Raw genomic sequence first — 60,948 nt, 5'->3', positions numbered from 1 at the left:
AGGTAGGTCAGTGTAGCTGTACTGTAGAGTTAAGGGAGGGGAGGAATGAATAAGGAGGCTGGAACGGTAGGAAGGGGCTAGGTTAGGAAAAGCTTTAAATGCCAGACACGGGAGGTTATATTTGATGGGGTGGCATGTTGGACCCGTGCTTTAAGAATCACTTTGGCAGTTGCCAAAGTCTGGAGAATGGATTGTAGTGGGGAGAGTTTTGAGACAGGAGGACCAGTTGGAAGGCTATTGCAGTAGTCCAGATTAGAGGTAATGAGAGTCTCAACCTTAGTGACTGGAAAGATGGCACTGCCCTTGACAATAATATGGCAGTTTGGAAGAGGGGAGAGTTTAGGGAAAAGGGAATGAGTTCTGTTTTGGACATGTTGAGTTTGAGATGTCTATGGGGTGACAGTCATTTAAGATCATCTGAGCCCCAATAAGGGCCAAAGGCTGAACTAATCAACCACGAGAAGCACCCCAACATAATAGACATGCTTTTCTTTGTTCTCTGAGTGGACTCGAAATTCCCTTTCCTGTGTCAGTAACTACAGGACCAGATGAAAGCTGACCAGCATTCTTCTGTTTATGACCATTAAGGTGCCTCAGACCTGGACACTACCTTGAGTAATGGGACTTTTCTTGTCTTGGTATTTTATGCACATCCTGGATCTATAATTTCAATGGACACTTTTGACATTCTCCTATCTTGTTGTATTTACAACCTATTCAGTTACAACAATTCCTTTCTCATCCTATAGTTAAACATATATGGAGACCATTAATCTGGTGACATGGACATCCTGAGTCAGGGTTTAAACATCCTCCTAAGATTGCTTGATGCAGTCAAGTTAAAGCTCTGGCTTCCGTGTACATGTCATTAACTTAAGGAAATTAACAATATGAATTTACTTATCATCTAGCTTGTCTCTTTAACCACCTTTCAGGTCGACAGGGGGCATTCCATTTTAGATGCCAAGAAGCAGTTTGTGATCTAGGAATTGAAATCAGGAGAGAGATCTGGGATGAATATACAGAACTAGGAATCATCTGCACAGAGATGATAATTGAACTCATGGGAGCTGATGAGGTCTCCAAATGAAAAAGCAAATATAAGAAAGAGAGGGTCCCAAGATAGAGTCTTGGGGGTATGCTACCATTAATGGGCATGACATGGAGATCCAGGAAATGTGGATGAGGATGTAAAAAATAGCTAGCATTTATATAGCACCTTATATTCTTTGCAAGCCTTTACAAATATTGTCTCATTTTAACTTCACAATAACCCTGGAAGGTAGGTACTATCGATGGAGACCGAGGAGCAGTCGCACATAGGTGGAGAACCAAGAGAGCAGTGTCACAAAAACACCAGAGAGGAAGTGAGTGGCCTGTGTCCCACAAGCTACAAGGAAGGCTAAGAAGGATGAGAATGGAGAAGAAAGCTATTAGTACAAGGCCATCACACAAAGAGTCTCTGTCATACTGATTAAGTGCGTGAACGAGGTTAGAAAGGTTTTCAGAGCGTCATGGCAATGGGAGATAGTACATGCCTGCACTTTGCCTTAAATAGAGCTACCCATGTTAAGGAGGGTAGATGCAGCGCCCCTCTCTCTCTGTCTTCACTGCCTGCGGTCTGGTAAGATTTGTGTCACTGAGAGTTCCAGAGGCCAGCATTGCTAAGGGCTCCCCACATAAGGACCATCAGTTCCCACCTTGTAGCATTAACAAAGGTGGCACAGAATGCTGGATGGATCACAGATGTCCTCTCCGTGCTAAACATTCACATTCAACAGAAGCGGTGGCCCCAAGGCAAGATGACTACCAGACGACGCAATGTCAACAGATTAGGGAGCTTCTCCAAGCATAAACAGCTTGTTGCCAACTTGGAGGGAAAGTTGAGTCAACACATGGTTGGCAACAGAGGGGGCAGAAAAGGAGTGAGCGGGGGCAGCTAGGTTGAGCAGTGGGTAGAGCACCGGCCCTGAAGTCAGGAGGACCTGAGTTCAAATCTGGCCTCAGACCAAACACTTGACACTTATAGCTGTGTGACCCTGGGCAAGTCACTTAACCCCAATTGCCTTAAAAAAAAAAGAAAAAAAAGAAAAGGAGTGAGCAGCTTTCAGAGATTTGGTGTACAGCACTGCATTTACTCATCAGGGTCAGAATATTCATAAATATCAAGGAAATTCAGAAGCTGCTAAAATGAAAAATTAGATTTCCACATGGTTTCTCAGGAGGGTAGTTTATCCACCTCTAAGAAGGCAGCAAACGCCATCAAAAGTAAAGTGTAAGCAAAGCTTAGAGAGATGTAGGATTCTTGGCTCAGGAAAGAAGGCAGATGAAATTCTGCTGACAGTAACAATCCAAAACATTTTGATGATGCATGGAAGGCTGTTTATGGGCCAGTGACCTACTGTTGCATCCCGACAACTTCATGCTGATGGAGCCACGTGGATCAATGATGAGGACATGATCCTGGAGAGATGGGTTGAACAGTTCCGTAGTGTTCTCAACAGACCATCAACAAACAGTACTGAAAAACTCAGATCACCTAATCAGGTTAAGTCAATCCCTCTTTATCCATACTTCCAACTGAAGAAGAGGTTTAGAATGCCATTAGGCTGCTCCCCTGTGGCAAAGTGCCTGGTGTTGATGCTATTCTAGTAGAGAATTATAAGGCAGGGGGTCTACTACTCATAGAAAAGCTGACTGAAATCTTCCAGGTTATATGGCAAATGGAGGTCATCCTCCAGGAGTTCAAGGATGCCTCAGTTGTCCATCTCTATAAAGGAAAAGGACATAGGTTATCCTGTGACAATCATGGCTGGGGCGGGGTGGTGTCTCTGTCATAGTCATTGCTGGCAATATTCTTGCCACGGCCCTTTTTTTCCTTTTTTTTTTTTTAGGCAATCAGGGTTAAGTGACTTGCCCAGGGTCACACAGCTAGTAAGTGTCAAGTGTTTGGTCCGAGGCTGGATTTGAACACCAGGTCCAACCTGACTTCAGGGCTGGTGCTCTATCCACTGCACCACCTAGCTGCCCCCCAGAGTCCTTCTTAATAGGCTGATTCTTCACTTGGAACCTGAGAGCCAGTGTAACTTCAAAGGGCTGAGGAATGGTTGATGTGGTGTTTTCTGCCTGATAATCGCAGGAGAGATACCAGGAGCAGAAGAGACATCGGTACAAAACATTCATTGATTGATCAAAGCCTTTGATACTGTCAGTTGTGAGGGCTTGTGGGAAATCACAGCAAAATTTGGTTGCCTAGAGAAGTTCATCAGTTTCATGACAGCATGATTGCACAGTTCTGGATAATGGATGATGCTCTCAAGGCTGCCCAGTCACCAATGGATTGCAGTGGGGCTGTGTGCTTGCTCCCATGCTGTTGAGCAGGTTTTCAGTGATTCTGTCAGATGCCTTCAACGAGGATGAAAATGGCATCAAGGTCAGCTGCTGCACTTATGGCAAATTATTCAACTTGCAAAGACTATAAGCTAAGACTAAAGTAGAGGGAGGGCTTGTGTGGGATTTTTTGTGTGCAGATGATTGTGCATTCAATGAAGCTTCTGAGGCTGAGATGCAATAAAGTATGGATCAATTCTTTATTAATTGTGCTAATTTTGGGCTGACAGTTAAGAAAACAGGTTCTCCGCCACCCATATGTGGGACCACTGGTTACAGCAAATGGAGAAATGTTGAATGCTATGGCTAAGTTTGCTTACCTTGGCAGTATGCTTTCCAGGGATGCACACATAGATATTGGGGTTGAAACACACATACATTGCTAGAGCTAGCTCATGTTTGGGAGGCTCTGAAGGAAAGCGTGAGAGAAAAGACTGCCTGTGAAAATCTACAGAGTCATTGTGCTGCCACTGTATGCCTATGAAACCTGGTCAGTATACCAGCACCATGCCAGGAAACTGAATCACTCTTATTTGAATTGTCTTAGAAAGATTCTGAAGATCACTTGGCAAAATAAGTTATCAGATACTGAAGTCCTTTCTCTGAAGTGAACTCTAAGTGTTCAAACTCTGCTGCAGAGAATGCAACTCCAATGGGCTGGCTACCTTGTTCAAATGCCAAGTGTACGTTTGCCTAGAAGACTAATTTATGGAGAACTCACACAACGCAAGTGCTCACAGAAGTCAGAAGTGATACAATGAAACTCTCAAGGTCTCTGTGAAAAACTTTGGAATTGATTGTGAAACATGGGAAACACTGGCACAGGACCACTCAGAATGGCATGCCCACATCAAAGAAGGTGCTGTGCTGTATAAGCCAAACAGAACTGAAGTAGTTTAAAAGAAATGAGATGTCCAAATTAAGAGACATGTTTACTCTACAAAGTTCATATGGACTATTTTTGCCCAACCTATAGTGGAGCTGAAGTCATGTGTCTCATTGATTGAGAAATTGTCTCCTTCTGCAGATGGAGATTTCAACATGTAGATATGTCCATCCTAAGTTACTCTTTTCCATGTAATCCAGTAAATCTGTTTCAGTATATCCAAACTACGTTAGGGACTTTTATCTGGAACCCTTGACATTAAGAGCGAGGATACCAATGGAGCCCAACGTGCTGCTCATCACTTATCTTTTGCTTTCCCTTGGTATTATTTAGTTGTTTTTTAGTCATTTTTCAGTTGTGTCCAACTCTTCATGACCCCTTTTGGAGTTTTCTCGGCAAAGATGCTGGAGTGGTTTGCAATTTCCTTCTCCAGCTCATTTTTACAGATGAGGAAACTGAGGCAAACAGGGTTAAGTGACTTACCTAAGGATCACACGTCTAGTAAACATCTGAGGCCAGATTTGAACTCATGTCTTTCTGACTTTCTGACCTAGGGAGAGCTACCTAGGTGACAGACTCATCATTTTCTGGCCATACATCTCTCTGTATATCCACTATAACACTTCTAAAAAGTTCTGCTTGAAATGTGTTGTAGCAGAGGTAGCTGGTAATTCCTTGTACTTTGCCTATTTCAATCCTGGGATCCCATAAAGAGAAGAAGCATTCTAACACAAGTCCGAGGTAGTCCTTTTTCTATAGAAGAAGGGGAAGCTGGGAAGATGGAGCTGTGACAACATCCCAATTTGCAAAGAATTCCAGGATTTGTTTTTCAAGGATTTGATTTCAAGGAATGCGTGTAATCCCAATTTCTCTTAATTGGACTTAATCTAGAGAGGACTTTTCCATTTTATTCAAGATCCCTCCCTGAATTGTCTTCTATTCAAAACTAATTCCATAAATGAAACTGAAAATTCTTAGGCCAGGACGCTATTTCTTGGGTGTTAAGTCTTCTATTCAAAGAAAAATCAGGTTTTTTCAATTCATGTCCAAAAGAATATCACACTAGGAAATTTATGTTGTTATTTCTTAGGATAATACCAATAAGGACATGCTCCCCCAGAGCATTATTTATGGGAAAACTTGCCCAAAATTGGAGCTGCTGTATGAAGGAGGTGGTGCATTCCCACTTTTTGGAGGACTTCCAAGTTTGGAGGTTGAATGGTGACTCTTCCATTCTGGTCTTTTCAGGTTTGAGTTAAACTCTGAACCCTTCTGACTCTCAAATTCTGATTCCATGTCTTTACTCCCCCAACTAGATTTATGTCTCTTGAGAACAGTATCCTGCTCTTTATGTCTCCATATTCCTGCATGTTTTTGTATTTGATATTCAATAGACATTTTATGATGATGATGTCACGTTAGTTGGCTGTTTCTCTTCCCTCTTTTCATCACAACTTGATAGCTTAATTCCAATATCCAATGTCCTTTCCAACCATTACCATCCAACTCTTTATAATTTACTTGGATTCATCTCAAATTTCTGTCAAGTAACTGATAGATTTATGTAAAATAAAAAATATACAAGGGAACCCATACTTTATAGGGCTTCATGTAAACCACATAGGACAGTGCCCCAGTCACCCAAAAATGCCTTGTACATAGGAAGCCTTGCTGACAGAATCAATCAAAAGATCTATCATAAGACAATTCATTCAAGAGCAAAAGCATTATGTACCTAATATGTGAGAGACTTTGTGCAAAGTAATGGGGATACAAAGACATTTTAAAAATATTTTTAGTTAATTAATTTACTTTTAGTTTTCAACAATCACTTCCATAAGCTTTTGAGTTTTAAATTGTTTCCTCCTCCCTTTCTGCCTCCTTCCCCAGGACAGTGCGCAATCTGATATAGGCTCTACATATACATTCCTATTAAACATATTTTCACATTAGTCATGTTGTAAAGAAGAATTAGAACCAATAGGAGGAACCACAAAAAAAAGGAAACAAAACACAACAGAAGAAAAGAAATAGCAAATAGTATACTTCCATCTGCATTCAAACTCCATAGTTCTTTCTCTGGATGTGGATAGCATTTTCCATCATAAGACTTTTGGAGATGTCTTAGATCCTTGCATTGCTGAGAAGAGCCAAGTCTATCAAAGTCAATCATTGTACAATGTGGCTGTTACTGTGTACAATGTTCTCCTGGTTCTGCTCACTTCACTCAGCATCAGACCATAGAAGTTACAAAGACATTTTAAAAAGTCAGCTCAAGGATGTTACATTACAGTGAAAGATGTATACAGAGACCTAAAGGTCATTTGAGGAAGGAAAGGTCAGTAATGTAGCAAGGTGATTGCACGCACGTGCGCGTGCGCACACACACACACACACACACACACACACACCCATCTATCCCCAGGTACTGCTAGTGGCTCATTGTCTGTGGGTTTGAGGGCAGGATGAACATCCTAGAATTATTATGACTATAATTGCAGAAAGTTTCTCTGTAATTGTCTCACCCTCCCACTTCTGTCTAAGCTGAGGAAAACATTTTAGGGGTAGCGCCTCATAAGAAAATGGTTTGAAATAAAATGATTATACATAGGTATATACTTTCACATAGCATAGGACTATGAACATTTATTACTGGAACTATACTTAATGCCTTTCCAAGGTGAAAGAACCTGGCCCAGTCTTCAAGAACCCAGGGATACCTCCCTGACATGAAACATTGAAGTAGTACTTCATCGAGGGCGTTAAAAAGTTTAAGGAGAAGGTAAAATGGAAAACCCATTAAAAAAAAGTAGCATAAAGCATAAGGCTTCCTTCTGAGAGGGCACTGGAAAGGTCCTTTTCAGTCATTCATGTATCCTTTTGAAGCCTTTGAGACATTAATTGTGGACCCTGGAGAAGTCATTTCACTTGTGTTTGCCTCAGTTTCCTCAACCAAAAAATGGGGATAATAACAGCACCTACCTCAGTTGTGAGGATCTAATGAAATAATATTTCTCAAAAGCTCTTAACACAGCGCCTGGCACATAGTATGTGCTATATAAATGCTTATTCCCTTTCTCCATCTTATCCATCCTCACTACTTTCTGGTTTTATGTTGAGACTAGAGTTTTTGTTCTTGTTCAGTCATTTCAGTCACGTCCTACTCTTTATGATCCCATTTGGGTTTTCTTGGCAAAGGTACTGGAGTGGCTTGCCATTTCCTTCTCCAGGTCATTTGACAGATAGGAAAACTGCGGTAAACAGGGTTAAGTGACTTGACCAGGGTCACAGCCAGTAAGTGTCTGAGGCCAGATTTGAACTCAGAAAGATGAGTCTTCTGGTGTTCTGTTCCTTCCCTTATTATAACTGGTCAGCCATTCATGTTAATGGTAAGCAAGCAGTTGCTCTTTCATCCAGCTGATGTTTGGATTGAGTTGTGAGCATATGAATGCCAAGAAATTTTCTACCCACTCCATCTTTGGTGGTTCTTTGTTGCTCTTTATTTCTTCTTAAGCCCTTGTAGTAAAGTTTCGGCTTGATGTTCAGTTATTTATTCCATTCTTTGGGCTGCTTTGGCTCCTTGTAATAATTTCATTAACTTTTTGATTTTTACTGTTAGTTGCTGATTAAAGGAATCTATAATTCCTAATATTTTTGTTTTCTAGATTACTTTACCAAGGTTTCCTTTTTGTTGACTTTAATTGGGACAGATTGAGCCCACATTTTCTACTGTGTTTGACAGACAGCTAGCTATTTATGTAATTTTCATATAGCTTTCTGTAGATCTTTGCCAGCTTTCTCAAGTGACTTCTGCTATGATGGTGTTTGACACCTGCCCTTACGGCTAGTCCTTTCCAGGTTCTATCTTCCTGAAATTTTTTAATGCCTTCTGCCAAATATTGTAGGAGAAGGAAACACCAGTTTTAAAACAACAACACTGACAACCACCAAACCTAATTCCATTCGGTATGATCAGTTTCCCAGTTGGGTTTATGTCATCAGACCACAAAAGGGCTTTTCTGAATTTTGGTGCCCTTGTCTTTTTTTTCGTTTTCTGTTTGTTTGTTTTTGGTGTTTTTTTTGGAGGCAATCAGGGTTAAGTGGTGTGCCCAGGGTCACACAGCTAGTCTGAGGCCACATTTGAACTCGGGTTTTCCTGACTTCAGGGCTGATGCTGTATCCACTGCTCTGTGTAGTTGCCCCTGGTGCTTGTGTCTTTTTGAAAATTATTGCCACCTGGTTTCATTGATGTGGACTGAGATAGATAAAAGCATTTATTAAGTGCTTACTATGTGGCAGGCACCATGCTAAGTGCTGGGAATGCACAAGTGTAGGCCAGGGAAGACTGAGATGAGTTGGTTCTTAAGTATGTACTCAGTTCATCTTATCTAGCAGAAGGACCCAGGTCCTTGGGAGTCATTCTCTCCTTGTCTGTTTTCTCTGGCTCTAATGGACAGAAGGGCTGAGTAATGGCCAAACTTTTCTAGAATAGCCCCATATCTCTCATTTGTGTGTGATGGGGTGATGGTGAATGCTGACTCCTCTCAACTTCCTATGTTAACAAGAAAACAATGAATGACAATAAAACATCCATTGAGTGACTCCAAGTCATCCATTCTCCTAGACCCCAGGAGTTGTCCTAAATAATTGGTCTGCACTTAAATGTTATAGGATGTAGACAGTTTGAGTCTCCCCTAATAAAGGCAAACAGCGTGGTTTCCGCAGGAAGTTTTCTGCATCCAGCAGGGCCAGTCATCTGATGGAAATGAACAAAACAAAACAAAAAACCCCCCAAAACCCCCCTGGGCTCAGGATCGCAGCTCTGTGCTGGGCATGATACTCAGGATCTCGTGGGAATTGGAACTTATGCGGGTGGTGCATTGACATTCTCAGCTGTATGGTCATTCGGAGGGACCTCTTATTTTCTGACCTTGGAGATGAAGAAAGGTTCTTCTAGAATCATTATTTGGGGAGGTTTTAAATCACTCAGCCATATTTCATTTTGTCCTTTATAGCTTGACAACTGTTCTTGGCACAAAAGCCAAACACAAACCAGAGCTCAGTCTTCTTTGTCATGAGTTGTCATCATCCCATTCACACCAAGCAGTGATCACGTCCCTTCTCCCACCCACCTTCTTTTCTTCCCCAACGTAGCTAAACGGAAACACGTTTTTGAAGGGGTTTTCCTTAGCTTTTAAAGCAGCCTCAGCTCACCCTGAGCTCCAGCTCTCCTGACATCTTGTTGCAGATGCACGCCTTGTGTAGTGTTCATTCTGGGGCAGCTTCCTTCACTCCCACTTACGCTGGTAGGCCAGGTCCCCAGCGGGTGGTTAACTGCTGCTCCCTTCAGGGTTTTAGAGGTAACTCTGAGGGGTTGGGAGGTGCTGTCTAGTTCTTTTGAGCAACCTGCCACATATAAGTACTTTTTCATCAGGGGTATTTACTAAGCAGGTATGTTAAGAACAGTTGGTACAAAACCTTCTCTCCTATAAGTACATACAGGATCCAGAGGAAAGTGGGTTCACTCTTCAGGAGCACATGAAGCATGTGAGTAACAAGGCTCTGGTTTCTGGAACTCGCCTTCGGCTTTTATAGCTCCTTGTTGGGCCCTCAAGACAGGTGTCCTTTCTGGCATCCTTGGTGTGTCCAGTCTGTCCTAGGTTCCAGATGCAGATGTAGCCATCTGCCACAGCTGTTCAGGACAGGGAACACTGGCAGTGGAGAGAGTAGGGCTCTCCCTCTGGGCCAATTGGCCTCTCCTTCCTGCTGCTCTCCTAAAGCATTCCCAAAGCTCAATTCTCAAAGAAGTTATTGGAATGATCCTGGCAGAATCTTCTGACATATCTAGGCCCAGAGGTGTGTCTGATTCTTTGAAACAATCCCATGATTGCTATGTGAAATATCATCACCAGGAGGGCTTCCTTTCAGTCCTTGAGAGGAGTGGTCCAGGAAGGAACAGGACAGTGACTTTTGGTACTCAGCCATTCTGTAATGTTCACCAAAAGCTGCATTTTCTACATGTGGTATTTTTTTTCTTCAAGATTCCTATAAAAGTTACCTCTGATCATCTTGTGCGAGAAGGATGTCTGAAGGCTTGGGGTGGGTGGAGCACATGTTTTCCTGAACAAAGGTGGAGAAAATCACAAACCTATGCTGACTCTGTCCACTATGAATTTATGTCACATAACTTCAACTGCCCTCACTACAGCAAGGCAATCCTTTTACCCCTTCCTAGTTAACTCACTATGTTACTCCTCACAGTGACTTCCAAATCTTTTCATCCCTCCTCAAGCCTCCAGTACCCCACACCCTCTCATATGAGAACTGTGACTTAATATTCACTAAAAAAATTGCAGGCATTCGCTGACAGTGTCCCCTTCTCTCCTCTCCTCATTTCACCTCACTCACATGCCTTCTGCAGCTATCTCCTTCACCCCAGCTCACTCTTGAAGCAGCCCTTCTCTTGCCAAGGCCCAGCCCTTTACTTACACAAGTGATACCAGTCCATCGCATCTTCCGCATCAGATCGCCCCCTCTATGGTCCCTGTTTTCACTTATCCTCAATCTCTCCCTGTCTACTAACTGGTCCCCTACTGCCTTTAAACATGCCCCTCTCTCCCCCACCTTCTAAAAACCTTTACTTGATCCTCCCAGCCCTCCCAGCTATCATTCTCTATCTCTTTTCCCTTTTGTGGCTGACCTCCTGGAGAAGTGTGTCTACATCACGTGAATCCACTTCCTCTCCTCTCTCAACTCTCTACCTCTATGGTCTAGCATTTGACCTCACCATTCAACCAAAACTGCCCTCTCCAAAGTTACCAATCCTCTGCTAATTACTGAAACTAATGGCCATTTCTCAGTCTTCATCCTTCCTGACACCTCTGCAACCCTTCACAGCCCCCTTTCATCTCTTCTGTCTACCTTGTTATTCTACTCAATTCAGGTTCTCTCCCTAACTTTCTGAACATTTCTTCAGTCTCCTTTGCTCATCTTCATTCACATAATGGCCATTAAATGTGGGTATCCCACAAGGCTCTGTTCAGAGCCCTTTTCTCTTCTCCCTCTATACTACATCTCTTGGCAATCTTATCAGCTCCCACAAATTCAGTTAATATCTCTGTTCTGATTGTTATACCGAGAAATTAGCGAGTTGACCACCCAGGCTAATTTTAAATTGTAGACTTTATTAGTGCACGGCTGCCAGGGGTATTCACATCCAAATCAAGCAGCCCCCATCAGGGGTCGAGCTAGGGTTTATATGGGGAGTATACAGGACATGGAGGGGGATGGATCTTTGAAGTCTGGCAAGAGGAAGAGGTTTTTTTGGGCTGGTCAAGGACACCCCTCTCCCTCTGTGTAGATATGATAATGCTCTGCAAACTTTCTTACAATGGAGGCTTCCAGAGATATGATCTGAGGGCTGTGGCCTGAGCAGCCAGATAAGGGTCTCCCTGAGGCCCATGCATGAATACTGCTAGGCACAGTGTCCTTGGTTTGGGGAGTGGTTGTTAGAGATAGTGTTTCTGAGACTAGGGAGGCATTTTTGGGGCAAAAGTATAAGCTCAAGCATCCGAGCACCCCATCATTACAGGTCAGAGATCACACAAACCAGACCAGGTGTCCTGGTTTCTGGTATAAACATAATTATCTAAAGCCATTGTATTGCAAGTTTTCTTATCCATTTGCTTTGGAGGTATGGGCTGTGCTTAAGCTATGCAGGAGTACATTTCACTATTGTTTAGATTTAGGAGGAAAGGGGTCTGGGGCAAGATTAAGCAGCAGCTTCTGCTTTCCATGGCCTAAAGGGCCCTACTACCTAAATGGTAAAATAATGTTCTGCATTACATGATGATCCTCAGATCTACTTATCCAGCCCTACGCTGTCTGCTGATCTCCAGTCTTCCATCTCCAATTGCCTTTCCAACATCTTTGATCTGTTATATAGTTGTTGTTTTTAAAATGAGGAGATATTAAACAACACATTGCTGATAAAATTTCCCTGTTTGTGTTCTCTCACGACTGTGTTTTCTCTTGGATATTTTAAAGTGTTTAGTATCAGTGATACCGGACTCAAATAGAAACCATCCCTGTGGCATCATATTGATGACATTATCTATGTCATATTGTGCTTTTATGTAGTCTGTTAAACATTTACCAATTACAGTTTAATCCGGTTCTGGCAACACCTCTAACTCTCCTCTTTCCTTTTTTCTTTTCAAAATGTAATTCTTGAGAATAAGTACCCATTCTTTCTGGGTTGACTCCCCCAGTGGAATTAATTTTAGGCCATCTCATCCAATCCAACCTTCCTGGAACGCTCTACCCAAATGTAGGGTGCATGGCAGCCTAGGTGAGGCGTTTCTTACTTTCTCAGACACAGTGATCCCTTCCTTCTAGGATTCCCATATTTCCACCCCAGCAAACCAGTTCTTTGTCGAAGAGAATCAGGTCTAGACTAATAATTCTCCCCATGGTTTGTTCAAAAAGAAGGCAAGGCGACCACAAAGCTTGTTCGCTCTGGTTTTTGTCAGATAGAGATCTCCAGCCGATGCCCCCTAGAGAACGGGTGAACTCAGCTGTCGCAGAACAGTGAGACCCAGCACTTTAGGAGAAGGCAGCAGTACAGATCTCCCCGACCAAGCAAGGGCAGCTGGTGGTCTAGTGAATAGATATCAGGGCCTGGAGTCAGGAAGACATTAATTCAAATCCATGTCAGATGCTTAATAAGCAATGTGACCCTAGGCAAGTCACCAAACCCTGTCTGCCTCAGTTTCTTCAACTCTAAAATGCCCAGGATCATAATAGCATTTACCTCCCAGGGTTGTGAGGATCAAATAAGATAATATTTGTAATGAGACAGCATTTGCCAAGTGCTTAGCACAATGCTTAGCACATGGTAGCTGCGCAAGTGAATGCTTATTCACTGCCCTTTTCCCCGGGTAAGCGCAAACCCGTGGGGTGGGCGATGCCCAGCAGGTGGTGGGTAAATCCGCGCCCTGAGCAAGGTGGGCTGGAGGACCGCCCCGCCCCCTTAGGAAGCGCTAGCCTAGAGCGACACCCTTCCCCTCAGCGCCCGCGCCCTCCGAAGCCCTGGCTCACACTCGGGGAATGAAACCGGACTGGGCCCCAGGAGGGAGGCCCGTGCGTTTGTGGGAAGGGGGGGCAGTTTGGGTGGAGCCCAAACTCTGGGCGTTCCAGGTGCGTCTCAGCGGCCAGACTACGTTTCCCAGAATCCACGCGCACACCCGCGCGTGTCATTGCTCTAGCTGTTGGTTTGGGCCGGGACTGCCGCGGAGCTCGACGCTTTCTGGGAGTCGTAGTTCGAAGGCTCACGGTGCGCAGGCGCAGTTCCTCGTGGGGTCGGTCGGGTCCGCTCTTTGTTCGTGGGCCAGTTTGGCCACGCACAGGTGAGGGAGTGCTGGTGGACGTCAGTCCCGGAGGGAAGCACACGTCCTGTATCGGGGCCCCGGAGGGCAGGGTGATCGTGGGTGGGATGTCCGTGGGGCGCCTGGAGTGGGTGCCTACGAACGAGTGAGGGAGGGTTGGGGCGGGGATTGGTGTGGGCGTGACCCCATGGGCGTGGCCACGCGTGGGTGGGACGGGGTGGGTGTGCGTGGGCGGGGGCTGTGAGAGGGGCTGTGTGTGTGTGTGTGTGTGTGTGTGTGTGTGTGTGTGTTGTGTGTGTGTGTGTGTGTGTGTGTATCTGTCTCTGTCTCACTGTCTCTGCCTGCGGGCATGGGCCGGGAGGGGCTGGCCACTGGGGCTGAGGGTGGGTGACGTGGCCCGCCTGTGGCTGGCCCTGTGTCAAGCCTGGACAAGCATCTTTGTGGTATCCCTTTACAAAGTAACCTCTTAAAGAGCCACATTGTATCCCTCCCTCCGGGCTTTCTTACACCCTGATTGATCCCTCCTTTAGAGCTTCGTAAAACTGGTGAGAGGAGAGAGGAGGGGCCGCTGCTGTGGGGTCCATCCATTTGCCTGCCCCAGAGAGCAGCTGGCCTGGACGCATCAGCCATTTGGGGGAGCTTGGTAGGGAAGCTGGAGGGAACCAGGCGAGGGAGTGCATTTTGGACCCCGGAGTCCGTTTGGGAGAGGAATGATGTGGGGAGGTCAGAGTTTGAGGTGGCCCTAGGGGGAGATGCTCAGGGGTTGGCCTGCCTGAGCAAGGCTAGGGCTGTCTGGGGAGGAGGCAGTAAGGAGTCTACAGGAGGGAGGGGGCAGCTCTGGAGAGAGACCCCCAGCAGACCCCCTGAGGAAGGTAGCTACACCAATTCCATCTGTCATTCTTTCCAGAGCACCCCTAACCCCACTCCAGTCCACTGTCTTCATGGCCTGCCTGCTGAGGCCTCCCCACCTCTAGCCAACTTGTCTGGAGCTTCTGACTGCCCTGTTTGATGCCCTTTGCCCCCTGGGATCCTCTGGGAGTCACAAGTGGTTCAAAAGGCTGGATTTCAAGTTGGAAGAGCAGGGTTCAAATCCTGACTCTGCCCCATTATATCTGTGTGACTTTGGGCAAGTTACCTCAATGTCCTTATCTGTAAAACAAGAGAACTGGGCTAGATGGTCACTGAAGTCAATTCCACCTCCTCCTCTCTGCTCCTTCTTGGCCTGAGTTGCTTTCCATAGCTGAGGCCGTTCATACCATTCCATTATCATCCTCACCATCATCCTCACCACCCTCCTCACCACCCTCCATCATCACCATCACCACCATCATCTACATCCTTGCTTTAAGGGTTGCAAAGCTCTATTGTCTGAGTCTGGATTTGAACTCCAGGATTCCTGATTCCCCTAATTCCAGCTGCTATTGCTGCCTCCAATCATCTTAGGATCCTAGGATTTAGAGCTGGTAGGACCCTTTGTTTGATAGCAAGCCTGATGCTCTCTTTTTACAGATGAAGAAATTGAGGCCTGGACAGGTTAAGTGACTGGCCTATGGCCATGCAAGTGTAAGAAAGAAAGGTGGGATTTCCCCTAAATCATTTCCTACATTTCCAGAGCTGGTCATTTTCCTCCAGAACAGGTCTCATCATGCCCCAGTAATCTCCAGTGACTCCCTGTTGCCCTTAGGATCAAACATTAAATCCTCTGGCATTCAGAGCCTTTCATAACCTGCCCCTTCTGATCAGCACTTTGCACTCTTCTTCCACCTTGCTCTGAAGCTGGTGCTTTTAGATCCAGTGACACTGACCTTCTAGATGTTCTTCCAACAAGATGCTCCATCCCTCAGGTCTGGGTACTGTTTCTGGCTGTCTCCTATGCCTGGAATGCTCCTCTTCCTCATCTCTGCTTCCTGAGGCCCCCGGCTTCCTTCAAGTACCAATTAAAATCACACTTTCCACATGAAGACCCCCTTGATTCTATGGCCTTCCCTTATCCTGTCTATCTCTTGCTTGTACATGTTTGTTTGTTATTTCCCCCATTACACGGTGTGCTTCTTGAGGGCAGGAACTGTCTTTTGCCTCTTTTTGTATCCTCAGCGCTGAGCACAATACCTGGCACATAGTAGGTGCTTGATAAATGCTTGGTGACTCATCAAATTTGAACCCGGGCCCTTCTGCCGAAAGCTGTTTTCCCCCTATGTATTTGACACATGGCTTCGCTTTGATTTTTTTGTTTCGTTGTTATTTTAGTTCTCATTGAGGTCCCTGGCACTGAACTCAAAAACTGTCTCAGCATTTCAAGGACAGGATATCTCCCTCCCCTCACAGAGACAGATCAGAATGCCTCTCTAGGTTGGACACCATATGGTACCATGGAGGAATGCAGACCTTGGAGTCCTAGGACCTGAATTCAGATATTGACTCTACCCCTTATCAGCTGTGTGAACTTGGGCAAGCCCCTTCCTGTCACTCTGGGCTTTAGTTTCCTCCTCTCTAAAATGGGGTGTGTGGGAGGAGTTGGACCACATGGCCTCAAAGTGCCCCTCTAGCTCTAGTTCTGTGGTCCTTTGGGGTTTTCGAACTGCTATGGTTAAGCTGGGCATTCTCACCCTGTCATCAAAGCTGCTTATTTTTGGACCCAGAATTGGTACCTTTACAGCTTGGGGTAGGATCTGCCAGGCTGGTGTTTCATGGGCACAGCCCTAGAATCTTGGTACTCTCTGTGCCACAGTGAGGAATGAATGCTCCAGGGGACTCTAAATTCGCTGGATTTTGGCTAAAAGCCCCGGCCTTGACTGGATTGAGAGCCGGGAGGGACCCTGGAGATATCTAGGCCAACCTTCTCAATACAGACGAAGTTCAACACAGGTAACCCACTGGATGTCGTGCAGCTACAGAGGGCCAGAGGCAGGCTTTGAACCCAGGTCTTCATAAATCCAGTGCTCTCTTCCCCATGCTAGGCTGCACCTTAAACAGTGCCTTGTACATGTACTCCCTTTACTGTTGACTAAATGAATGCCATATATCACATGCTTACCTACTGGCATGTCCAGAGAGATATTTGGGGTTGTCTATGTGAGTCTTAGGCTGGATGTACAATTGACGTCTGTGGTTCCATTCCACTGCCTCTATCCTTTCTGTGGTATGAGGAACTCCTGGGAGAGTCTCCAAGGTCCAGCCTGGAGCCCTGGAAGAGGAACAGTTCTTTGCCAGGGAGAATGCTCTATGCCACCCCAGAGTGAAGCTCTCAGCTTACATGGCCTTGCTGTTAAGCCCCCAGATTCTAGCTTCGTATGAAGGTGAAGCTAGTTCAGGCACCTTTGGGAGGCAGGAATCAGTCTTTGGAGAGAACAGATCTAATCTGAACCCTTTTTACTTGAGAGGACCCTGAGGTGACAGAGCACATCCTGGAGGCAGTGGGGCTGGACCAACTCCTGACCAACCTGGCTGGGCAGATGCCAATTAGGTAGGGGCAGGACAGCTGGAAAACTCCAGGGAAGGAGGTGACCACAGAGCACTTGACCCTAATGCTTGAGGAGCGAGGTGTGGATGATAAGAGGGGTGTGTGTGTGTGTGTGTGTGTGTGTGTGTGTGTGTGTGTGTGTGTGTGTGTGTATGCGCATGTGGACGTGTGTGCACTTCTGGGCACGCTTATGCACAAACCTATGTATTTGTGTGTATGTCTGTGTACCTCTCTTGGTGTCTATCTGTGTGCTGGGGCTGAGGCTGGCTGGGGGAGGGGAGAATGATGTGTAACTTATAGTCCCATAGAGCAGTAGCTGGGCACACTGATGGTTAAGTAGTTTGACCAAGGTCAGAAAACGACTGGGTTTCAGAGGTAAGTATTGAACCCAGGTCTTCTAGACTCCCAGGCTGGCCCTGTGCTCACTACTCCATGCTGCCTTAGCTTTGGTTGGTGCTAATTTTATGGACCAGAGATGGGATTTCCTTTGTGTCAGACCAACTCCTGGTGAGGAAGCTCCCTCCCTGACACAGACTGGCCCCTGTTCTGCCGCCTTGACCTTACCTGGCACTTGCTGCGTGCCTGTCCATACTTTCCTTCCTTCCTCCCTCTTTCTTTCTTTCTTTCTTTCTTTCTTTCTTTCTTTCTTTCTTTCTTTCTTTCTTTCTTTCTTTCTTTTCTTTTCTTTCTCTCTTTCTCTTTTTCTTTTTTCTTTCTTCTTCCCTTCCCCCCTCTCTCCCTCCTTCCTTCCTTCCTAATGTATTTATTGCCAAATGATTTACAATTTGTCCTTCCCACTCCCTTCCCCAATTAAACAGCCCCCCCAGCCACATTCTTCTTCCCCTCTTTGGCAGGAGAGCTCTGCCAGATTTGAACTAAGTCTTTCCGACTACAAGCCTAGCAGTCTAGTGAGCCACCCAGCTCCTTCAGCTATGATTGAGTCAATGAAAAGGCATTTATTAAGCCCTAAGCACTATTTGCAAAACTGTGCTAAGTGCTAGAGATACAAACAGAAAAGGCAGACAGTCCGTGCTCTCAAGGAGCTTACACTCTAATTGGGGGGGGTGGGTGGGAATGACATTTCAACTGCTAGTGAGTTGGGAAAGTGCCATGGTCCTGAGGGAGCTGCCCAAGCAGATGGTGGTGTAGCTTCCTTAATGTCACGCCCCAATAAGACCATGCCCATTTTGGATGCTGAGCCATTTGGGGGGTGGGACCTCTCTTTTCCGTTCCTCTGTCATTGTGGCTGCAGCAGCACTTGCCAGACCGCATCTCCATAGGTTGCTTCCCTGGATGTTGGCCTTGAGGGATGGGCCTGGGCTCTGCCATTGTGGGGAGGATGGCTGTTCTCAGGGCTCTGGGTCTCAGGTTCCATCAGGGTTTGGGAGGAGGAGATGGTGGCTTATCCTGCCTGACACCTGCTGCCTTCTGTCTCTCAGGCTCTATTAAATTAGCAATGGCCGTGGCATACCTGGCGGCAACAAAAGGAGCCTTCTGTCTGCGTGTGCCTTTTTACTCTTAATGCCACACAGGGCTGTCGCTGCCTTGCACTCTTGGTAAATAGGCTTTCATCCCCAGCAGCTGCCAGGCCATTTTGATCTCCTGACAAGTTGGTAACTAGATTGAATAGAAATGAGCTTAGCTGCCCAGCTCCTGCTAGGCTGCCCAGAGGATTATTTATGAAGGGCTTAAGGGAATGGGTTTGGTGGTTCTGTGGAACATTCTGGCAAATGAAAATAATTTTTGGAGTCTTTCTAGACTTTCACATTCTGCCTTCACTCTGTACTCTCCCATCTATAAACAAAGAACCTATAGTTTTGCCATATAATATCTGTAGGCCTCTTGAACGTCTGTTTACAAAACCCAAACTTACAGAATGGATACATGATTCATTCAACCTCTCTCTTGACCCTTCCCGTCTTTCTGTGTCCCTGGTCACTCTTCCCCACCCCCTCCATTCATGTCTTTCTCTCCCCTTGCCGGCTTCGTTGCATTAACATCCTCGTTGGACTCCTGACCTCCAAGCTCTTCCCTCTCCAGTTTAGCTGAGAAGAGGAGCAGAGACATGAGCTCACAGATAGCAGGGATGCTAGAATCTAGGGAGACTTTTTCTCCACGATGTAGGAGACATGGGCATGCTTGTAGGAAGTATTAGATGGTGGGGAGGCAGAAGATTTGAGGTGAGTGGGGTAGTTGGGGCAATCTGCTGAAGACAAAAGGGAATGGGATCCAGGGTGCTGAGCCTTGTCAAGGAGGAGGGCTCCCTCTATCAGCCTGGGATGAAGGAGGAGAGAGTGAGAGATGGTGTTGGGGGTGGGGAGAGAGGGAGAAGGGAGAGCTTTGGGCAAATAACCTCCTTTGTTTTTTGGTGAAGTATGGGGCTGAATTGGCAATTGAGAAAGTGAGGAGTGCTGTGGGAGGCTGTTTTTGAACAGTGAGTGAGACAGGGAATTGATCAGGGACTAGTAAAATTATTTCCTTGGCTGCCGTGAAGGCCCAGTTGACAGATAATGGAACCTTGTAGTGGACACAGTCAGCCTGGCTTTGTGACTTTGGCTAGCTCTGTCCAGCAGTACATGAGGAGGAGTGGAGAGGTCCATAGTAGAAATGATCCAGGGGTGGGGTTTGGCAAACTTGAGGGTGACAGGACAAGGGAACTTGGGATTGGAAAGTAAAGGAACTGGTTCACTAGGGGAGTCAGACGGGGAAGGGAGAAAAGTGTTGCCAGGGCGAGGGGGATGGAAGGATTTGAAGTCACAGTTGGGATGAAGAATAGGGTGAGGGGAAGTAAGGCATATGGAGAGATGGGGATGAGATCAGGGAATTTCCGAATTCTTGACCATCAGAGTATAACACCTGAAGGTTTAGAGGTAGAGATATAGCTGAGGGGGAGTGCAGGGAGGTTATAGGAGTTAAGTAGCTTAAGCAATTGGAGATCAGAGGGAGCATCAGATACGTGTTTTTTGGAGTCTCCAGTATGAGAGCAGGAATTGGGGTGGAGAGGGAAGCTGCGAGCCAGACACCAAACCCGTTGAAAAAGGAAGGGCAGTGCCCTGGGGTGCGACAGAAAACAGCCACCAGGATGTGATTTGGCTGATAGATTTGGAGATGTTTATAGATCATAGAATCATAGATTTAGAGCTGAAAGAGTCCTCTGGAGCCATGGAGTCCCATCTCCTCATGTCATAGATGAGGAAACTGAGGCACAAAGGAGCTAAATGACAGGGTCACAAGTTTGTGAGGCAGGATTTGAATTCATGCCTTCTTAACTTTTAAGGCCAATGCTCTATCCTTTATGCCAAGCTGTCTCTTGCTCAATAGTGGTGGTAAAGAGAGAGTCTGGAAGTGGCAATGTGGAACAAAGAATGTTCCAGTCCTCCCACTTAGGACCAGTAAGTATGTGAGAAAATGCAACAGTACTGGCGTGGATGGCCAGGGAGTTGGTGGGAGGAAGAAGCTTAAGATGAAAGTGAGTTTATTAGCTATGGACGAGGAATTGCAGTGGCACGGGGGATAGAGGGCAGAAGCAGAGTGGTTTCCTAATTGATAAATGACCAAAGCACATGAACTGTCAGTACTCAAAGGAAGATATCCAGGCTATCAATAGACATAATAAAAAATGCTCCAAATCACTAATAATTAGGGAGATGCAAATGAAGGCACCTCTGAGGTGGTTACCACCTTAGGCCCGTCAGATTGGCAAAGATAACAATAAAGGAAAATGACAAATGCTGGAGAAGGGGTGGGGTGTGTGCTGAGGGAACACAGATATATTAATGCACTGTTGGTAGACCTTATAATTGGCTTAGTTATTCTAGAAAGGAATTTGGTACTGTTACTGAAATCGACATGCACTTTGACTCAGCAATACCAATGCTAGGCCTATGCCCCAGAGAGATCAAAGAAAGAGGAAAAGGACCCGTGTGTATAAAAATATTTGTAGTAGCTCTTTTTGTGGGAGCAAAAAACAAATTACAGAATATAAATGCAGTACTATTGTCCTGTAAGAAATGATAAAGGGGATGGTTTCAGAGCAATCTGGGAAGATTTGTATGAACTGATGCAGAGCAAAGTGAGCAATTAGTCATTTATAAATATCTATTAAACACCCACTATGTGCTAGGCACTGCTAAGGGGTAAAAATAAAGGTAAAAGACAGCCCCTGCCCTCAAAGAGCGCACAGGCTAATGGAGGAGACAATATGTAGAAAGCAGGAGCAGAACTAGGAGAATAATGTCTACAGTGGCAACAACCTTGTAAGGATAAACGGCTTTGAAAGACCCAAACACTTAGATCAGTGCAATGACCAGCCACAAATCTACAGAAGCAATTGCAAAGCATGCTGCCTTTCTCCTGACAGGAGAGGCAATCTACGCAGGGTGCAGAATGAGACATAGACATTGTTTGGACGTGGACAACACAGGAATTTATTTTGTTTGACTATGTATATTGGCTATAAGGGTTTTCTTTTTCTGATGGGGGATGGAGGGAGGAGGAAAAGAAAACCTATTTTTGTTAATGAAAACAGAAAATAAAATTTAAAAATAAAATGAAGAAATTGGATGAAATGAGCTAAGGATCCTTCTAGCTCACAAGCGGTGATCTCGTGTTGAATAGCATGGTTGGATGCCTGGGGCCGTCTGCTTGAGAAATTGATTGACACCGGCCCATTTATGACTACTCTTGATCTAGTGATTTAAGCAGTTTGGAATTCACCTGATGATATCTGGCCAACATATCTTCACCTTGTCCACAAGTTACAGATTGGGAGACTTTGTTAGACAAAGTTACCTTAAGGATCAAATTAAAAACCCTCTGTTTGGGTCCTAAAAGCCCTTTGTAACCTGTCCCCGCCTACCTTTTCGTCTTCTTTCTCCTCCATGTACTGTGTGATCCAGTGACGTGGTCCTCCTGGCTGTGCTTTGTACAGGACACTACCTCTAGACTTTGGGCATTTGGGGGCCCCTGGCTCCTTTTTTATTTTTTCCAATGGCTCCTTCTTGTCTGTGCCTCCTGGCTTCCCTAGCTTCCCACCTTCTTCAGGAATCCCTTCCTGATCTCTCCCCCACCCTCCTCCACCCCTCACCCCTTTGCCTTCTTTCTGAGATTATCTCCAATTTAGGTGGCTCAGTGGATGATGCACTGGGTCTGGAGTTAGGAAGACCAGAATTCAAATCCAGCTTCAGACACTTGATAGCTGTATGACCCTGTCACTTAGCTTTAGTCAGCCTCAGTTTCCTCATCTACAAAATGGGGATAATAATAACACCTCTCAGGGTTGTGAGAATCAAATTGGTTAACCCTTGTACTTTGTAAATCTTTAGGTGCTATCCAAGGTGCTAGCCCTCTTCCTCTTTCTCCTCTTCCTTCTTTTCAGGTGCATTTCTCTTATTAGTGATTTGGAGTATTCTTAGATAAGTCACTTTCACAGCTCCACCCATTTTTTCCTATTTCTGTCTTTTGTCATCTTTGCCAATTTGTCAGGGGTCAGGGCTGCTTAACTGTCACTTAAGCCCTTCCAGAGGGGCTAACTCCTCTTTCATGGTTCTTGTCTGTTACCTGTGCTCCCACTTCTGAGGACTGTCTATCAATCTCTAGCTGTCAAAGGACTCTCTCCAGGGAATCCAGCCAATGGATAACTCGCACATCTTTTGAGCTAGGAAGGGGAGTGGGGAAGAATTTGTCTTCATCAATGGAAAAAAATGACTAAGGCACAGAGAGGCTGAGTTGCATATTCAGTATCACGCAGCCCAGAGTGGGGGCAGAGCTTGGTGACTTAGACTCTGTGGGATGGCTGAGCAGCCTCTGTCAGTCAGGCTCTGCCCAGGCTGTCTGCCGTGCCTGGGGTGCCCTCCTTCACTCCTGCATCTTAGACTCCCTGGCTTCTTTCAATACTCAGCTCACGAGGCCTCCTTTATGGGGCCTTCCCTTCCCTGATCTCCCTCTGTACCTCGCCCCTTGAGATTGCCTGTGTTTATATTACTGTCTCTGTGTTGTTTTCCCCCAACATGATATAAGCTCCTTGCAAGCAAGGCCTTTGTCATTTTTATCTTTCTAGTTGGTTCAGTGGCTAGTGCACTGGACTCGGAATGAGGAAGACCTGAATTCAAATTCTGTCTCAGACATTTACTTAGCAGTGCGACTTGTCCAAGTCATTTAGCTTTTCTCTGCCTCAGTTTCTTCATCTGTAAAATGGGGCTGATAAAAGTAACTACCTCCCCGGTTGTTGTGAGAATGAAATGAGACAATGAGATGCCAACCTTAAAGCACTAATGAAATGTTAGCTGTTAGTGGTCCCTACACTAACTGGCACAGGCTGTTTGGTCATTCAGGGCGGCCGTGGATTTTATCCATGGGGTTTTCTTGGCAGAGATACTGGAGTGCCTTACCATTTCCTTCTCCAGTGTGTCCCTATCTTACAGGTGAGGGACTGAGGCAGATGGGGTTAAAAGTGATTTGCCCAAGGTCACACAGTTAGTATCTGATATTGGAGTGGAACTCAGATCTTCCTGACTCTAGGCCCAGTGCTTTATCCACTGTACCACCCAGCACAAAGAAAATGCTTACTGATTACTTGTCTCTTGTTGATTTATTGATATCCATAAGCCCTTCTCCCTGATAGTAGGTAAAGGCAAGTCTCTATCTGAACTATTTAACAAGTGTTTATTAACTGCCTTTGAGTTCTCACACTCTGGCCTCACACCCAGGTAACTTGTGGGAAATCTCACCCTTGTTTTAGAACTGCAGACTGCTCATCCTCCCTCACACTTTCTTTCTTCTGCCCTAGTTCTGCCTTTCCAAGACTCTGCCCTTTATGAGACAAAAGCATTGAGGAGACGGAGGAGGAAGGGATGATTTCTGGGTCCCTGCCCACCAGCTTTCAGGTGAGTTAAGACTTCCTCTCCTTCTCCTGAGATACTGTTTCATTCCTCAGACCAGAGAAGCTTTCTTTCCCTCATCAATGGTGGTGGCTCCGCCAAGCCCAGCCTAGGAGGCTGAGCCCCACTGATTATCTCCCAGGAAGTGAGCCATTCCCAGGAAGCTCTCTAGAGTTCATAGTTCAGGGGTGGGGAACCTGGGCCTTGAGGCCACATGTAGCCCCTGTCATAGATCCTTACAGCTGAGATCCCTCCATAATAAAAACAGACTCGTTTCAGAATGAATACTGACAGCTACGTGATTGTCAACACCAGTGATCCAGCAGTTCAGTACACAGGGCAGGAGGCTGGGTCAGATGACTGCAAGGGTTCCTTCCAGCTCCACAGTGTTCTTTTTCACATATTTGGTACCTTCTCAGGTAGAGTGAATGGGCCTGGATTCTAGAAGACTCCTGAGGGCCTTCAGTGATGCAGGCCCTTCCAAAGTCAGGATGGCTTAAAGCACTGACCTGGTCATAGAGCATATGTCTGTCATCCAAGGACCAGCCTCAGTCTTTCAAGAAGCCCTTTCCCAGAAAGTTGGCCCCTGGGTGAGGAAGCTACCAAGATTCACAAAGGCAGTCTATTCAGGTAGGGAGAGGCTGTATTCTGTGGAAGTGGAGGGAGGGCCCAAACCCATCTCTTTTTTTCTTTTAGGCAGTTGAAGTTAAGTGACTTGCCCAGGGTCACACAGCTGGTAAGTGTCAAGTTTTTGGTCTGAGGCTGGATTTGAACTCACAGCCTCCTGACTTCAGGGCTGGTGCTCTATCCATTTCACCACCTAGCTGCCCCTAACCAAACCCATCTCTTAATCAGCCAACAAACCTTCCTTTAGCACTTTCTCGGACCTGGTGCCAATGAACTCACAGATCTTTTACCGGATGTGCCAATGGCTATTGGTGTCCACTTGTCAGCTATGCCTTTGAAATCCGCCTCTGATGTCTGGTTGTTCATTCACACTTTTAAAATAGAAAAATCGGCTCTCTGGGGCAGTCAACGATGAAACCCTTAGCTCTGCTAAGTTTTACTTGCGTTTTTCTCTTCCTGAATTTCTGTACACTGCTTGTGATGGACATAGAGTGCATTCCGTCACTTTGATCTACTGCAGTTTGTTATACTCAACAGGGCAGCTAGCTGGTGCAGTGGATAGAATGCTAAGCCTGGAGTCAGGAAGACCTAAATTCAAATCTGGCCTGAGATCCTCACTAGCAGTGTGACCCTGGGCAGGTCACTTGATCCTGTTTGCCTCAGTCTCCTCATCTGTCAAATGAGCTGGAGAAGGAAATGGCCAGTGTCCTTGCCAAGAGTACCCCAAATGGGGCCATGAAGAGTAGGACGTGACTGAAATGACTGAACAGCAATAAATCATGCCCATTTCCCGTGCATTAAGTGTTTAGGTTGTTTCTAGATTGGATGCCTGGGGTCATAACCATAACTGGTTATAGGATTTGTGGGTATGTCCAGTCGTCTAATTCTTCCAATATTAAAATTCTTTGATTCTTCAAACTACTGAAGCAACAATCCAAGTTTTAATAAAATTCGCTCCTGAGGTGGCTATAGAAAGACTTTCCATGGCTTTTCATTCCCATTCATTCATTCTAGATTGGGAAGCCACTTGAACTGAAGAATCCAGCTTTCTTTTGCAGCCCATGAGTCAACAAATCTTGGGAAAGGGAAGACAAACAGTGGCATAATTGGGTATTTTGAGTTCTAGAAAGACCATGTGAAGCTACAATTATGGGTTTGTTCTCTTAAGATGAAATTTAGGGGGGACCCACTTCCTTAGGGTCCTAGTCTGATGCCACCTCATCATGGGGTTGAGTTGGAAAGGACCCCAGAGGCCATGTAACCCAACACCCTCCTTCGACAGATGTTGAGAAGGAAGCCCACAGAGGGGATGGGACTTGTCTGTAGTCATGTAGGGAGTCAATGAAAGAGGCAGAATTTGCATCTGGGGCCTCCGCTTATGTGTTTGGTGCTCTGTCCTCTATATCTTTATGTGAGGTGGCCTCTACACCCTGGAAGACATGCAGAGGGTCCTGGGTTCTTGAATACTAGGTAGCAGAGCACAAGTTTTGGCAGATTGTACCAAGCAGGCTCGTCTCAAGCATGGTCTGGGCCTGCTCCTGGACTGCAGGTCAGTTGGCTGAGGACCAGGTTGGCTGAGTGTAGAGAGGCTCAGTACCATGTTGGCTTTGGGCAATAATTTCTTAAAAAATCACTCCAACTCCTGCTTAGTTATAGACGGGTTACAGGCTGCATCAGTGAATCTTTACCCTGATGACATTGCAGATTTTGCTCTTCTTACCTCTGCAGCGTCTGTCCCGTTTGTCCCTTTCTCTCTACTCATATCCCCATTGCGTTAATCTAGTTTCTTAACCATTCAATCTCTAGCCATGATAAAGCTGGGCCATTTCCAGTTGTCCTGATACCTGGCCACTGGACCTAGATGGCACCGGAGGAGAAAGTGAGGCTGGTAACCTTGCACAGCCTTCCCTCACTTAAATCCAATTACTTGCAAGTCATGGCACCATCTTCTTGATGTCATGGTCCTCTTTGAGAACAGAGAAACTACACACAGCCAGGATAGGGAACTCTCCAGTTAAAGTGCCAGTCTTCTCACAGAATCTTCAAAGATCGCATTGGCTCTTTTACAGTCATTTTTATTGACAACTCTTGTTTTTATGCAGTCTAAATTTCCTCTTGTGTCCATTGCCCTCTCCCAGACAGCCAGCTCATATGACAGAAGAATTTTTAATATAAGAAAGGACAGAGGAAGAGAAAAATCACCAAAATCAATCAGTATGTTCAAAGATCTGACAGTACATGCGATGTTCTACACCTATGGACCCCCCCCCCCGCCATGTCTGCAAAGGAGTTGGGGGGGGTCTTTTCAAGTTGCTCTTTTGGAGCCATGCTTGTTCTCAGTAATTTTTCAGTAGTCATTTCTGGTTGTTTTATGATTGTTCTTTCTGTTGACATCATGGTACTTATGTGTATTGGCTTCTTGGTTTTGCTTTCCTCGATTTGCGGTCTTTTAGTGTAGCCGTTGCTAAGTCTTGTGTGATTCTACTTGTGGCTCCACCATATCTGAATTGCTTTTTTTCCCCTCGTTTCTCATAATATTTTCCTTGAGCTAGGACTTTCGGAATTTGACTATGGTATTCCTGTCTTTGCTCATACTGCTTCTTATGCTTCTAAAGTCCTTCCTGCACCCTCCTCTGTCTCTCAAAATACTTCCCATTTTTTAAGTCCTAGGGCAAATATTATCTCTTCTCTGAAGCATTTCCCTGATCATTCTCTCCCAGTCAGACAGTAACATCTCTTTCCGTGCATGGTGGGAAGTACTTGGTGGGTACCTCTTATATGCATGTGTCATTTTGTATTTCTAGTATTTCTCTTTATCGTAGTGTCTTGTACTAGATGATGTGTGCCATGAGGGCAGGGACCACAGTTTATTTTTCCACCTAGCTTTCTTGCACAGTGCCTAATGAATGTTTGGACTTGCTGGGGAACAATGTTCATGAAAGTCTCTACAATCCAAAGAAAGGCGGTGGTTTTAAGGAGAGAGCAAAATGGGCAAAATGGTGACTGGAGGTGGGGTGAACTCACACTTTACTGTAAGATTTGTGATTTATTGTCTTATGTTTAATGCTGCCTAGAATATGGTGATCAGTAATGGAGCATGATTACTGATGTTAATGTGTTTTTGTAAGGTACTAACCCTTTAAGGTGCTGACCTTTCATATGCAATAACTTGTCGATGAGTTAAATCTACTTTTAGAGTGTTCACTTGTCTGGGGTATAGGTCTTTTCTGAGTTCTAAGATAAAACAGTTTTAGAAACATTTACTATGATTTAGAATTCTGTGACAGTTAATTGCTAATTTTTTAAATGTAATGAGCTGTACTCTGCTGGATCCATATGGACAGCAAAATTGTTCAATGATCTTAGACAGAAGATAAGAATTTAGCTACTAAGTCTGTTAAGGTAGAGTTCTTCTTTGTAGAGAAGGCCCAGAGTTTGAACGCATAAAGATAAGAGAAGAGAGGTGAGAGGACAGATTTCACAACTATACCACCTAAGTGTGAAGCTGATGGTTACTACAGTTGTTGAGAAGGAAATCCAGCTGAGCAGAAGAATAGCTTGGCAGCAGATAATCAGAGACATTACCCAGCGGATCATCTGGTTTGACTCAGACAGTGAGGTGTTAGTCAAGCCCATGGGTCAACTCAGCTTAGCAATGGAACCATCTTCAACATGGAAAAAGTTCATCAAGAACCTTTATAGAGAGATCATGAGACAGAGAGAGGACACAGAAGACTGTAGTTCTAATACGGAGTTACCATAGTGTTTTTGTTTTTTTTTTTTAATTTAATTTTTTGGTCTTGTTGCTAAGTTAATGTTTAAAATCTAAAAGTATAATTGTGAGTGACTGATTTTATGTAAGGAGAAGTTCCTCAGAGGGGGATGAATACATGACATCGTTAGTGGGGGTGTGTGGCATTCCATCACAGCAGTGTGACCCATGGGACCCTGAGTGTAACCATGTGGTGGGTCTCTTGTGGGTACCAAGATGTGACAGTGCAAGAGTGGGTTGTAGAATGAGCCAAGTCAGAGAATGCAGGAGAGGTGCGGGTGGCCACCCTACACTCCCATTGCGTGTCTAATGGAAAGACACATGCTCTTTGTATTAATAATGCCATTTCAGACTTTGGATGACGTGGTTTGCTCGGCTTTCTCTAGCGAATGATTTGTTAGGCTAAACTTGGGCAATACAGAGCAAACATGTATATGCTGAACTCAACAGCATTCAATACAACTTGAGTCTCAGGTACACTGGAGAGAATGCTAGCTTTGGAGTCACAGAGCTCTTAACTAGCTTGTGACCCTGGACAAGTCACTTGACCTCTGTTTGCCTCAGTTGCCTCATCTGTGAAGTCAGGATAATAACAGCGCCCACCTCTCAAGGTTGGGAAGATCAAATGGGATAATGTGGGTGAGGGGCTTAGCACGGTGCCCGGCACATAGTAAGTGCCGTCTCAGGGTTAGTTCTTCTTTTCCTCCTCTTCCATCTCCTCCTTGTCATTGTGGGCATCATCTGTGGCATAGAATGTACAGATGAATGAGTGGAAGGAGCACTGAGCTTGGAGCCATAAGACCTGAGTGTGAATTCTGGCGTGGACACGATTCTTGTGTACAGGATCACTCCTCTCTGGGACTCCGTTTCATCAGCAAAAATGAGGGTGTTGGATTAAATGACCTCTAAATGACCTTTCATTTATAGATCTAGGTTCCCATTGTCCTTTGTAAAACCCAGTGTATCCCGACAGTTCCCTGGCTCTTCCACGAATGGGTCTTAGGTGATCAGGAACTTGTCTGATGTTTCAGGAGTCAGTGACATTCAAGGATGTGGCCGTGGACTTCACCCAGGAGGAGTGGAGGAGGCTGGGCCCTGCTCAGAGGGCCCTGTACAAGGAGGTGATGCTGGAGAACTATGAGAACCTGGTCTCTTTGGGTAAGGATGGCTTTCCCTTGGGACTCAGAAACTGTTTACTCCAATGTCATCTCAATGTCACTTGTTAAAAGGTCAGGGCAAAGGGGAGTATATATGTGCATGTGCACCTAGAATGCTTAATCTGAATTTTGGATTTTTGTGCAGGAATACTCAGCACTAGGTATGATATTAGGAGGTTCACAGTCCTCTGTGGTTGATTGCATATTTTTGCTCCCTGTCCCCAGTTGAAGCCCCATAGTTTCCTTGTGGCAGCCCTGAGGCTGCTACTCTGGTGTACCAGGTCAAGACTGTCGCGAAGGCCCTAGTCCAGTCACCTGACGACCTGAAGTTTCCTACTCTTGTAGAAGGGAGGGGGATCAATGAACCAATGCTTTTTTTGCATCCAAATCAGATATGTGATCCAGTGTCTTGGCCTTCTTTGGGAATCCAGCATGTGCTCGGTAGTGCCCTCACTCCAGGATGTTCTGACAGGCAGCTTGGCCCAGGGAGTGGGAGTGTGGGGCTTCAGGATGCCATCTGTTTCAGTGGAAGAAGATTTTCTGAGACTGGCAGAATCATAATGTTCTCAACGAGTTGATACCTGGTCCTTCTTCACTGCCCTCTTTTTAACTGAACTTTGAGTTGGCCCTCTGTCCCCAGAATTTTCCCTCTTCCTCTCTTCGTGAACAGGGCTTCCGGTTTCCAAACCAGATATTGTCTCCGAGCTGGAGAGAGGTCGAGTGTCCTGGATGCCAGAGGATGGAGTCTCAAGAGGCATTTGTCCAGGTGAGTGAGTGACAGACAGACATGGTAGACAAGAGCTCAGCTGGCTTGGTCAGGTGGCTGCACCTTGGAAATGCTGGGCAGGGAGCTCTCCTCACAGAGGGGTCTGGGGGAAAATCTGGGCCTAGTGTTGTGTGGACTCTCTTTTAGACCACTTAACTGGCAACTCCCAGTAAGCCAGCACGAGCCAGAGACAGGGACACTGCAGTTTTGATTCCCTTGGGGTGAGACCCTTTCTGCCAGCAGTTGAGGGAAATGTATCTCTTAGAATCCGAATGGATTGTAAGAGACAAAAAGAAAAAAAACAGACTGCTTGTTATAATGCAACTGATTACACAAAGAAAAGAGGTCGGCTTGTGAAGGTGAATTAGCTAATTAGCTGCAAGAGCTAGAGAAGCACCATGTCCTTGTTAGTATCCTTAGTTAACCTCAGATCAAGGGGGACCGCCATCATTTGTGAGACAAGAGAATAGGGAAGGTGTGAGTCTTGGGGCGGGGCAGTCCACATTTGTAATGAGTAAGTCTTTTGCACCAGTTAGAGGAGGAAAGGAGATGCTAATGGGAACCAGCTGTGGTGAGCTGGTCCTGAGTTCATGCAGGGGTCATACATAGCAAAAGTGGCAAATCCACAGCAAAATGGAACTACTTATGTCAGCTCTTAGCAGACTACTCTTAGCTCTCAGAAGACTACTTTTCTTAGAAATCACTTTTCAGACTAGCTAGCCTGAGCTGGCTCATAGACTCTTTCCTTCCAATTCACTAAGTTGGTTTCCTGACCTCTCTGTTCCCCTACCTCCCCATATTTCTTAGTCTCAGATGAAAAGTCATTCCTTTTTATTTAGTTTTTAAAGTTAAAAAATTTCTTTCAGAATTTAGTACCATTCACAAAAACAAGTACCCATACTTAATTACTTTAAGTAATATTATATAATTACTAATGTATTAATATAATAATAATTTATCACTAAGTAAATACATAGTGCTTTAATCAAGCCACTGTACTGTACGTATGTTCTCTTATTTTATCCTGACAGCAACAATGGGAGGTGGTTGCTATTATTATCCCATTTTACAGTTGAAGAAACTGGACAAACAGAGGTTAAATTACTTGTCCAGGGTCACACAGCCAGTATCTGAGGCTGAATTTGAACTCAGGTCTTCCTGACTCTGAGTTTAGTACTCTTACCTACTGGGCCCCCAGCTGCCTCATTTGCTGGTTACCAACAAGATGGAGATATGATCAGGGTTGTAAGCTTCAACAGTTTTCAGTGTATATGGTTTTTAAAAGTATATATTCACTTTAATAGGAGAAAAACAAAGTCCTGTTTCCCTCTCTGTAGCCTTTTGAACAATTTTCCCTTTGTGTATTTTTTCCAGACTTTATCACAGGGTAAGCGTGGGCATGGTTTTCTTAGCTTCTTCCTCAGTCCGCATTGTGTCTTGTGCTCCCATATTGATTTCTACTCCTTCTGTTTGTATTTTCTTATGGTGTAGTAATAGTGTTCTATTAAGCTGGTATCTCAATTGAGCCATTATCCAATTGGATGTGTGGATTGTTTCCAATTTTTGCTGTCATGAACAACTATGAATATTTTGGCATTCATATTTCCCACTAGTTCATAGCTACCTAGAGTATTCTCAATCTCATATTCCCTCTCTCTGTCTCTCTGTCTCTCTCTCTTCTCTCTCTGTCTCTGTCTTTCCCTCTCTCCCTCTCCTCTCTCTCTCTGTCTTTCTCTGTCTCTCCTCTCTCTCTCCCTCCTCTGTCTCTGTCTGTCTCTCCCTCTCTCCCTCTCCTCTCTCTCTCTGTCTTTCTCTGTCTCTCCTCTCTCTCTCCCTCCTCTGTCTCTGTCTCTGTCTCTCCCTCCCCCCTTCTCTTTCTCTGGTTCCTTCATTTCTGTCATTTCTTACCCATGCTCCTTTAGGGAGGGCCCATTTCCTGTTGTCTTTACATCTCCCAGCACCTGGTATGCTTCCTGGCCCGGGGCAGGTGCTTCACAAAATGAACTAAATGATTGTGTAATAATATTCCACTCTACTCTCATTTTTCTTCTCTCTTTTGTTTAGCCATTCATTTGTTTCCACTTGTTTTCAAGTTTTTGCTACTATAAATGTTGCTGCTAAGAATATTTTTGGACTTTTTCTCCTTTTAGGAGGAAAGCATATATGGAAAGAAGCATATGTAGAAAACTTCCCCTCCCACTGTGCTTTCTTTTTTATTTTGGAAGCATTGCTTTTTGTTGTGCAAAAGCTCTTTCTATAATTAAACTCCTTTATTTGCTCTTTTGTAGTTCCTTCCTTTTGTTTATTAGATATAAATATGGCAAACCTCCACCATGGTGATAAAAGCTGCTTGTGTCTAATTCTTTTTATGCTTTTTAAATAAAATTGTGGCACATGAAGTGAGATGTAGTATTTAATTCCGTTGTTACTATTGTACTTCTCTCCTGTTTGCACAGCACAGAATCTGCAAGAAGGGTGGAAGAAGCCACATGATTCAGTAAGCATTTGGTAATGCCTGCAATGTAACCCTAATAGACACAGGGAGTAAAAAGGCAAAAATGAAACAATTTCTGTCCTCCAGGAGCCTTCTGTTTACTGAGTAGGGTGGTGGCGGCAGCAACAACGTGTATAGAGATAAGTAAATACAAAGTAATCCCAAACCTTTTCAATGTGGAGACCGTGTTATTCCAGGGGTGTTGGGGGTGGTAGATGAGGGACCCTCTTTATTGGCATTTCCTTCAGTCATGAATGTAGATCTAGAGACGGGTTTGCTGTACTAGTTGCAGAGGGCTCCAGGACACCAAAGAGGTGAAGAACCCCTAGGAGCTGTTGGTCCAGGGTTCTTCCCACTATCCCCTGCTGCTTCACCCCCTCATTACAGCCTCCTGAGAACTTTGTGAATCCTGTAATCTGATGGGTGAGCTTGCTGTCCCAGCTTTCTGTTGTTTGCATATTTGATTGGCTTGGCCCATTTTGTCTGAGTCGTTGATAAAAAGGAGTTTAATTGGACAGTGATCCCCCTTCTGCCCAATGCCTCACGTTTTAAGTTTAGTCTTTTCTACCACAAATTTCTCAAATTCACGGGGCCTTTTAAATGACTATGTCTTGCCTTTTGACAGGATGAGAAGCTTTGCAGGGAAGCTGATTTGGAAATGAAGTCCTGGGTGGCTTAGCTCGGGCTCTGTCCCAACTTCTGTCATTTCTTATTGTTTTTTCCCTCTGTCATGTCACCCTTGTAGAAATCCATGAGGATTGTGTGTCTGTCCAAGTTGAATGAGTGCTTCAGTCCTTTTGGGCATTCTCTTCTGTTGATTTGTGATCTCTTCCTGATTGTGTATGTTGGGATATTTTTCCTTTATGACTCCTGAGATACATCAATCAGATCTGTAGGATGACAGTATGAGGGGATTTGGAGGAGGAGAGATCTGGGAGATCATTCAGCCCGACATCTTTATTTTAGAGATGAATCCCAGGGAGGTTAAGGGATTTGCTTAACATCCTGCTGGTACGAAGTAGCAGGACTGGGCTTCGATCCAGGCCCCCTGACTCCAACCCTGGCTGTCTTTCCACCGTACCACATTGTCTCTTCATCTTCCCTTTACTGTTTTGGGGAAATCCAATAATTCTGAAACTTTCTTCCCTTGCTCTGTTTTCCAGATTGCTCACTTTTGTCTGCAGAGCTTAAAAGTTATTTTCCAACTGAGTATTATCTGAGTTCATTTTTCTGCTGTTTCCATTCTGTCCACCCTTTTGTCTGCCAAGAAAATAGCTGGGTTTTATACTGAATCTCTTGTGTTTTAATGACATCTGTAAGTGGTTTCAGTGTCCTGGAACATCATTAATTCAGATCTTGGCATCGGTAGTATGCTGCTGTCTCCTGGACTATCTTGGGCTTCAGTTCCCTCTTAACAGAGTTTGTTTTACCTTTCCCAAAATGAGGATCTTTTTCCTTTCTGGAAGGCCCAGAAGTCCAGACCTAAAGCAGTTTGTGTCCTCCCTCACAGAGATTAGTGGCTACTAATAGTTCTCTTTTTCTGATTTCTTTCAGATTCCCTTAGTCATTATGCTAAGCATGAAATCCAGGGTTCACCTCCAAACTGTGGCCTTACCATGGGAGCTCCATTACAGCAAAGCCCACCAAAGGATGGCCCTTTGTATTCCAAGATAGGAAAAGCTGGGGAGTGGAATGTCAGGTTACAGAGACAGAAGGCTAAACAGGAGAAACAGTTCAGACAAGTAACAGTCACTCACAGACGAGCTTTGAATAAGGTGAGTGTCCCCGAATACAATACATTTGGAAGAAGTTTTAGCGTGGGATCGATCTTTGTTTTACAGCCAAAAGTTCCTACAGGAAAAAGCCTCCATAAATATGATACACCGGGGAAGAACATCAAACCCTTTTCAGACCTAATTAAGCGTAATAGGATCTCCATAGGGAGTAAGCTTTACAAATACAATAAGTGCAGGAAGTCCTTCAGTTACCATTCAGACCTCATTCAGTTTCGTAGACTCCATACTGGAGAAAAGCTGTACGAATGTAATGAATGTGACAAAACCTTCAGCAGAAGGTCATATCTTACTCAGCACCAGAGCATTCATACTGGAGAGAAGCCCCACAAATGTAATGCATGTGGTAAAGCCTTCAGTCGCTGGGGAAGCCTGATAGAACACCAGAGAATTCATACCGGAGAGAAGCCCTATCAATGTAATGAATGTGGAAAAGCCTTCAGCCAGAGGGGGCATCTGATTAAACATCAGAGGATTCACACGGGGGAGAAACCTTTTCAATGTAATGAATGTGGCAAAGCCTTCACCCAGAGAGGGCATCTTATTGACCATCAGAGAACCCACACCGGAGAGAAGCCCTATCGTTGTAATGAATGTGGGAAAGCCTTCAGTACGTGTTCTTCCTTTATTAAGCATAAGAGAATCCACATTGTAGAGATACCCCTTACTCAATGTGAGAAGGCCCTCAATCAGTGGGAAACCCTACTGAACATCAAAGGATTCATACGGGGTCAAAGCCCTTTGAGTGTGATGACTGTGGGAAAACATTTAGTCAGAGGGGAAACCTTAATAAACACAGGAGAATTCACACTGGAGAGAAACCCTTTGCATGCAACGAATGTGGGAGAGCCTTCAGCCAGAGTGGTCACCTTACTGAACATAAGCGAATTCACACTGGTGAAAAGCCTTATCAGTGCAACGAATGTGGGAAAGCCTTTCGGCAAAACTCAAACCTTACTCTGCACCAGAGAATTCATACTGGAGAGAAACCTTTTAAATGTAATGAATGTGGGAAAACCTTTAGCCACAGGACATCTCTTATTTATCATCAGAGAATCCATTCTGGAGAGAAGCCCTATGAATGTAATGAATGTGGGAAAGCTTTTAACCAGAGAGGAAAACTTACTGAACATCAGAGAATTCATACTGGAGAGAAACCTTTTGAATGTAAGGAATGTGGGAAAGCCTTCAGCCACAGGGGGAACTTTACTGAACACAAAAGAATTCATACTGGAGAGAAACCATTTGTGTGTAATGAATGTGGAAAAGCCTTCAGTCACTGGTCATCCTCGATTTATCATCAGAGAATTCATAATGGAGAGAAGCAATATAAAAGCAACAGATGTGGAAAAGCCTTCAGTCAGAGGGGCCATCTTCTTCCACAGCAGAGAATTCATCCTGGGGAGAAGCCCCCCAAATTGAATGAGTGTGGGAAAGCTTCCAGTACCAGTTGAACCCTTTGGAAATGTCAGGCTGTTCATGCCAAATTGTAATGACCATGGGAATCCTCTTGGGCCAGGTTCATGTCACCGTGGAGACTTCAGGCTGGAGAATTCCTTGAAGATGTACAGTCTTCAAGGGGAAAGGTTTACATGGGGAAAGTTTCCTAAAGACTTGTCATTTGTCACATAATAGAGAGTCAAAATTGCAACATTTGGTGCATACTGTTTGGTGCTTTGAGAGGTAAAGACAGTTCTTGTCATGATGTCCCTCTCTGCTGTCATTGGGGGGAGGCACATTGCCAAAGTGAGGTCAGCATGGGAGGCTGATGCAGTATCTGAACCAGTCCCTAGCCTATGAGATTACAACAAATCACTTGGGGTACCTTTTTCTTCTGAACTCTATAATAGTAAACAAAACATACATGAACATGACAAAAATAAAAAGAAATACTCTTAGGTTAAATCATAAATTCAATTATTTAAAGTTTGTTAAGCATTTAACAGTTTCTATTGACTATGACAAGATGGCAGCACAAACGTCCCATTGGCTTCCTGGTCCCTTCAGAATGCTTTTTCCTCTGTTGTATTTTTGGCATTATGTTATTTTTGCTGTTACTTAGGTCTTTGTAGCCAGTGTCTGTACTGTTCTTTTCAGTCTGTATCAATTCATAAAGATCTTCCCATAGTTTATTGTAATCTTTACATTTGTCCTTTCTTGAGGCATGCTGATATTCCATTACATTCACATACCCAGATGTGTTTATCCATTCCCCTCAATCATAAACACATGGGTTGTTTCCAGTTTGGGGCTATTAGGATTAATGCCCCTATGAGTGTTTTTTGTAGAGTCTTTTTCCCCTTTTCAGTAATGCCCTTAAGGTCTCATCTTAGAAGTAAAATCAATGGGTCAAAGAATATTAACACTTTTGTAGCATTTTATGCTTGTTTTATATTGCTTTCCAGAATGTTTGGACCAGTGTACATATCTGCTATCAATGTGCCTATTGCGAATTTCACAGTTCCATCATTGTTGAATTTTCATCATTTGATTGAACTATCTTTGCCAACTTAATGGGTCTAAGGTAGTCTTATGAAGTTGCTTAATTTATATTTCTCCAATTATTAGAGTTGGAACAAATTTTCAACCCAAATCATTGTTATTTTGTAAAACAATTCATCTTTCAGTTTTCAGAGTAAAGGAATAAAAGATGGTTAAAAAATGACTAAGGTGATTTTTTTTTCACCCGAGAGAGGGACATACTTAATATGGATTAAGTCTAGTTGGAATTTCTTTTGAGATTTAAATTAGTTTTGTCTGGGCTCAGTTGGGTCCAATTTCTGCCTCTTCTGGCCTGGGATTTAGGATAGAATCAAAGGAAGTCACAGCTGGAAGGGAGGATTCACTGTTGTCTATTATGAAGGTTCTTAACTTAGAGTTCTTGAACTTGTTTTTAAATATGTTTCAGTCACTGTGTTTCAATAGCATTGATCTCCTTTTGTAATCTCACATATTTTATGCATTTAAAAATATAGTTTTGAGAAGGGCTCCATTGTCTTCCACCAGCCTGCCTGCCCTAGAACACATAAAAGGTTACGATCCCCTGACCTAATTCGTCTTCTGCCTTTGGGGTTTGAGGATGTTGGGGAGAACCAAAAACGTGCTTTGAATTTTGTCCATTGGTGCCATAGTAGATGGGGAATTCCAGCCTAGACAGGCTGAGAGATCATAAGGGTCTACATCCTTTGGGCACAGCTGATTCTGAGGAGGAGATCTGGGAACAGGGCTTAGTGTTACAGTCGTGATCAGCCCATTCTCCTGCAGCAGCAGTTAGGAAGAAGTGAAGTATAACTGAGGAAAAAATTGACTGCCTGATTGATGTCTTGAGTACCGAGAGCCCTTATCTCTCTCACACTGGTTCCAGTGACTGGTGGCCCTCTCCACTCTTGTAAGCCTGAAGCAAATCCAGAATCAGAAGCAAATTCTTCTCTAATCCATTTGAGCTTCCTCTGCATTCTCTCAAAATCCTTCCTGATCTCACCTACATTTCCCCCTATCAGGTACCACCTCCCTTAATGTTCCACCCACTTTCTAACCTCTCCTGTACTAAACCACAAGGGTTTATCCTATCTGCAAATCAACATCTTCACCTAATTCATCCCACTAGCTAAACAGTAATCAAGATGGAAATCCTCTGCTTCTTTTCAGTCAGCTTTATTAGTCATACAATCTCATCCCCAGGATCATATGGGCAGGTATGGCACATGGCAAGGAGAAGGGCTACCTCATCACGTGAGACGGGGTGAAAGGGGAAACAGTGGCAGAAGGCATGTAGAGGATACAAGATGAGAAGGAGGGGAAAGGAGTGAGCCCTTGGCAGATGGTCTCATTTTTTCCCAGAAAATATGAGGCAAGATTCTTAGCAGAGAGAGTGAGGGAGAAAGAGCTATTGGAGGTTTGAGGAGGGATCAAAATGTTTGGAATAGCCACTGTGGCACGTGGGGTAGGGAGTTAATGAGGGAGGATTGCCTTGCTGTAGTGAGGGCCCAGCGAGGTTCTGTAACAGAGATTTGTATTGGGCCCAGTCAGCAGTTTCCTGATTTTCTCCACCTTTGTTCAACAGCATGTGCGTAGGAGCAGCAAGCAGGATGGTTAGCTCAACTTAGTAGTGGGTTGGCTTACTGGTAAGGTTTTGAGTCACTGACTTACTCTGTCTGTATCTGGCTGAGCCTTTGGGTTGACTCTAGAAATTCCCAAGTATCCATTGTTTCTCACATAGGAGACCCCGAGGGAAAGGGAGATTATTCCTCCTTCTGGTCTACTTGGTGTTCATAAGGAGAGTAAAAACAACGCCAAGAAGTTTATTGAGTCGATAGCTGAATAAAGTGCTCTGTGAGCTCTGTCTACTTGTCACACCCTCTGCCCAATAACTAGCATGTGCCAACTAGTCCTGCTTCCCTCATCTCTCGCGCTCAGCACCTCTGCTGCTAACCAAGCATTCCTTTTCTCTGGTAACGTTGCCTCCCGCTTATCTTCATCTGTCTCCCACATACTTAGGAATTGCTTCATCTGTGCCCTCTTTACACACTGCCTGTTGGGACCCCTGCTCTGTGGTTTCAAGATTCCCCTTTGACCACCTCCCCATCTCCCTCCCCATTTCTCCTTCTCCCCCTTTTCATCTTCCTGACACTAACTGAAAACTAGTTTTCTCTTGAAGTTAGTCCATCCCTCCTCATCTGCTTCAGTGGTGGCTGTTCCCTGAACTCACGGGGCTGTTAGAAGTCAGCACACTCCTCGCTCTCACTCCCCCTTTCCCCCTGCAATCTCTCCCTCTGTAGTCACTCACAGACCTGTCCATGTCTAAGGTTCATTGCATTCGATCATATTTGTCTTTCACAGTGTCATCCCTGGCGTCTTCAGCTGTGGAGGAAGCAAGAACTTCAGGACCTGCCTTCAGGTCCTTTTTTCCAAACGATGGGGCCATCCTCTTTGAGTTAGGAGGTTAAGCAGGATGATTGTCATCTCCATGCCTCCACTCCTTTTCATCTCCCCAGAGAGGTGGACACCCTGTAGGACCTCATCATCACCAAGAAGTCTTCTGCCATTAGGAAGCTGCTCTGAGACGCTCTCTTGTCACTACCTTTCACCCCCCCCCTTCTAGCTCCATCTCACACTTCATGGACTTGCTCTTTGTCTTCAGCATCACGTCTTGGAATATCTTTCCTCCTCCAGGATGAGCTGACCAGCAGAAATCTCATCATCGCGCCGACTGCCACGGCCTTGGATGCTCATCGCTTCCTCAGCTCCCTCCGCCGCTTGGTCCCTCGGATTGGAAGGCTGGAGGGCAGAACAATGAATGCCTCCTCAAACTTTCATTTGTAGAGGGCTCAGAACCTTCTAGGTAACTTCATTTTCCATGAGCGGTTCTGCTTGGTTTCCACTCTGGGGAACATCAGGGGTGCCCCCTGGCATCCCTCGGTGCCCCCCTCCCTTCAGCTTTCTTTTGTGCATTGTCTTACCCCTTTGGATTGGAAGCCCTTGAGAGCAGGGACTGTCTTTCTTTTTCCTGTTTGTGTCCCCAGTGCTTAGCACAGTGCCTAGCCCTTAATAAGCACTTACTAAATGTATATTGAGTAGAATTCTGCATGACCATGGCTTCCTCAGTTTTTTTTCCTGTTCTTCAGTAAATTATCTCTGCTTTTAATTTTCTCCCTTCCCTTCATAAGCTTAAATCTATGGCTATTCATTGTCCTCTCACCTTGAATTAGTCATTCATTTATTCCATAAACATCTATTAAGTACCCACCAGTTTCCAGGCACTGGGCTGAGGCCTGGGAATACAGAAGCAAGAAGGGTCCCTGCTCTTGGGGAGCTCACAGTCCATGGGGGAGACACCTTGCAAACAGCTAAGCACAAATGAGCTCTGTGCAGGATCAATGCAGATAGCTAACAAAGGCAATGCACTGAGGTTAAGGGGCAGGCCTCTTGTAGAAGATGGGATTTTAGCTGAGACTTGAAGGAAGCCAGGGAAGTCAGGAGATAGAGGTGAGGAGGCTGAGTATTCCAGGCATGGTAAAAATGCTTACTGCTAGCAAAGGGATGGTCTTGTGTGAGGAACAGCAAGGAGGTGAGGGTCGTTGGATCCAAGAGTGTGGAGAGGTGAAGAAAGTGTCAAGAGACTGGAGAGGCTGGAAGGGACCAGATCAGAAGGGGCTTTGAATGCCAACCGGAGGATGGATATCATCAGACCTGGCCTTTAGAAGGATCAGTTTGACAGCTGAGTGGAGGATGAACTGAAGTGGGGAAAGATTTGAGGAAGGGAGCCCAACAAATGGACTGGTTGAAGTAATCCAAGTATGAGATGGGGAGGATCTATGAGGGATGCCACAAAGGTAGAATCGACAGGACTTAGCCACAGGTCGGATACGGAGGGAGAGACAGAGTGAGGAGTCAAGGACCATACCTAGGTTGCAAGCCTAGAGGACTGAATGTTATTAGGAAGTTCAGAAGAGGGAGGGTTTAGTAGGAAAGAATAATAATAATAGCTGTTATATAGAGATTCAAGGTTAACAAGGCACTTTGTAATATTATCTCATTTATCTTTAAAAAACCTGGAAGGTGGGTGCTAATATTACCCCCATTTTACATTTGAGTATATTGAGGCAGACAGCAATTAAATGATTTATTCAGGGTCACATTGCTAGTAAGTGTCTGAGGCTATAGTTGAACTTGGATCTGCCTGACTCTAGGTCCAGCATGCCATCCACTGCTAAATTCAATTTTGGACCTGTTGAGTTTAAGGTGTCTGTTGGACACCCACTTTTAGATGTCTGATTGGAAGTTGCAGATGGAAGAGTAAAGGTCAGGAGATATTAGGGCCGGACAAGCAGATTTGAAAATCTCAGCATAGAAGTGATGATTGAATCCATGGAGGCTAATGAGATTACCAAGTGAAATAGTACAAAGGAGAAGAGAAGAGGGCTTGAGAGAGACCTATAGAACACTCACTGTTGGCAAATGTGACCTGGACAAAGATCTGGTAAGGGAGTCTGAGAAGGAGTGGTCAGATAGATAGGAGGACCAGGATGGTGACATGGAAATCTACAGAAAAGTGAGTATCAAGAAGAAATGATCGATGGTGTCATATACTGCAGAGAGAATCCCTTGCTGCCTCATCTTCTTTTGTTCTCATGGTCCCATCTTTCTCTTGTTTCTGTGCTTCCAAGGGCTAGCAGAGGGAGTCGTAAAACCACGTTGCCTAGGTGCAGTATGACATCCTGCTCTCTAACCCTAACTGGACTCTCACTGGTAGATTTCAAGTCTTGTATTCACCTCCCAATGATTCTCTATTACACTTAGTAAATGTTTGGATTATCCACAAGGCTTGAGTTCCACCCCACCCTCCTCAGCCCATGAGGTGGCCTGTTTTTACTAAAATTAAGGAATTTATTGGCAACCCCTTCATCTCTTCTGCAAACCTACAACCATACTCTCATCATTCCTTTGTCTCAAATTATGGGTTTCTCTCCTTGCCAATGCTAATTGCTATACTTGTACTTTTGACTCCATTCCCTCTGATCATTTCTGGGATCTCCATTCCTTGGCCATTTTCCTCTCCTTTCTTTTTTCCTTCTCCTCCTTATCTTTTTTTGTTACTCTCTTCCCTTGGTTTCACAATGGACTACTGTGGAAAGAGTGACACTCAAACCATGTCTCTGTCACTATCTGTGACTTCAGGCAAGAAATTGAATCTTCTGGGTTTCAGTTTGCTCTTCTGGAGAGTGAGAGATGTGGTCAGGGTGACCCACCAGGTCCCTTATAGCTCTGAATTTGTGATCTAGCGATGCTGCTTTCTTGGATGTATCTCAAACTCTGTCCTCAGCCCTCCTTCTGCTCTCTTTCTTCATTATTGCCAGGCCTCTCCCATGGCTTCCAGTATTACCTCTATATACATGGTTTCCAAATCTATAGCCACCCCTCCCCCAATATCTTCCTTCAGTTTCAGGGCCCTATTTCCAAATGCCTTCTGGCCATCTCTATGCTACTATCCTGCTGGTACTGACCTGTCACTCATACCAACTTCTTTTTTATAAGGATAGCACCAGTTCTCCCTTCCCCCACCCCCCTGCCCACCCAGTTGCTCAGGCCTAAAGTTTCAGGGATATTTTTGACCTTTCCTTCTCCCTCATATCCAATTGGTCACTAAATCCACAGAACTTTATGGCCACAATCTCTGTTTTTGGAGGGGATGGGGAAATTACATCTTTATTTCAACATAAATGATTTCCTTGTTAATCCTATGTATTTTATTGTACACATTTAAAGACATTAAACTGAGAAGGGACCCAGATTGCCAGAGGGGTCTGTGATCCAAAAAAGGCAAAGAACCCCTCCTCTAAAGAGTTGCTAAGCAAGTCTCTCTGACCAGTAATTTTGTTGTCTATAAAATGGGGATTACCATACTTATTCAAGCCCTATCTCTGACACGTACTAATTGTGGGACCACGTGCAAGCCACTTAGCATCTCTCAGCCTCGGTTTGGTAAGACAAGGCTGACAGTACTTGCCACTTCTACCTTGGGACATTGCCAGTTGTTAAGAAGTTTTTCATGCTACTTCCAGGCTCTTCTTCTGTGCAACATTAAACTGAACTAGTCCCTGTCCACAATCAGATCTTGTGAGATAGACAGTACAAACACATTCCCCAATCAACTTGGCTCTCCCAGCCATCCTTAATCGCTGAACGACTCTCATGATTCCCACAAAGACTCTGCCAGACCTTCTCTTCTCTCCTCCAACCTGTCACCCCATCTCCTCCTTCCTTTCTCTCAGTGGAGGACCTTACCTGGGAATGAATGTTGAAACATTTATCAAGACTTTGCTAAGTGCTGGGAATGCAATTACATGTAGTCAGGACAGACCCTGCCCTCAAGGAGTTTACATTCTAATGGGAGTACACAACACATGAACAGGAGTTAGAGAAGGGGAAGGCAAAAGCTTACATAGCAGACCCCAGGAGCAGAGACCAAGTGGTTTCAACACACAATATCTCTTAATCCCTTCCCTTCTTTCCTTTCATATTGTCTCTCCCCAACCTCATAACTTCTCACCTGGCTTCTCCTCATCCAGGATCTCCCCTCCTACCAAAATACTCTCCTGAATGCACCAGCAGGACTTTGTAGGCCATTCCCTTGCTCTGAAACTTTCACTGATTGTTCACTGATGATATGAAAATACAAGTCAGGCACACAGCTCAGATCTCATTTATTTCTGAGGTCTTCCATGCTCCCTACCTAGGGATGTGCTTGTAAATGTTTAACAACCATCTCTCTCTGAAAAGCTACACACTTTTCCATTTCATCTGTATTATTAACATTTTCTCAAGTCTAGACTGTCAACAAGCCCATAAAACAAGCCCTGAATTGTAGCATTTGCTGACTTCTTTTTTTATTTTTATTTTTAAAATTAATTTATTTTGATTTATCAGCAATCACTTCTATATGCTTTTGAATTTAAAATTTTTCTCCCCCTCCCTTCCCACCACCCTCTCCAAGATGGCACACAATCTGATATAGACTACACATATCCATTCCTATTAAACATATTTTCACATTAGTGATGTTGTAAGTAAGAATTAGAACCAATAGGAAGAACCACCAGAAAGAGGAAACAAAACTCAAAAGAAGAAAAAAATCATTTGCTGACTTCTAAGATGTAAATACACTGAAAACTTGACAATTGTCTCTGGCTCCAGCATCCCCCTCCCTCCATTCCTTCCACAGTCAGACTTCGAAGAGAAGTGGGTTTTGGGGTAAAGCTAATGAGGTCAGATTGGGACATATTGAATTTGATATACCTTTAGTACATCTAGTTTGAAATTAGCACTGGATGTGTAGATCTGGAAGACAGAGAGATAGCTAACCCCTTGGGAGTTTACAAGATGATCAGTGAGAGGATGTAGAGAATGAAGAAGATCCAGGACATAGCTTTGGTAATGCTACACCCACACTTAGAGGCAGTAAAGGCAGCTGAGAAGGAATGGTCAGAGAGATAGAACTATGGCAGAAATCCAGAGGAGGGAGTTTGCAAGATGAGAGGGTGGTCAAAAGTGTCAAATGCTGCAGAGAATTCTAGAAACATAGACTCAAAAAGACCGTCATTGTGTATGGTTATCAAATGTGCTGCCTATCTTTGACAAACATTTTGTTCTGTTATTTTCCTCTTGCTTCTCTCTTTTTTTCCCCCCAGTCTCATTCTGTAGTTCTTTTTCAGAGAATTAATCATTATAGACTGTGCCTGTCTTTTGGTCTGAATTTGCTAGTCTCTGGTTAGATGTGCTACTTTCTTCCTAGGGGACCTCTACATTCTGTTCTTATTTTTTATGTTTTCACTTCATTTGTTGAGCTCTTCAGAAACCACTCTGGGGGTTCTTGAATGCCCTGTTGGTTCTTCAGGAGTCCTTAATACATTCATTGAATACCTTCCTTTTCCTTGTTTTTTTTTTTTTTAACTCAAGTTCCTTTCTTGTGCACACTTGTCCATTGAGATGACTCTGCAATGTTTATTCATTCCTTCTTCTGTGAGCTTCTGTCTTGATGAATGCAGATTTATCCATGTTCTTTATGGCTAAATAAGTTTTATTTCTCTGAGATGGTGAAAGTGACCAGTTGGGACACAGCTATGGGATAAGTCCAATGGATCAATGGAGTAAGCCTTTCTTTAACTTTTGGTTTTGGACTCTACTGTCCTGTCTGTGACTGATTTTCCTCAATACTCTTTCTGGCTTCTAGAAGTTGGTTGGGAAAGGGTCTGGAGAAGGCTGCAATGTTCCAGGCTGGTTCCCACACTCAGGAGCAGTGGTGGCCTTTTTGCTTTAGCCACTCCTGTCTTGGACTTCCCTCAGCCCATGTGCCCAACACTGCTGGATAGGGAGCTCCCAGAAACCTTTGCACTTGGCCATTTCTCTAGTGCTCAGACGCTCATTCCTTCTCTGTGTTCTCTATTTCCTCCTCAGCTCTATTCAAAGTTGTAATCAGCACTGTTTTTGTTTTCTACCCTCCTCCCTTTCTTGTCCACCAGTCTCTAGAATCCTCTGCATTTGACCCCTTTCCTTCTAGATTCTCATGGCTAGTCTTTTACAGGTCCCAACATCACTTAGTTGTGGGTTTAGCCCTGTGAGACAATCAAGGGATTAACCGCAAAAGTCAGGCAAGAGTGAAATAGCTGCCCAGCAGGGCTACAAATTAACTTTATTTTGGGGGGTGATGTACTATTCATGTTTTAAGTATTTGTTAATTTGCTTATGAATCTTTTGTGTTTTAATCATTTTTTCTTATGGTGGAGAAAATAAGTAACTGTCCTAGACCTGATAGCTATTTTGGAGTTCTGAGTACTTTTCTCAAAGGGGAACATATTAATTCCTTCTGGATATGAGCCACAGCTAAATCTTATGTTAAGATATGTTCACTGGAGTTCTAGTCTGGTTTGGGGGTGTAACACATCAGAATATGGGGAGAAAAGCCTGAATTTCCCTTCTTTGGAATCAGGTTGCCCCCCAAATGAATCCAGGTCCATTCAGTCTCAGAACTGGAAATCTCTGTGAGAAGAGATCCCTTTGGGTCATGGGTGACATCAAAATATTCATAGCAGCCCTTTTTTGGGGTAGCAAAGGACTGGAAACAATGTGAGTATCCATTTAGACATGAATACAGCTATGACATGATTATGATATAAGATATGATTATGCAATAGGAAATGACAAATATGAGTAATTAAAAATGGGAAGGCTTCTATGAATGGGTGCAGAACAAGGTAAGTAGAGTTAGTACAATAATATACACATTGATAAAAACTGTAAATAGAAAGGATGGAAAACACTCAATACTATGAAATTTAAAAAATTTAATTGTTATTCATACCTTTTGTTTTTGCATCACACTCATTTCATTTTATAATTTTTTTATCATTTATTTCATTTAGCAATGAAAAATAACAAAAAATAAAAGCAAAACCCTTACAATATATGCATAGTCCAGCAAAACCAATGTTCATGCTGGTCTGGTCCAGAAATCTACATCTTTGTAGCCTGTGTGCTTTTAAAAGAGAATGGGGGCCACAGATGGGGCAGTAGAATGGGAGGACAGAACAAGATATGGATTGAAGAGCAATCAGGAAAAGGCTGACCAGGATGAGAGTATAGGGAGGGACAGGAGGAGTTTTCCCTTACATCAAGCATGAATTGATTTGCAACTCCTGTCTATTCTTCCTATTCCTACCCTCTTCAATAAAACAGATCAAATCTATTCTATCTTCTTGGTGGAATCCCTTCAAATACTGGAGAATTATTGTTCTGTCACCCCAAGTCTGTTCTTCCCCAGGCTAAACATCCATAATCCCTTCCTCTTGTCCTGCCATGAACTCAAGGAGTTTGACCATCCTGGTTGTCCTCCTCTGGACCTGCTCCTGCTGATTAATATTCCTTTCACATCCACCTTTCCAAAAAGAGGTGCCCAGACTTACCCACATACTCCACAGGTGGTCTGAGGAGGGAGGAGTTTTGTGGGAGCTAGTTCAGGATACCACGGCTCTCTTAAGAACTAATTCAATCATTTCTTTGCTTTCCTTGTCAGATCAAGGCCCTTTTTTGCATTTGAAATCCACCAAAATCTCCAGGACTTTTTTGCTCCCAGACAAACTACTGCTTATCTGTATCTTCTTCATAGATGATAGTTCAATTAGGTGGAATCCATACTGTTTGAATGTCCAAATCCAAACAGTAACAATTAATGGGTAAATGAAAACTGAAGGAGAGGTCTTAGGTGGGATATCCTATGGCTGTAGTATTCAACATTTTTGTTAACTGGGAAGGGAACAAACATTTTTAAAGCACCTACAATGTGCTATTATGATCCTCATTTTACAGATGAGGAAATTGAGGCAGATAGAAGTTAAATGAACTGCCCAGGATAACACAGATAGTAAATGTCTGAGGAGGGTTTGAACTTAGGTCTTCCTGACTACAGGCTCAGAGCTCTATCTACTGCTCCACCTAGGCACGCTTATAAAACTTGTGGTTGAGAGGGATAGCTAATGTGATAGATAGCAAGGTCAGTATCCCCAACGATCTTGGTGAACATGAATGATGGTGAATGATATGTGATAATGTGAAATTAAATAGGGATAAATGTAGACGGGCATCCTGGCATAGTGGATGGAGAGCTGGCTTAGGATTCAGGAAGACTTAAGTTCTTCCCTTGACACATCCCGGATAGGTGATGCTGGGTAAGCTATCTTACATCTTAGTGCCCCAGGCAACCCTCCAAGATTATAAGTCACAGGGCAGGTGCCAATTGGAATTAATGAAGCAATTCCTCACTAATGATTCCTTGTGCTGGCAAAATGACAGGCAAGAAGATGTAGTCCTAGATACAATTAATGTCCAGGGGGGCTGTCCAGGGCTGTAAGTTTAACATAGACCATGGCATATAAAGATCATTGGAGGAAATAGGGATGTTGCAGATGTAAAGGGTGGTGTGTGGGGTGTTCTTTTGTATTTGCCCATGTAGGTTATATGTGTCCACATGGGTCTGTCTAGATATGGCTTTCAGGGAGGCAAGAATAGATATTTCAATCTCTTCCTCCTCCCCTTCTTCAAGGAAAACTCTGATTCTTGCCAGGAGGGGAAGCAAGAGATTGAGTCAAGAGGTTAGTGCTCTACTCTCCTTAGGGAGAAGGGGCACTAAGTGTTATTATATCTATCTGCTCCCTTAAATATTGTTAGTCTAGGGTTAGTAATTTCTTTGAAAAGGAAATGGCAAACCACTGTAGGATCTTTGCCAATAAAACCCCAAATGGGGTCATGAAGAGTCTAACATGACTGAAAAAAACTGAAAAGGAATTTCTAGGTTTCCGGCTGCACTTGTGATCACTTCCTTAACAAGAAAGAAGTTTCCCAAGCTACATGTCCAAAGCTTGACTTCTTTTCTACCAGATGTCAGCTCCACAATGAATACATGTAGTGGATAGCAAATAAATCCATTTACCCACGTTGATATCAAAGTAGATATGAGAGAAAGTCAATGTAGGAGACCATCTACCAGACAAGACAGTGTAAATGAACTCTGCCATAGGGAGTGAAATAACAACTTAATGAAGAGAGAAAATCTCAGCTCTCACCCAAGGGGAAATGCTTCAAAGTATCTAGAACAGCAAGTTGGGGACAGGGGTATTAGAGATCGACATCTCCTTGATATGTCATTGTCTAACCAGAGTCTTTTTCTCCCTTAAGGGACTTGAAGAGAAGTTGCAATGGTGACTCTTCTCTCTCAAATGAGATAATATTTGTAAAGTGTTTATTGCAATGCCTGGCACATAGTAGGTGCTTAATAAATGATAATTTCCTTCTTTATTGGGCAGGCAGGTGGCATAGTGAACACAGAATTGGACCTAGATTCAGAAACTCCTGAGTTCAAATTTGGCCTCAGATCTTTACTGTCTGTATGACTCAGGACAAGTTATTTAATTTCTGTCTCAGTTTACTCAATTGTAAAATGGGAGGAATGATAGCAATTACCTCACAGGGTTATTGTGAGGTTCAAATGAGATATTTGTAAAATGCTTAGCACAATACCAGGCACATAGAGGGTATTTAATAAGTTCTTATTTCCTTCCATTTCCTTCTCTTCAAAGCTAGAAGCCAGAGTAGCCCAGATTTCTCTATTGTCCTGTTCTCACCAACTTTGCCTGCTCTCCATGCAGGTGCAGAGAATTGAATAATTAATCTCTACTAGTGAAGAAAGAGACCCATGAAATTGGCCCTTTGAGCCAAAAGTTACACAGGAAATAAGGCTTGGAAAGACATAGTTTTCTTCAAGTATTTCAATTGGTGCCATGTGCAAGAGGGATTAGATGGAATCTATGTTTCTCCTGAGGAACAAATGAGGAAAAATGGATGAAAGTTTAGCCTGATGGTCCCTTCAGAGTTGCAGAAAACCAGACTGGTGTTGGAGGTAAGGAGAAACTTAAAATGAATGGTAAGGGCTGCCCCTTGAGAGAGAGGAAGATCCTTAGATGAAGATGCTCAAAGAGGGAAGACCACCAGTTATGGGTGTTGCAAATGGTATTCTTGTTTTGGTATACATTAGGCCAGATGGGATCTTATGCCTTTACCAATCTGGTGATCTGGGATTCTTGGGAGAGTAGTGACAGGTGCCTTCTACTTGATTTCAGGCCTGACTCCATTACCAGTCATTTATAGGATGCCCAGCTGTCCCTCTTCTGTGAAACTGGAGCTAGTCCAAATAGCTACATAACAATTCTGGATCTGTTTTCACACTTCTAGCTTAATGCCTTCCAGTGATATTTCCTCTTTGACAAGAGCCTGGGAAGATAATAGGGACTGAGTATTACTGTAGTCATTCAGTATGTGGACTTTTTCTACCACGAACAGCCCTGTAGTACCTCAGGATTTGTTGGTCACTGCTGATCACCACAAAAGGGCTAACCGTTGGAAAGCAGGAAGCCAAGAAGACAGAGCTATGCAGCAGCCAGGATTTGGGTGTTGCTGAATGCAGATACCCTGTCAAGAGGGAATGAGGAAATAAGAGATGAGAAAGATGCTCATGAGCAGCAGGATCATGTGGGTGGCTCTGGCCTCAGGGAAGGCTCTGCAGGAAAAGCTGTCAGTGTGAACCTGCTGAACTCTCCTGTGGTGCTTGTGCAGGAGGTAGACCTTGTAGGCACTGGTAAAGCTAATGAAGGTCACACACACAGCATCAGGAAGGGAGAACACAACTACATGCAGCGAGGCACTAGTGTCAGTAGTGGCATTGATGGTGCAATATCCATACTCTTTGATTTCTGAGGTGTTTCCAGGGCTCCTTGGTCCTCTAAGTTTCTCAAGAGTAACAATATTTTGCAGCATGTGGAAAATCCAGCAGAGGAGAATAGAGGGTATAATGTATCTTGGGACTCTGGCTTTCAGCTTTATCCACCGGGGGGTGTGGGGACTGATGATGATGATGGCCTGAAAACCACTCAGGAGGCAGGTTATGCTGAGGGAGAGCCCACGAACTACTCTGTGAAGGTAGAAGACAGTTTTACAGCCAATGTCATCCAGAACATTCTTCAGACCCCAAGCTGCCAATCCCTGAAGGAAGCCCTTGGAGAGAAGCACCAAGAAGTTGGCCGAAGCCAGCTGAGTGAGAATCAGATCTATGGGCCTCAGCTTCTGGGCAGTGAAGAAAAGGAAGCTGAAGAGATAAATTAGGAAGAAGTTTCCCTGAACCCCAATTCCTGTCTGGAAGAAGAAGGCAATGCCCAAGAGCATGTCCATAGGCATCACGTTGTGATGTCCTGAGCAGAAGAATTTCAGTCTGAGCCTGGGGGACCCTGGAGAGAAATACAAAGACTTTATGCCACCCCTCATATTGGTCGCTTGTTTCCACCTGAAAAGAACTCATGAGATTATACCATAGACAGACACGCTAAGTTCAGTGATTTCTGTACAGTGACTCTGTTGGCTTGTGTTATTTAATGACTCCTCCTATCATTTACACATTCTTGGATTAGTGTATTACTGACTTTTTAGCTAAGGTTAGTAGGCACAGCTTTCATGGTCTATATTTGTACTAAAATCAAGAGAAAGTGGTTGACCTTTTGTTCCAGGATTAGCTTCCTGCTCTTCCTGAGTGCACTTCAGAGAACTTGCCTTATCGATTGGTAGCTGTTCTGGTTTAGTCAAACTCCCTACCTGACACTTTTCTCAGAGCTGGATTTGCCTGACCTATTACCCTACCAATGCATTCTGCACTTACAGTCCATCAAATCCCACAGATCTTTTCTAGACATACTCCTTCTTTCTAGACACACTTGATTCATGCCTCCCTACTATATTTATGAAATATAGTTTTGGATTCCAGGTGTAAGATTTTGTATTTAATTCATTAGATTCAACCCAAAAGACCTTGACAGGCTAGAACACTAGGATGAATAAAATAAAATGAAATTTAATAGGAAAAAATGCATAGCATCTGGGGAATCCCTTCTTACACAAGTCTTCCCCACCAAAAGCTACCCAAGATTCAAGGCACAGGGATGGAGGGGTGGGATGGGTGTCAGTATCCACACAAGGAGGCTCATGAGTTTCCACTAGAGTGGTTACTTTTACCAACTATCCCATGGTCAGATTCATTTTAAAATGGTATCTTATCCAATGGCATGAAAAATTAAGTGCCAAGAAAAGATTCCTGCCTCTCCTTATATGCACACCACATTGAGTACACTGAGTATACTCTTCCACAGGTTATAATAAAGATGAAAGCAAACACACACACACACACACACACACACACACACACACACACACTGTCAGAACATGGTATCTAGGGAATATATGTGAAGGGCTAGGAAATAGGCTTGGAGGGTACAGATGGAGACAACTGGCTTAGCCAGGAAACATTCATTTAACAGCTCATGTCGTGATCCCGTGTGGTCAAAGAACACATGTTGAAGGGATCCCTAATACCCTTAGGGCTACAGAGATAGATATATCCTCTGGAGAGGGTCATCATGCTGTTAGCTGATATCCTAGTGGGTGTCACACCTCTGCTGTCCTCTGGCTGCTTTGTCTTTGGTGAGGGGTGTCTCTGCTGTCTCCTGGATCCATTGCCTTTATGGCAATATTGCTGCCTTGGTCTTTGCAGTCACTGCTCCTTTCTGCTGCTAACTTCTGGGTTTCATTTCTATATGGATATCTGATGGTCTTCTAGGATCTGATCTGTTAAAGTTCAGTGATTAGAAAGCTTCTTTCTGACCAGGGCAAGATGACATTGCTTTTATCAAAGAGGTGCTGGGATTATGAGCCATCATACCTAGATAAGGGCTGCCAGATGAAAGTCAGTTGTAGTGTGCCATGCCAAGATTGTCCAGTCTCATGACTACTTGGATCTGCTATTCATTCATTGTACTAGACAACTATCTTAAATTTTGTTGTTGTTCATTCATGTCTGACTCTGTGATTGATTTTCTTGAAAAAGATCCTGGGGTGCTTTGCCATTTCTTTCTCCAGTGAATTAAGGTGAATGGAGGTTAAATGATTTGCCCAGTGTCTGAGGCCAGATTTGAACTCAGGTCTTCCTGACTCCAGGTCCTACATTCTATTCACCAAACCACCTATGTACTTCACTATCTGACATATCTGACATAGGGCAAGAAAATTCCTTGCAACTCCCATTTTAACTCCCAAGGAGAGTCCTATGCCTTGGAATCAAGTGACATAGTCAATACAGTATTGTGCCTGGAGGCAGGAAGATCTGAGTTTAAATCTAGCTTCAGACACTTACTGGCTATGTAACCCTAGGCAAAAATCTCTGTCTCAGTTTCCTCAGATGCAAAGTGGGGATAACAATAGCACCTACCTCCCAGGGTAGTTTTGAGAAAAATGATATAATGTTTAAAAAGTGCTTAGCACAGTGCCTGGAATATAGTAGATGTCTAATAAATTCTTCCCTCCCTCCTTCCTTCCTTCCTCATTTTCCTTTTTCCTTTCTGAAAACCCATTTTGGTAACTGCTGAAAGCAAAAGCAAAACACAATAGTTGTATGGAGGCCAAGAGACTTGAAAGGCAGCTCTGTTATTAGATCCTATGGGATTGGCATGCCAAAAGAAGTGCAGGCTTCCTTTGGATGAAGGGAGATCTTTTTTTAAGTGAAGATTCAGAGGGAGAAGACCAGCTTTTAGGGGCATTGTAAAGAATATTTGTGTCCTGTGATGCATTAACAAGAACAAAAGTAAGGTAAGAGGTCAAGGTCATTGTCCTACCCTCTGCTGGCCCACATTCCTTCCTTTGCTATTTGTAAGTCTACCAGGAACCAAGCTCTTTGGTGCTGTTCTTTCTTCTGGACAGTGCAAAACATGTCTCCCAACAAATGTAAAAAAAATTAACTTGATAAGAAAAAAATGTGACTGGTATAGCTACATAAGAGTTTATCTGAAAAAGATCTAATGTTTTTATGTACTGAGAATTCAATATGAGTCATTAATGTGATTTGTCAATCAAGAAAGTTAATGGAGAGAATTCTGAGAAGATGGCAGAGTAGATTAGAAAATTCCAAGCTCTTCAGATTTCCCCCCAAAACAGGCAAAATAGTGCTTCAGGGCTGATGTACAGTGGTAAAAATAAACAAGGGTTGGAATAGAACAGTAGTGTTCCTGGGACAACTGGAGAAGATCAGAAGAAAATCTATGGGGTATAAATACCTCCAGGTTAATTCCACTGAAACAGCAAGCAGTGAACCCTGGGGCTAGCTGGGTTGGGAAGTAGCCTTGGCCACAGCCACAGCCACAGCCACAGGAATTTCCACCTCTTGGACAGTGTAGGGAGTCAGACGTCTGAGCAAGGGAAGATTGAGGGATCTTCTGCTGAAGAGACACCAGGCTCAGCTGTGCTGCCAAGATTCAGCCCTGGGCAAGGAGGAACCACCACTGCCAGGTGAGTGCAGAAGCAGTGGGATGGGGATGCTGCTGGCTGTGGGCACTTATAGGAGGGTGGAGTTCTTGGTTTTCATTCTAGGGCAGAGGGGAGAACTGAAGGACAACCTGAGGCCAAACCCACCTCCCCCCCCATGCCACAGGACTAGAGATGATTACAACAAGTTGCTATAAATAAATTTTTAAAAAGAGCAGGAGAAAGGCGAAAGGAAAAGGAGAAAGAACCCAACCATAGAAAGTTGTTATGGGAATAGAGAAGACTGGAGTTCATGTTCAGAGGAGGATACTGAAGCAAAAAAAAAAAGCCTCTCCTACCACAAAGAGTAATATCAAATGGTCACCTGCCCCAAAAGAATTTATAGAACTTAAAAAATACTTAATAAATCAAATGAAAGAGACTGAGGAAAAATAAAAAAATAAGAACAATCCAAAAAACCAAGAAGATTATGAAAAGAAAGTTAACCAATTGAAGAGGAGATCAGAATTTTAAGGAAGAAAATGACTCCTTGAAAATTAGAATTGGGCAAGGGTAAGCCAGTGAAGTTATAAGAGACCAAGAAATAATAAAACAAAATATAAAGAATGAAAAAAACAGAGGAGAATGTGAAACATCTCATAAGAAAAATAACTGATCTGGAGAACAGATCAAGAAGAGAAAGCATAGGGGCAGCTAGGTGGTACAGTGGATAGAGCACCGACCCTGAAGTCAGGAGGACCTGAGTTCAATTCTGGCCTCAGACCAAACACTTGACATTTACTAGCTGTGTGATCCTGGGCAAGTCACTTAACCCCAATTGCCTAAAAGCAAAAAAAAAAAAAAAAAAGAAGAAGAGAAAGCATAACAATGGTCAGAGTACCTGAAAGCTATGATCAAAAAGAGAATCTTGGGGCAGCTGGTTGGCACAGTGGATAGAGCACTGGCCCTGAAGTCAGGAGGACCTGAGTTCAAATCCATCCTCAGACCAAACCCTTGACATTTACTGGCTGTGTGACCCTGGGCAAGTCACTTAACTCCGACTGCCTTGCCAAAACAAAAACAAAAACAAAAATGACCCCCAAAAACAAACAAAAAAAGAATCTTAATGCAATAGTACAAGAAATAATTAAGAAAATTGTCTTGAAGCACTAGAATGAGAGGGGAAAGTAGAAATTAAAAAAATACAGTGATCACCACCTGAAAGACATCCTATAAGGAAAACCTACAGGACTATCATAGTGAAATTCCAAAATCCTTAAGTCAAGGAGAAAATATGAGAAACAAGAAAAAAAATAATTCAAATGTGGTGGAGCCACAGTTAGAATCACACAGGACCTAGCAGTGGCTGCACTAAAAGTCTGCATGTCTTGGAACACTATATATTGAAGAGCAAAAGAATTGGGACTGAAGCCAAAAATATCACACCCAACAAAGTTAAGCATAATCCTGAATGAAAAAAAATTTATATTCAATGAATTGCCATGCTTTCAGGACTTTATTGCAAAAAGACCTTTACTCAATAGAAAATTTAATATACAAGATCCAAGAGAAATATAAGGTAAGCATCAAAGACTAATTACAAGGGTCTCAATAAGGACAGACTGTTTACTTTTCAGACTAGGAAATGAAAACTGTATGTCTAAGATTGTAATTAATAATTGGGTAGTTTGAAAGAAAAATTGGGGTAGAGTTGAGAATGATGTGATTCTAAAAAGTAATACTGTCTAGGAAAAGATAAAAAGTCGTTATCTTATACAAATGAAATTGAGTTTGAGAAGAAGAACTGACAGGAATTAGATAGGGGAGGAGGGCTGATAATTCTGGAACCCTAGTCTCATCGGGAATGTGTTAGAGAGGGAACAATACATATATATCTAGAATGGTATAGAAATCTAAATTCAGAAAGAAATAAAAGGGTAAGAGAATAGAGAGGGGGGAGAAGATAAGGGAGGGATTTTTAGAGGGAACCCTACTCACAACAGATCTGGGTTAAAGAGGGAACAATATATACATTTAGAAGGGAATAAAAGTCTTCTAAATTTATAAAGAAATAAGAGGGTGAAGAAATAGGATGAGGGGGTGTATAGAAAGGTGTCTAGATTAATGGGAATGGGATAAAGAGGGAACAACATATATATATTTAGAAGGTTATAAAAGTCTTCTAAATTCGGATAGAAACAAGAGGGCAAAGGGAAAAGTGTGAGGAGAGAACAAGGGAGGGATCCTTGATGGGGGAAAGGGGTAGGTTAAGTCATCAGAGGGCAAAATAGGGTATAAAAGTCAGGAGGGGTAGGAAATAAGGTACACACAAACATAAAATAAAGATCAGGAGTAGATTTTGTTAGGGAAAGAAAGCAGTAATCATGATCTCAGACAAAGTTAAAGCTAAAATAGATTTAATCAAAAGAGAAAAATAGGTGAACTACACTATATGTCAGCCATATTAATCTATTATTTTAGACTACTTAAAATAGCTAGCTGGTATAAGGTTGAAATATTGCTGTGGTATAGGAAACGATGAGTTGATGGATTTAGAAAAATATGAAAAGACTTGGACTTATGAAGGAAGATGTTATCCACCTTCAGAGAAAGAGGAAAACAAGTGTAGTACAGGTTTACATAGATGCATGTGAATGTATATGTATATGACTGTAGATATTATGTATATGTTTATAAAAGTGTATGCATATATATGTACATGTATGCATGTATGTTTGTGTGTATAGGTGTATATGTATATATGAATGTGTATAAATATTTACATGTATGTATGCATGTATATATGTGTGCATGTATGTGCATGTGTAACTATCTATATCTGCTTAATTGTAGTGTTCTTGGAGGAGGGGAGGAAGGGGGAAAAAGAAAAAAGTAAAAAGTACACAGCACAGAACAAAATAAAACTACAAGGAAGTAAAGATGGACAGCTCTGAACACAATGTGTAGTATTTATTGTTATAGGTTTTCTTGAAATGGAAACTTATTGCTTCATATTTTGAATCCTTTCTTGTGTTGTGCTGTGCACATGGCAATTTTTTTTCTTTTCTTATTTTGTATTTGTTTTAGTATTTGTTTCTTTTTTTCTTTTCTTATTTTGTATTAAAGTTTGAAATTAAAAAAAAGTTAATGCAATCTTGGGTTGCATTAAGATTAATAATACCTAGGACTTGTGCCTGTAGGCACAGTGATAACTGTGCCCTGGTCCCTCCATTTTTGGAAGGATAGTGAAAAATATACAGAAAAGGGCAACTGGAATACTAGATGGTCTCACATTCAAGCCTTGTAAAGATTAATGAAAAGAAGCTTGTCTTGGGGAAGATAAGACACAGGTAGGGTAGAATAACTGTTTCCAAGTGTATAGGTTCTTGAGCTCACTTTCCTGGCTGGCTGGTTTGTTGTCCTTTATTCTTGAAGAGCTCCCAAAAGACATCACTATGCTAGAGTCAAGTTACAGTGTGTCCCTTGTGGCTGATCAGACCAATACAAGCTTGGAATATTCTACCACAGGTTGGGCATAAATATTCCTTGTGAACATTTGGGGTGGATTCTCTAAATTTGCCATCTCATGTTTCTTTTGAACTACTTCAGTTCTGCTTTGCTCATAGAGCACAGCACCTTCTCTGATGAGGGCACACCATACTGAGCAGTCCTGTTCTAGTGTCTCCCATGTTACACAATCAATTCCAAAGTTCTTAAGAGACACCTTGAGAGTGTCCTTGTATTGCTTCTTCTGACCACCATGTGAGTGCTTGCCCTGTGTGAGTTCTTCAAAAAATAGTCTTTTTGGCATGTGTGTGTTTGAACGACATGACCAGTCCATCTTAAATGCACTCTGTGCAGTAGAGTTTGAATGCTTGACAGTTGAGTTTGAAAAAAGGACCCTGGTGTCTGGTATCTTATCCTCCCAGGTGATCTCTAGAATCTTCCCAAGACAATTCAAATGGAAGTGATATAGTTTCCTGACGTGGTGCTGGTATTACTCTCCAGGTATCACAGACATACAACAATGAGCAGCTCTGTAGACTTTCAGTTTGGAAGTCAGTCTAATACATTTTCTCTCCCACACTTCCCTTTGGAGACTCCATCAACCTCATTATCGATATGTACATCCCTAGAAAGTACATTACCAAGGTAAGTGAACTTATCCACAACATTCAAAACTTCTCCATTTTTTTCCCCCAGGGTCACTTTTTTTTTTTGCTTTAGACAAGTACTAAAACTTAAATACATAATAAGAAAAAGAAACATTATAAATTTAAATATAAAATAAGAAAAGAAAAAAACATGTCCTGTATACAGCAGAACAGAGGAGAGGATTCAGAATATATGGGAATAAATTTTCATTTCAAGAAAGCCTACATATTAAATACTACACTCTATGTTGAAAGCTGTCCATCTTTTCTTTGGCTCCTTGTAGGTTCTCTTTTGTTCTCTGCTGCACACTTTTAACTTTGTTCTTTTTTCCCCCTTCTTCCCCTCTACCTTCCCCCCTTGAGGCTACAATTAAGCATGGATATATTTATATATAGATATTGATATATACATATACATATACATATATACACATACATACATACATAAACATATGTTTTCCCTAAGAGATTCCACTCCTAATCTTTGTTTTTATATTTGTTCCTGTCTCTTTTTTCCTATTTCTCCTAACTCTTCTACTTTACCTCTACCTGCTCTCTTGCCCTCCTATTACTTAACCTATCCCCACTCCAGAAATCCCTTCCTTATCCTCCCATTCCCCTAAATCTAAACACCCTTTTGTACACCCCTTTGACCTATTCCATCCCCATCCCCTCTAAAGATCCCTCCCTTATCCTCCCATTCCCTTAAATCTAAACACCCTTCTATATCCCCCTTTTGACCTATTCCTTCACCCTCCCCTCTAAAGATCCCTCCTTTATCTTCTCCCCCCTCCCTATCCCCTTAGAGTTTTATTTCTTTCTGAATTTAGAAAACTTATACACTCTTCTAGATGTATATTTATTTTCCCCTCTTCAACCCATTCCCGATAAAAGTAGGTTTCCAGAACTAACAGTCCCCCTACCCCATCTAATTCCTCTGTATTGGTTCTTCCTCTTTCACCTCGTTTGTATAAGATAATTACTCTTTTAGCTGTTCTTGAGTGGTTTTACTATTTGAAATCATATCATACTCAGGTCTACTCCAATCTTTCTTACAAGCTACCTAATTACTAATAACAATCTTAGACATAGGTTTGACATTTTACATATATAAAAGGCAAACAGTCTATCTTTATTGAGTCCCTTTTAATTGGTTATTGGTTATACCTTATATTTCTCTTGTATGTCAATCTTCTACTGAGTTCAGTTTTTTTTTAACAGAGTCTTGAAAGTCTGACAATTCATTAAATATCCATTTATTTTTTTCATTCAGAATTATGCTTAGCTTTGCTGAGTATGATATTTTTGGCCAAAAGCCCAGTTCTTTTGCTCTTTGATATAGTGTTCCAAGACCTGTGATCTTTTAGTGTCACCACTGCGAGGTCTTATGTGAGTCTAATTGTGGTACTGCCATGTGTAAATTGTTTTTTTTCCTCGTTGCTCATAATATTTTGTCCTTGAGCTGAGGGTTTTGGAATTTGACTATAATATTCCTGTGAGTTTTCCTCATAGGATCTGTTTCAGGTGGTGATGGGGATTTTTCTATTTCTACTTTCCGCTGTTGTTCTAATGCTTCAGGACAATTTTGTTTAATTATTTCTTGTATTATTGTATCAAGATTCTTTTTTTTTTTGATCATAGCTTTCAGGTCATCCCATTATTCTTGTTTTCTCTTCTTGATCTGTTCTTCAGACCAGTTGTTTTTCTTATGAGATGTTTCATATTCTCTTCTATTTTTTTATTCTTCATATTTTGTTTTATTATTTCTCAATCTCTTATAACTTCTCTGGCTTCCCCTTGCCCAATTCTGATTTTAAAGGAGTCATTTTCTTCCTGAAGATTCTGGATCTCCTTTTCTAATTGGTTGACTTTCTTTTCATAGTTGTGTTTTTCTTGGATTATTCTTATTTTTCATTTTAGTTTTTCCTCAATCTCTCTCGTTTGGTTTTTAAAGTCTTTTTAAAGTTCTTTAATGAATTCTTTTTGGGCAGGTGACCATTTGACATTACTCTTTGGGGTAGAAGAGGATTTCTTTGCTTCATTATCCTCCTCTGAAGGTGAATCCCAATCTTCTCTATTCTTATAACAGCTCTCTGTGGTTGGATTCTTTCTCCTTTGCCTGTGTATTTTTTTTGGTAATAGTTTAGTTTTTATAATCATCTCTAGTCCTGGGGTATGGGGGATGGTACCTCTGTCCTCTGATCCTCTTCAGTTCTCCCCTCTGACCTTGAATTCAAACCAAGACCTCCAGCCTCCTGGAAGTGCCCACAGCCAGTGGCATCCTGCCCCACTACTTCTGCACTCCTGCGCTCCCCGGGGATGTGCTGATTCCTTCTCACCCCTACCAAGTCTCCACAGCACAGCTGGGTCTGGCATTCCTTGTCAGCAGAGGTTCCCTAGATCTTCCCCAGCTCAGATGCCCAACTCCCCTCACAGTCCTGGGTGTAAAAGTGGCTGGGCTGAGGCAGCCTCCAAACCCAGCTAACCCCAGGGCTTGCTGCTTTTTGTTTAAGAGGTCCCTGGTCTGGAGGTGTTTACTTTTCACTGAGAGGAAATCTCATCCTGGGATTTTTCTTCAGATCTTCTCAGATTGTCCCAGGAGGACCCCTGTTCTGCCCATACTCATTTGTTTTCACCCTCTATGTTCACCCAGAAGCACTATTTTATCTTTTTTTTTTTGTGGGAGAAAGTCTTGAGAGCTTGAAGTTTTCTGACCTACTCTGCCATTTCCCCAGAATCCTCCCCTCTGTTTTTGTGTTTTTGGTCTTTTGACTGTAGAATGGGATCCCTACCTTCCAAGGT

General features: G+C 43.4%; 1 protein-coding gene and 1 pseudogene across 1 annotated transcript; one reads left to right on the top strand and one right to left on the bottom strand.

Moving 5' to 3' along the window:
* Positions 1-13,508: 13,508 nt before the first annotated feature.
* LOC110197894 (uncharacterized) lies at positions 13,509-37,274 on the top strand. Its single transcript, XM_078146399.1, is given in 6 exon segments — positions 13,509-13,683; positions 23,910-24,006; positions 29,431-29,557; positions 30,227-30,322; positions 34,371-35,303; positions 35,306-37,274. Coding segments are annotated over 5 exon segments (1,947 nt in total). The 5' UTR covers positions 13,509-13,683; positions 23,910-23,973; the 3' UTR covers positions 36,064-37,274.
* Positions 37,275-49,961: 12,687 nt separating this feature from the next.
* Positions 49,962-50,887, bottom strand: LOC110197896 (vomeronasal type-1 receptor 1-like; annotated as a pseudogene).
* Between the last annotated feature and the right edge of the window lie 10,061 nt (positions 50,888-60,948).

Source organism: Phascolarctos cinereus, unplaced genomic scaffold (assembly GCF_003287225.1).
Source record: "Phascolarctos cinereus isolate Bilbo 61053 unplaced genomic scaffold, phaCin_HiC Scaffold_726;HRSCAF=1367, whole genome shotgun sequence".
Lineage (NCBI taxonomy): Eukaryota > Metazoa > Chordata > Mammalia > Diprotodontia > Phascolarctidae > Phascolarctos > Phascolarctos cinereus.
Note: the sequence above shows the minus strand (reverse complement) of the source record. Positions and strands in the feature narration are given on the sequence as shown.